The 68,333-nt window shown below is 52.8% G+C and overlaps 4 protein-coding genes across 4 annotated transcripts in view; all 4 read left to right on the forward strand.

Moving 5' to 3' along the window:
* LOC121104929 (keratin, type I cytoskeletal 17) overlaps positions 1-2,203 on the forward strand; it is a 4,982-nt gene extending 2,779 nt beyond the window's left edge. Inside the window, exons 4-8 of the mRNA XM_040639878.1 lie at positions 1-114; positions 723-848; positions 941-1,161; positions 1,275-1,300; positions 2,055-2,203. The exon at positions 1-114 is cut by the window's left edge and continues 48 nt beyond it. Coding sequence (XP_040495812.1) covers positions 1-114; positions 723-848; positions 941-1,161; positions 1,275-1,300; positions 2,055-2,149 — 582 coding nt within the window. The 3' untranslated portion in view covers positions 2,150-2,203. The remainder of the gene's footprint in view (positions 115-722; positions 849-940; positions 1,162-1,274; positions 1,301-2,054) is intronic.
* Positions 2,204-8,729: 6,526 nt separating this feature from the next.
* Positions 8,730-11,760, forward strand: LOC121104989 (keratin, type I cytoskeletal 16). Its single transcript, XM_040640638.1, has 8 exons — positions 8,730-9,414; positions 9,869-9,951; positions 10,076-10,232; positions 10,327-10,488; positions 10,578-10,703; positions 11,011-11,231; positions 11,321-11,364; positions 11,470-11,760. Exons 1-8 carry the CDS (start codon positions 8,869-8,871, stop codon positions 11,574-11,576), a joined length of 1,446 nt encoding a protein of 481 aa, XP_040496572.1. The 5' UTR covers positions 8,730-8,868; the 3' UTR covers positions 11,577-11,760.
* Positions 11,761-32,171: 20,411 nt separating this feature from the next.
* LOC103672554 (keratin, type I cytoskeletal 14) lies at positions 32,172-36,379 on the forward strand. The gene is made up of 8 exons (XM_040640637.1): positions 32,172-32,714; positions 33,857-33,939; positions 34,481-34,637; positions 34,790-34,951; positions 35,036-35,161; positions 35,253-35,473; positions 35,573-35,619; positions 36,133-36,379. The coding sequence occupies exons 1-8, from the start codon at positions 32,172-32,174 to the stop codon at positions 36,228-36,230; spliced, it is 1,437 nt and encodes a 478-aa protein (XP_040496571.1). The 3' UTR covers positions 36,231-36,379.
* A 9,009-nt stretch (positions 36,380-45,388) lies between these two features.
* Positions 45,389-51,998, forward strand: KRT9 (keratin 9). Its single transcript, XM_040639879.1, has 9 exons — positions 45,389-46,066; positions 47,867-47,949; positions 48,068-48,224; positions 48,496-48,657; positions 49,339-49,464; positions 49,590-49,813; positions 50,195-50,490; positions 50,542-50,841; positions 51,694-51,998. The coding sequence occupies exons 1-9, from the start codon at positions 45,389-45,391 to the stop codon at positions 51,711-51,713; spliced, it is 2,046 nt and encodes a 681-aa protein (XP_040495813.1). The 3' UTR covers positions 51,714-51,998.
* The last annotated feature ends 16,335 nt before the right edge of the window (positions 51,999-68,333 follow it).

Consider the following 68,333-nt stretch of genomic DNA (forward strand, 5'->3'; position numbering starts at 1 on the left):
ATGGACGCCGCCCCCGGTGTGGACCTGAGCCGCATCCTGTCTGAGATGCGCGACCAGTACGAGAAGATGGCGGAGAAGAACCGCAAGGACGCTGAGGACTGGTTCTTCAGCAAGGTGGGGACTGCTGCAGGCCAGAGGCCTCTCCCAGGGGGTGGGGGGCAAGGACTGAGTCCCAACGGATGCCCAGTACCTGGTGTCTTGGGGTGCCCTATCCTCAGTGAGCCACATGGACTTCAGAGGATCACCATTGCATCCACAGGCCAGGAGCTTGGCCAAAGCTGGGATCTGGGGGTGGGTGGAGAGCCCCCCTCAGGAATAAAGCCAGAAGGTAAAGACCCCAAGAGCTTCCACCTCTCTAAGAGGTCGGGAACTGGCACCAAAGAACTGGTTGATATCCTGGCTGGTCCTCAAGCTGTCCATTCTAGTGCCTTCTACTTGGAGGGACAAAAGATAAAGCTTCACATCATTTCAAAGGTTTCTGGGCTTCGGGAAGTGGGATGCTGGTGAGAAGGCACTGCTCCCACTGTCAGGTCTGGGAGGAGGCCTGAGAAGCCCGGGGGACGTCAGGAAGGTGACCATGTCCAGGGGGGTTATGGGGAATGAGGAGAGCCCCAGGTGCCTGTCTGGGCACAGAATGGGCCCACGGCTGAACATATGGGGGTCGTCTGCCTTGGAGAAGGGATTCCCAGCTAACGCTGCACTACCCTTTGTCCTGTCCGCAGACAGAGGAGCTGAACCGCGAGGTGGCCACCAACAGCGAACTGGTGCAGAGCGGCAAGAGCGAGATCTCCGAGCTCCGGCGCACGGTGCAGGCCTTGGAGATCGAGCTGCAGTCCCAGCTCAGCATGGTAGGGGGGCTGCCAGGCCCGGGGTGCACCTGGGACCCTGGAGGGGGCACTGACCGCTCTCGCGGACCCCTGATCCACCCGCCTTCTTGCAGAAAGCATCCCTGGAGGGTAGCCTGGCTGAGACAGAGAACCGCTACTGCGTGCAGCTGTCCCAGATCCAGGGGCTGATCGGCAACGTGGAGGAGCAGCTGGCCCAGCTGCGCTGCGAGATGGAGCAGCAGAACCAGGAGTACAAGATCCTGCTGGACGTGAAGACGCGGCTGGAGCAGGAGATCGCCACCTACCGCCGCCTGCTGGAGGGCGAGGACGCCCAGTGAGTTGGGGGCCAGGGGCCAGGACTGGGGGCCTGGGCTGGGGGTGGAGCTCTCAGACCCAAATCTAATCTCTTCTCTGTCTCTCTCTCTCTCTCTTTTTTTTTTTTTCCAGCCTGACCCAGTACAAGCCCAAAGAACGTAAGGATCTTGGTAGCTGAGGGTGGGGGTGCACGGGGCAGGCAATATTGCTGGGAAGGGTCCCCAGGATCTCCAGAAAATGATGCCTGATCCCCAGCAGGGGTAGGGGAAAGGACCTGTTAGGGCTCAGGGTTGATGCTCAGGGGAATCAGATGAGGGGCAGGGCAGAGACATGGTCCTTACCCTAGAGATCCTAGTCTGATGAGAGACATGGTCCTAGCTCTGGAGACCCTCTTCTGATGGGGAGATTAGGGACATGGTCTCACGGGGTCTTTGTTCTTGAGACCCTACAGATGAGCAAATGCAGTCCTGTCCCTGGGATCTCTAGTCTGATGGGAGAAAGGGACATGGTCCTTGTCCTCCAGATCTGTCTGATGGGGAAGATAAGATCATGGCCCTGGGTATCTAGTCTAATGCGAGTGATGCAGATCTGGTTCTTGTCTTGGAGGCCCCAGTCTGGTGATGGGGGAGACAGGAGACAGACTCCACTGGGCAGCGCCCAGTCTTGTAGAAGGCCTCAGTGGGTCAGGATCAAACCAGCCATCTGGGAGGCTGGACTCATACAGGGGCACAGGGATAGCATGGAAGAGGGAGTGGCAAGAACAGGAGGGACACGTGTCTGGATGTGATACTGAGAGGCGAGCAGAGGTGTGGACAGCAAGTGGCTGTGGGGAAAAGAGCTGGCTCCACTCAGGGGGTGGGGGGCTGAGCCAGGGTCTCTCGGCCCCTGCCCACCTCTGACTGTCTCTGGCAGCCGTGACCACCCGCCAGGTGCGCACCATTGTGGAAGAGGTCCAGGACGGCAAGGTCATCTCCTCCCGCGAGCAGGTCCACCAAACCACCCGCTGAGAACTCTGCTCCCCCTGGCCGGCCCCCCAGAGTTCCCCCCAGAGATCCCCCTGCAGCCTCAGTTCCTGGCTTCGGTCCCTTTCCCGTACCCCTGCCTGACCAATAAAGCTTGTTGATTCAGATATGGAGTGTGTTCTGATTGTGGCCACGGAGGTGGGCCCTAGTGAGCAATGGGTGAACTGGGGGAAACAAGGGTAGGGGAGGAGTCTGTGGACACCCACTATTGTTGACTTGGAGGTCAAGGGTCATCTAGGGGGGCGCCTGGGTGGCACAGCGGTTAAGCATCTGCCTTCGGCTCAGGGCGTGATCCCAGCGTTATGGGATCGAGCCCCACATCAGGCTCCTCCGCTATGAGCCTGCTTCTTCCTCTCCCACTCCCCCTGCTTGTTTTCCTCTCTCGCTGGCTGTCTCTATCTCTGTCGAATAAATAAATAAAAATCTTAAAAAAAAAAAAGGGTCATCTAGGATCCTGGTAAAGAGTAGGTCTGGGCACAGCTTGAGCTTGGGGAGCCAGTTTGTATCCCCAAAGTGTCAGCGATCCTTGGGGGTGGTCCAGGCAGTGCCAGACCCAGGGTGGGGCCAGCATACCTGGGAAGGTCTCAGGTGACATCTTCTTGCCCTGTAAGTAGGTCCATGACCTTGGGCAGTGGCTTTGCCTTGCGGAGCTTCATTTTCTCATCCATAAATGGCCGAGGAGATGTCGTGGGAGCCAGAGGCCTAAAGGATGACGCATCTAGTCAATGGCTGCTGAGGTCCTGCGGGACATGACCTTCTTCAAGAGGGGGCCAGGGGTGGGCGAGGATGGGAGTCAGGATCCTGCTGGAAGAGGCACTAGCATAGGGAAGGTGGGGAGGCAGCCTGGGTGGTTAGGGCCCATGTGAGTCTCAGGAACCCCTCCAAAGGGGTTTGTGGGCCCCCAGGGGTACTCCCATTGCCTCCCCCAAGAATATGAACTGCAGACTGTGCTTCTAGAGAAGGCTGTGGGCCCGGGGCAGGTGTGGGAGAAAGGGTGGGGCCTCGCTCTGGGATGTTTCCTCAAATGGTCAGCGGTTGCTCAGGATGGGGGCAAGGGGTGTGCCAGGGTGGGGGGGAGCAGCACACCCTCCCAGGTAGCCTGGAGGTGGCGGAGGGTCGGAAAATGCGTCCTGGGGAAGGTGGGAGGGGCAGTTCTGCCCTAGCCCCTCCCAGGACCCTCTGGGCCCCAGCCCCTGTCACTCTGTTGGCTGGCGATGAGCCAGCCGGGGAGGAACCCCAACACCTGGAAGTCTTCCTTTGAGTAAATCTGGAAACCAGTGGGCAGGGCGAGGCTTCTTGGTTTTCTTCAGGAAGTGGGGGTGGGTGGAAGGGGTTAATGAGACGAACGGCGCCCCCACCCCAATCACCGACAGCCTGGGGTTGTCTTCTGTTGTAGAATTGGACCAGGGCCCTCCTGGTGCCTGGAGACTGCAGGTGGGGATTGGGCAGGGTCAGCCAGAGCCCCCGAGGCCTGGAGGGTGGGGACTTGTGCTGATACGAGCTTGGTCTATGAGGCGATCAGGTGGGTGTGGGACTTTGGAAAGGTCCCAGGCCTGCTCCGAACCTCAGAGGCTACAGGAAGTGAGGAGAGAGATGAGCCCCAGCAGATGGTCCTTCCAGCCCTGATCGCGGGGACGATGAGGACAGTGAGTTCCTTGCCATGGCAGGGATGACTGGCTGGGGTCCAGAGTCCGTGTCTGCAGAGGCAACTGCAGGGCTTGGAGCAGGCTGGGAGCACAGACCCGGCTCCATCAGAGGCTGGCGCCCCCCAGCTGCCTGCAGTGGGGAGGACGGAGGGCAGTGAAGGACGGAGGGCAGTGAAGGCCAGAGGGCAGGGGGTGGCACTGTTCCCACCAGGCCCCACGGCACTTCCAGCCACAACCAGAAGAACCAGCCCCAGTTTGAGGATGGCTCATTTGGAGGGTGATCTCATTTATCTGAACAACAGTCCCAGGAAGCGGGGAGGGTCTGGGAAGAGGCGCCCCATTGTGTCGATAGGGACGCTGAGGCTCCGAGGAGCTGTGACTCAGCCCTTGTCCGGGTTGTGCTGGGAAGGGGAGAGGAGAGCCACAGCCCCTGCCCTGCCCCAGGCTCTCAGACAGGGGCCTACTCTCCCTGCAGATTCTGGGGTCCCACCCACTGGTGGGGTGAGTGAGGAGGGGTCACAGTGTGGGGGTGGCCAGAGATAGCCCTGGACTGTGCCCTTCTGCTGGGGAAGAAGCCCCTGTCCCCAGAGTGGCTCGGGGTGGGGTTCAGGAGGGTGGGGGTCCCTAGGGGATGGTCCTGGGCCCAGAGGGGGGAAGCCCCACTCTTTTCAGGAGTGCTCAGCCACACGTGGGCAGGTAGGGCCACAGGACAGAGTAACTGGGCGCTGAGACCTGTGATCCCCTTGGGGATGGTGTGGGGAATTTGGGTGGCTGGAATTTTTTGTCCAGGCCACCCGAAGCCAACCCAGGCTGCTGGGGGCATGTGCCTGTGGCTGGTTTGGGGGACCCAACTGTGGGACTCCACAGTTCATCCACATCCACCCATCGTCCTGCACAAAATATTTCACCCCGTTTCAGTGAACCTGTCTGTAACCGCCCTCGGCGCGGCCTTATCCACTCTCACGTGATGGACACACACACCTGATTTCCAGGCCCAGGGCCAGCCCTAGCCAGACCCTGTGGCTCTTCCTCTGCCACGCCCACACCCTGAGAACGTGAGCTGGCCGCCCTTTCTGCAACGAGACCACGTGGCAGTAGCATTCCATCCAGGACATGGCATCACTTGGTGCTTCTGCACTGGGCCTGGGTGCAAGGAGGAGACACATGCCCAGGCCTGGAGGGACCCTGAAGGACCCCAGTTTAGAGGTGGTGGGCAGGGCACAGTCCTGGGGCTGACAGTACTCCTGCAGGGTGGGTGGGTGGGAGGTTGAAGAGAACAGACAGACTGGAGCCACAGTACAGAGCCGAGGCTGTGACCGAGCTCAATCTGGTTCCCCTGACGGTTCCCCTAGGGCCCCTTGGTTGTGCAGACCAGCGTGATGGGCTGTGATAGCCCCCACTTTCGAAGGAGGGCATGAAACACGGGGGGAGTTGAGAGGACCGCCTGTCATCGGGCACTTACAGATTCACCCAGATCCTGGGGCCAATCGTGGGGCCAGAGCCCGGACTGGGGACACCTGTTCACTCCCAGGGAGCTTGCCCCCTCCCTGCAGGCCCCCTGCACCCCATCATGGCCTGGCCACATAGTATCGGGGTTGTCCATAAGCATGCCCTGAGGGGCTTCTCTGCCTGATTCTTCGTATCTCAGTGTCCAGCCCAGATCTGGCTCCTGCTTGCTGCTCTGTCCTGGTTCATCGGGGATCTTCTCTTTCTTCACCCAGGCCTGAAGCTCATGGTTCAGGCTGCCACCCTGGGCTGGGGGTCCTGCAGCAGTCCCCTCTCTTCCCTCAGTCTCCTTAGAGCCTTTCCCCCTTTTCTTCCTCCCCCAGGCTGCCTCCTGCTTCCCAGCCTGGATGGTCAGCAGAATTCCCTGGGAGCTTGTAAAATGTCCCCACGATCAGGCTTGTCCTGGGCAATGCTGAGACAGTGGGTCAGAGCAGGTCAGGAATCTGAATGGGGATCCTGGTGATCAGTCAGGTTGGGGAATCACTGCAAGTTGAGGCGTGCCAATAGTATTTCCCAGCCAACTCAGGTATGAGATGACCTCACACCTGAGATGGGGCGGGTGAAGGAGAGAGGAAGGAGGCCTGGGTGGGGGAAGGAACCCACTCTGCCCGGAGGGATGCCAGTTTGGTGGGAGTCCCTGTGCCCACAGACCTAGTGATCCTGGCTCTCAGCAACCCCGGGCAGGTTCACCTCGCTGGCATGGAATACATGCCCCCCGCTCTTTCTCTGCCAGCTCAGATCTTCTGAGGCCCAGCCTTTCCCGATTACTCCCTCCTTTACTGCTGAGACTCAGGGTCGGTAACGCTTATCCAGCTGCATTCCGTGGGCCAAGCACCCCGGGGGGTTCCTGCCACTCCGTGCTCTATTCCCAGCCTTAGCTTTCTCTCCAGGCTCACACGGCAGGTTCCAAGGTCAGAGACTGTGTCATCATCTTCCCCAACCCCCACGCCCCGGGTGCTGGGCACACGGTGGGTGCTTGGTCTGTGCTGTTGTCTGAGTGGTTTGATGGGTTGGTCGTCAACTTCCTTAGTTTCTCAGCCCACACGGATCCCTAGCCATCAGTGCTGGGCCTGTGCGCAATGCCACCCAGACTCCAGGAATGGTGGAGGGGGCAGGGTCCGATCAGAAGGGAGGGAGGTGGAAAGGGGCCTGAGGCAGAGAAGGAGGAGCTCCTGGAGACCCCAGGGAGAGTCCGTGTGAACCTCAGGAATCTTGCTGGAGCTGGGGTCGAGTTTTTGCTCCTCTGTTTCTGTGCTATTTAACCCGGGACAAGTCTTTTACTCTCTCTGCTTGGGTCTTGGTGGCCTTTGGTGGCCTCCAAGGCCATTTTTAGTTCTGAGGGTGATGAGTCTGTGGTTGGACCTGAACTCCAGGCCCGTCTTGACACTTGGGATGGCAGGGGTTTTGTCCAAGATTTAGGACCCATTTTGCCCAGTTTTGGGGTTGGGAGAGGGGAGCACTGGGTTCTGTCTCCCAAGCCTGGCCCTGGAGGTGTGTGTTTGGCAAAGCTCTGCTCAGACTGCCGGCCTCTGTTCCTACAGGCCGAGTGACTGACAGGGCACGATGTGCTGAGACAGAATTTCCTGTCCCTCGGTTCCCGTAGTATTTCCCAGCAGTGTCCAGCCTGAGGCAAGCCCACAGAGGCACTTTAGAGCAAGGAAGTGGCCAGTTCTGTGGGTCACCCCCCCCCAGAGCACCCGGAGGAGGCTTCTGTTTTGGAATTTAGACCCGCCCAACCCCCGCAATCCTGCTCCAGCCCTCGGGTCAACATCATGCCCGTTGTGGGCAGAGCTCACTCCAGGCACTGTGGGGAGGTAAATGAGAATGGGTATACCCGGTCCCAGCCTGCAAGGCATCACGGGTGAGTGGAGACACTCTGAGCCTGGGGTTCTAGTCCTGCCTCCGCAACTTAAAGCCAAGTGACTTCGGGCGAATTACCCGCCCCCGATTCTCCCTCTCTCCTTCCTACTTTGCAGGGTTGATTCAAGACAATCAGGCATGTCAGTGACGTACAGAGAGAGAGCGTGGTTCAGGGTGGTGGGAAGGGCTCAGACTGGGTAAGCAGACAGGCAGGGGTTCAGACCTCAGCTCCCCCTTGACTGGGGTCTTGGGAAGCCCACTTAAGCTCCCAGATGCCTCATCTATGAAGCTGTGGCAGGAATATTGCCCCTCACGGAACCATGTGGTACACACAGAGTGCTCCATGCAATACCCCAGCGTGGCGGGTGACCAGAGAGGTCACTGGCCCCCCTCTCTTCGACTGAACGACCAGCCTGGAATCTGTGGATACTCGAAAGAAAACCGTTGGGAATGGAGCCCTGGATCCAGTGTGGGAACTCGGGGGCCCCTGGTGGGGTCAGGGGTCACACATGGCACTACCAGCAGGATGGGGACCCCCTCCCACCACAGTCTATGGTGGGCATCCATGATTAAGTAGGGCAATGCATTGGGGGTGGGCTGCTCCAAAGGTGGGAGTATTGGGGTACAGAGGAGAGGGCAAGGTTGTGGGAGGGAGGTGCCGGATGGAGAGGTGGGTGTGAAGAGGCAGGTGAGGGGGCAGCTGGCTGCAAAGGAAGGATGGGGAAGCTGAGCGCAGGGCTGCCACTGGGGAGTGGCCAGTGGGGTCCTGTGTCCATGTTCTTCTGTGGCATGTCCTCCCCTTTAACAGATGAGAAAACAGAGGCCCAGAGGTGCTGAAGGACTGACTTCCTATGCTGCGTAGCTTGGAAGGGGCAGAGTGGGGAGCTGCCACCTGTCTGTCTCAATGGTACATGCTGGTTCCATGGTACCCAACCCTTCTGCGGACCCTGGGAGCTCAAAGGTAGCCTCTGAAACGGGGATTGGATCCAATAATGGAAAGAGAGTTGGAGAATTTTTAGAACGAGAAAAGAGTCTAAGATCACCCAGCCCAGCCTTGTCACTTCGCTGAGGGGGAAGAGGCCCAGAGAGGGGAGGTAAGGAGTCTCAGGTCACACAGCAAACAAAGCGGAGTGAGACCACGGACCCAGCTCTCCTATCCAGCACCGGGCACATAGGACCCCCACAGCACATCCCGAGACAGCCCCAGGCCGGCCTTGATTGGTGGGGCCTTTTTCCGTCAAGGCCATCCCGTGGGGCAGGGAGTCCGTCATGGGCTGACTCACTGCCTGGGGACGCAGCCGCCACAAAGCTGCCAGTGCCAAGGCCCCGCTGGCCCCTGAGGCTCCAGGACCGAGAGCTGGGTTCCCGCCGCCCAGCCTGAGTCATGACCGACTCGCGTTTGTATGTTTTTCTCTCGGCCCCACACCCCCAGAGCTGGGTGGGAACTCAAGCGGCACCCAGCGAAGTGAGTCGACCCCGGGCTGAATAATCCTGATCCGGAGTGGGGAGTTGGACGGGACCTGGAGTGATGAAATCCGGAGGGGAGCCCGCAAGTCAGCAGTTGGGAGGCCCCGCCTGCCCCGGTGCATATAAAGGCTCCTGGGGTTTGAGCAGCTCCAGCATCCATCCTCCCAGCCTTCCGAGCACCTTTCTCTTCTCTCTGCTCACTCACTCACTTCCGTCCTCAGCACCATGACCACCTGCAGCCGCCAGTTCACCTCCTCCAGCTCCATGAAGGGCTCCTGTGGCATCGGTGGTGGCTCCAGCCGCGTGTCCTCTGTCCTGGCCGGAGGGTCCTGCCGGGCCCCCAGCGCCTACGGAGGCCTGTCGGTCTCCACCTCCCGCTACTCCTCCGGGGGGGCCTGCGGCCTGGGGGGCGGCTACGGCGGTGGCTTCAGCAGCAGCAGCAGCTTCGGTGGGGGCCTGGGGAGCGGGTTTGGGGGAGGATACGGTGGTGGCCTTGGCGCTGGCTTTGGTGGTGGCCTTGGTGCTGGCTTCGGTGCTGGCTTCGGTGCTGGCTTCGGTGGTGGCGATGGCGGTCTCCTCTCCGGCAACGAGAAGCTCACCATGCAAAACCTCAACGACCGCCTGGCCTCCTACCTGGACAAGGTGCGTGCCCTGGAGGAGGCCAACGCCGACCTGGAGGTGAAGATCCGGGACTGGTACCAGAGGCAGCGGCCCAGTGAGGTCAAGGACTACAGCCCCTACTTCAAGACCATCGAGGACCTGCGGAACAAGGTGCGTGGGCCAGGCGGGTGGCGCTGCTGGTGGAGCATTGAGAGGTCACGGCTGCAGTGGCCCTTAGAAAACCACTTTCTAGCATCTTTCTTTTACAAACAGGGAGACTGAGCTGACCTTGAGGGAGAGGCCACAGGCCACTCGGAATTGGTGGCCCGGGGTCCCTTTTTCAGCATCTAGGTGTCTGAGTGGGGACCGGAGCCCGGACTCTCTCATTCCCTCCACTGTGCATTGCACCCTCAGCTTCTCTCAGCCTGGGGCAGAGGATGGGGTGGTAGGAGACCGGGGGGGGGGATCCCTCCACACACCCTGAACTGGGTGGAAACGACAGAGGGCCTCACCCACCAGCCAGGCTACCCTCAAGTTGGGGGAGATAGTTTTCTCCCCTCTCTGCTCTTGCCCCCTGAGTGGCCGAGTCTTGGCGAACAGGCCCGTCCTTCTGCCCTCTCTGCAGATCATCACCGCCACGATCGAGAACGCTCAGCCCGTCCTGCAGATCGACAATGCCAGGCTGGCAGCGGATGACTTCAGGACCAAGTGAGCAACCCCCGTGGCGGGCTGGGCGTGGGGCAGAGGGCGCGGGGCAAGCAGTGGGGCTGTTGGTCTGGGGCCACAGAAGCCTCCCAGACGGAGCCTGATGCCCCGACCTCTGTCCCGGCAGGTATGAGCATGAGCTGACCCTGCGCCAGAGCGTGGAGGCCGACATCAACGGGCTGCGCCGGGTGCTGGACGAGCTGACCCTGTCGAGGACCGACCTGGAGATGCAGATCGAAGGCCTGAAGGAGGAGCTGGCCTACCTGAAGAAGAACCATGAGGAGGTGAGGTCGCTGCTGGCCGCCGGCCGCGGGAGGCTGGTTCAGGGGCCAGGAGAGGGGTCTGCTGAGCTGACCACCTCCCGCCATCCCTTCCTAGGAGATGCTTGCCCTGCGGGGTCAGACTGGCGGGGACGTCAGCGTGGAGATGGACGCCGCCCCCGGCGTGGACCTGAGCCGTATCCTGAACGAGATGCGCGACCAGTACGAGCAGATGGCGGAGAAGAACCGCAGAGACGCGGAGGCCTGGTTCCTGAGCAAGGTGGGGCTCGGGTCCTCAGCCCTCCTGTGGGACTTCCCAGCCTGGGAGCACTGTGGAGCGCCTCACACTGCTCTTCTCTCCTCTCGCAGACCGAGGAACTGAACAAAGAAGTGGCCTCTAACAGCGAACTGGTGCAGAGTGGCCGCACTGAGGTGACTGAGCTCCGGAGGGTGCTGCAGGGCCTGGAGATTGAACTGCAGTCCCAGCTCAGCATGGTATGAAGGACCCATCCCCCCCAGCCCCAGTCCCCAAGCCCCCAGTAAGGGCCACCAGCCCCTTAGCACTGCCACAATATAGTTCCGCCTCTTATCCCACCAGTGGGACCAGAGGGATCATTATATCCATTATATAGACACAGAAATGAAGGCCCAGAACAATGGAATAACTTTCCTCCACATTGTCTGGCCCATCAGTAGCCCAGCTGGGCTCCCAGTCCATGTGCCTCTCAGGAGACATGCCCAGAGGCCTGGGGGGACAATAGTGACCACTTCTGTTGACTCTTTCTCTCTCTCCCACTCACAGAAAGCATCCCTGGAGAACAGCCTGGAGGAGACCAAAGGCCGCTACTGCATGCAGCTGTCCCAGATCCAGGGGCTGATCGGCAACGTGGAGGAGCAGCTGGCCCAGCTGCGCTGCGAGATGGAGCAGCAGAGCCAAGAGTACCAGATCCTGCTGGACGTGAAGACGCGGCTGGAGCAGGAGATCGCCACCTACCGCCGCCTGCTGGAGGGCGAGGACGCCCAGTGAGTGCCCAGCCCCCGCAGCCCCCGCAGCCCCTCCCTTACTCCCAGCCCATCTAATTGCTCATCTTTCCCCCCCCCCGCCCCCACAGCCTCTCCCAGCAAGCGTCCGGCCATTCCTATTCTTCCCACAATGGTAAGGCTCCTGAGGGTCCTGGGCGCCCCCAGAGACCCCAGCCCTCCCCGTGTGGGGCCTCTTAGCTCCCAGAGCCCTTCTCACACCCTCCCCTCTCTCCCACAGTCTTCTCCTCCTCCTCCTCCTCCTCCTCCTCCGGCCACCAGACCCGGCCCATCCTCAAGGAGCAGGGCTCGGCCAGCTTCAGCCAGGTCCAGAGCTCCAAGCACTGAGCTGCTTCTTCCAGACTGGCCTCCTGCCCACCCGCCGGCCCCAACCTCCTGAAGGCCTGGGCCAGGGCCCTGTTCTCCCAGCGCGGATTCCAGCTCTCTCCCCTTCCCCTCTGCTGGTGGTGGGCTAATAAAGCTGACTTTCTGGTTGATGCAAACCTGTGTGGTCTCTATTCTGGAACTAATGGGAGGGGGTTGAAGGTGTGTCCCAGGGACTTTCTGGGACCACAGAGCCGGAGGGGCCAGGAAACAGCAAAGCTCAGAAGCACTCCTGCAGTCTTCCTAGAAGAACCCCACTAGTAGCGAGGGAGTGGGAGGTGGGACACAGGATGGGAAGGAGCTCCCCTGTGTTGACAGCCGCCCTGGGAGGTGGGTGTGGTCAGGCCTGTTTTGGAATGAAGACAACCCTGCCCTTCGGAGACGTTGAGTAACTCCCGTAAAGTCACGCAGATAGTAAGAGGCGTGACTGTGGTTCGCCCTGGGTCTGTCTGGTTACGAAGGCCAAGCCTTTTTTTTTTTTCCCCTAATGCCACTCTCTCTTTTTAGGTATTTTTTTAATGTTTTTTTATTATATTATGTTAGTCACCATACAGTACATCCCTGGTTTCTAATGTAAAGTTCGATGATTCATTAGTTGCGTCTAACACCCAGTGCACCATGCAATACGTGCCCTCCTTAGTACCCATCACCGGTCTATCCCATTCCCCCACCCTCCTCTCCTCTGAAGCCCTCAGTTTGTTTCCCAGAGTCCATAGTCTCTCATGGTTCATTCCCCCTTCTGATTACCCCCCTCTTTCTTTATCCCTTTCTTCTCCTACCGATCTTCCTAGTTCTTATGTTCCATAGATGAGAGAAATCATATGATAATTGTCTTTCTCTGCTTGACTTATTTCACTTAGCATTATCTCCTCCAGCGCCATCCATGTTGCAGCAAATGTTGAGAACTGATGGCTGAGTAATATTCCATTGTATATATGGACCACAACTTAGGTATTTTAACCCAAAGACTCCGAAGCTTGAGCTCTTAACTCTGCCCTTTGGCTCCTCACATTTGCCCAACACGTTCTGTGTTGGATGGTGGGAAAGGAAGCCGTCTGCCTTGGGAATGGGGTCCATGGTTAGAACTGAACTTTCTTCTCCCAACTTGATCCTCGACCCCCCTTATCAGCCCCTTCTTTCTCATCTCCTGCAGGCAGGGGACTGAGTGCTGACGAGTCCCCTAGGAAACATCTGTCACTCATGCCCTCCTCTTCGTCCCCACACAACCACCCCCACATTCAGACCGGCTTCCTCTCTCCCATAACTAGGGCCATGCCTAGTTCTTAGGGGCCCCCTAAGCAGGCCTTGCTTGTCACTCCCATTTCTGCCTGATGGCCTTTCTAGCAAGGCTATGGTCAAGATCAAGAACAAGCATGTTGATCAGGACTCTTCTGTTTAACCACCTCGACCTTCCCTTTCCCTTCCGATGCTCGACCCTCTGTCTCAACCCATTTTGGTGCTTTCCCACCCTGCCCTGCTCTGCACCCAGAAGTCAACCATCCTGTCCCACACCTCTTGCTTGCTATGGGTGTCTTCTATATTTAAAAAATTTAGGGGCACCTGGGTGGCTCAGTTGGTTAAGCGTCTGCCTTCAGCTCAGCTCATGATCCCAGGGTCCTGGGATTGAGCCCCGCATCGGGCTCCCTGCTGAGCAGGGAGCCTGCTTCTCCCTCTGCCTCTGTGCTCTCTCTCTCTCTCAAATAAATAAATAAAATCTTTAAAAAATTTAATTAACAAAATTAAAGTTATGTATGTGTCACATAATAAGTCTTTTTATGGAAGAAAGCCATCCCCAGGTTGTATCATGTGCTCTGCTCCCACCTCCCACTTTCAACTCTTAGCTGTTACTTTTGGCATTTGTCTTAATTCTAAATCACAGGCTTATACAACTATTTCTTTTTCCGTTTTTTTTTTTTAGGATTTTATTTATTTGTCAGAGAGAGAGAGAGAGAGAGCTAGGAAGCACAAGCAGGGGCAGCGACAGGCAGAGGGAGAAGCGGCTCCCCGCTGAGCAAGGAGCCTGATGCAGGACTTAATCCCAGGGCTCTGGGATCATGACCTGAGCTGAAGGCAGATGCTTAATGGACTGAGCCACTCAGGTGTCCTTATACAACGATTTCTTGATATTTTTTTCAATTTTCGTTTTTAAAAAAGATTTTATTTATTTATTTATTTATTTATTTATTTATTTATTTTGAGATTGAGAGGCAGAGAGAGTGGGGGTGGGGGTGGGAGAGGCAGAGGGAGAAGGAGAGAGAGAATCTTGAACAGACTCCACGCTGAGCCTGAAGCCTGACTCGGGGATTGATCCCATGACCCCGACATTGTGACCTGAGCTGAAACCAAGAGTCAGACACTCAACTGACTGAGCCACCCAGCTGCCCCTCAATTTTAGTTTTTAGTTGCTTGACTTCCTGCTGTAAAGGAGGGGGATTCAGCTCTCTTACACAACATTGCCCCTCCCTGCTTCTTCCTACCCTCTCAATATATCCATATTTTCACTAGAGAAATGTTTAATTTTACAGTATCATGACTATTTATTCTTTACAGTCAAAAGTATTTTATACTATATTACACTTCTTTGGAATAAACATCTGTTTCAATTTGCTGAGGTTTTCTATGTACCTAACCTAAATGTATTCCCTAGTTCACCGCCAGAAGTATAGGTCTCCTCCTAATATGTCAAAACACAGAGTATTCCATCAGTTTTATCTTCTTGAAGGTATTTCTCCTGGAGCCCACTGTCCTCCTCCAGCATGTTCTGGGTGCTCTCTCTGCCTTCGGTCATCCCGGAATTTTCCTTCACTGTCCTCTTGGATATCCCTTCTTTCTGTGTTGCTTCCCTCTTTCTGGATCCCATGCCTCCTTTCTTCTTTTCTTCCCTCTTCATTTTAGGGAAACACATCCTCTAGCAATTTCCTGAGACAAGATGCGTAGACTTTTCACGTCTGAAAACATCATTAGTCTACTCCCATTCTTGACTGATAGTTTGGCTGGGTATGAAATTCTAGGTTGCAAATAATTCTCCCTCCGCGCTTCGAAGGTATTGTGTCACTATTTCCTGGCTTCCGGTGTTGCTGCTGAGAAGTCTGATGCTATTTTGATTCTAGATATTTTATGCTATCTGATTCCCACCCCTTCCCCCAGAGCTTTTAGGCTCTTCTCTTGCTCTCTAGCAGGCTGCAGTATCACAGGTTCTGCCTCCATGTGGCTGGGTTGGATCTGTTGGATTGGGCACTCGGCAGCATCTTTCAGAGCAGAAATTCATGTTTTTCAGAATATTTCCGGGAAATTTTCTATTTATTTCATGATTTCCTCCCCTTCATTTTCTCTTTTTTTGGAACTTTTCTTTTTCCTATGTAATTCATTCTATTTTTCATCTAACTTTTCTTTTCTTTCTTTTTTTTTTTTTTTTGGCTTTCTGAGATTTTCCTAAACTTTGCTATCTAATCTTATTGTTTAGTTTTTAAAAAATTGGATACATTTTAGTAGCTCTGGATACTTTTTAAAAAAATGGGCTCTTAGGGGCGCCTGGGTGGCACAGCGGTTAAGCGTCTGCCTTCGGCTCAGGGCGTGATCCCAGCGTTATGGGATCAAGTCCCACATCAGGCTCCTCCGCTATGAGCCTGCTTCTTCCTCTCCCACTCCCCGTTCCTGTGTTCCCTCTCTCGCTGGCTGTCTCTATCTCTGTCAAATAAATAAATAAAATCTTAAAAAAAAAAGGGCTCTTGTTCTTGTTCAAGACACAAAATTTCCCTTTACCTTGTTAAGCCTGTTGATCATGGCGTTAACAATTCTTCCATTTCCATTATAATTTCAGTTTCCTCTCAGCTGCCTTTTTCCTGCTTTGTCTTGCCACTGTCCTTTATGCCACAGGCTTCCCTCACACACCTGTGGTTCTTGGTCTTCGGTTAATATTTAAGAGTAACTCACAAGGGGCGCCTGGGTGGCTCAGCCGTTGAGTGTCTGTCTTCAGCTCAGGTCATGATCCCAGTGTTCTTGCATCAGGCTCCCTGCTCAGCGGGGCCCTGCTTCTCCCTCTCCCACTCCCCCTGCTTGTGTTTCTTCTCTTGCTGCCTCACTCTCTCTGTCAGATAAATAAATAAAAAATCTTGAAAAAAGAAGAAAAAAGAAAAGGGTAAGTCACTAAGAAGCTGATTGGAATGTGAATGTGTGTGTACAGCAGGGGGCTTTTCCCCTGCTGAGGCTCACTATAGAATAATCTGGTGGAGAATACACTGTTTTATTGGGGGACCCCAAATGTCAATATCTGTAGGCCTTTTCTCTCAGGTAGGGTCTTCCTCAGGAAGGATGCCTCTAATTTCCTGCCTGGCTCATGAAAAGCTCCCAGCTTTCAGGAAGTTATGTGGAGGAAGGGGACTGAGAGGGTCTCAGTCTCAGTTAATCTGACTTAAGTCAGTTTATTACCTCACCCTTGCCCAAGCTGGGCTCGGTCCCTCAGGGTTTAGTCCCTCTGGGTAAATTCTCCAGAGTACATTTCCAGTTTCTCCTGGGGTAAAGGAGGAATGGTTGACATCCGGTGGGGTTGGGGTAGAAAGGAGCTATGGAGGTATCCCTGCTTTTTATGCAGACTTTTGACCCACTTGTCCTCCTGTTTCTAGCCCACCTGCCCTCCACCTTCAGAGGTGCCTGGTGCCTCCTATTTCAGAGGCTTCCCAGGGTCCCACTCTGTGAATCTGCTTGCTTCTTGGCTTCTCTCTGAAGATTACTTTTTTGTTTGTTTTCTAGATTCCAAAATTTTGTTACTGTAATCCCTTCTCTTGTTCTCTTTGTCCCATACAGGTTTGATCCATTTACACGGGTGTTTAGAGGGGTGGTGATAAATGACACATTTAACCTCCAGTGTCATCTGAAGTCCCTGCTTTCATGGCAAAATATTTTTCATCTTTCAAGGCTGCTGAGTCTGATTCATCACTCTGTAATGCATGATCATTGTTGGTTGTTCAGCAAACATGTCTCCTTGTTTATGGTCATAGATCCTGTCTTCTACGCCATAGGTGAGGTTATGATTCAGATTGAAACCCAAATCCCAATATCCAAAGGCAACCACTAATGACATTTTGGTGAGTTTCTTTCATATATATATTACAGGTCTATCTGTCTATCTATCTATCTATCTATCTATCTATCTATCTATCATCTACAATCACACTGTATCATTTTGCATTCAGTTTTTATCACTATTTTAAGAGAAGTACTTTCCTGTGTTATTAAAAGTGTGATACATTTCAATGCTATTTCCACTGTTTTTTTGTTGTTGTTGCTGTTGCAAATTAAAATATTACAGCAATAACATCTTTCTACACAAAGCTTTTATAAATATTTTGCATGATTTTCTTAGGCTTGATTCCCAGAAGTGTAATTACTAGGTGAGAAGCTAATGAATGTTTTAAGGGTCTCGACTTGTACTGTCCAGTTGATTTCAAGAGAAGTAGTACCATTTACATATTTTACTAGCAGGGAACGAGAGTGCCTATTTCAAAACCTGCTCACCAACTTCGAGTATTATCTTTTAGAAATCTCTGTTGTTAATTAATTCATCTGTCACTTTTAAAGCTGACCTTATGGAAGGACTCTTGCACTGAGATAGAGGCCCGGCCTGGGTTGCTAAAACCCCTGAGCTGGATCACATGCTAATGAGCTGTTCTGTCTCAAAACACCAGAGCAGATGGGGCGCCTGGGTGGCGCAGTCCTTAAGCGTCAGCCTTCGGCTCAGGGCGTGATCCCGGTGTTCCGGGATTGGGTCCCACATCAGGCTCCTCCACTGGGAGCCTTCTTCTTCCTCTCCCACTCCCCCTGCTTGTGTCCCCTCTCTCGCTGGCTGTCTCTCTCTGTCAAATAAATAAATTAAAAAATCTTAAAAAAAAAAAAAAAGACACCAGAGCAGAGTTCGCAGAACGCCCTCTACCTAACAGAGCTGTCCGCGCCCGCATCTTCATGGTGCCTATTGCCCATTAGCGAACCTTCTGGAAAAAAAGGCCTCCATTTGACAGATGGGAAAACTTAGGGCCCAACTAATGAAGGGGAAAAAAAAAAAAGCTTTGTTAGGGTCTCCTACCTAGTTAGTGAAACTACCTGAGAGCAGAAAGCACGTTTCTCCCTTTCATTGTCAACACCTGTGGAAACAAAACATGAACCCCTTTTAAAGGATGATATCAAGGCAGAAATGTGAGCTTCCCCTTCAACAAGGGAACTAGCTTTTCCACCCGGAAGGGACTTGCGGCTTGGGTTCCCCAGGCTAAGATTCAAGTCCCGAATCAGACGGCATGCTGCTCTTGCCTGGCCTTTCCCGTTTCCTAAGATCCTGGCACCGGAGATGAAGAGGTTGAGCGCTCCCGAATGTTTCTTGTAACTTTATTTTTATTTATTTATTTTTTTATAATGATTTTTTATTATATTATGTTAGTCACCATACAGTACATCCCCGGTTTTCGATGTAAGGCTCGATGATTCATTAGTTGTGTATAACACCCAGTGCACCATGCAATACGTGCCCTCCTTACTACCCATCACCGGTCTATCCCATTCCCCCACCCCCCTCCCCTCTGTAGTCCTCAGTTTGTTTCTCATGGTCCATAGTCTCTCATGTTTCATTCCCCCTTCTGATTACCCCCCCTTTCTTTATCCCTTTCTTCCCCTACTGATCATTCTAGTTCTTATGTTCCATAGATGAGAGAAATCATATGATAGTCGTCTTTCTCTGCTTGACTTATTTCACTTAGCATTATCTCCTCCAGTGCCGTCCATGTCTTGTAACTTTATTTTGAACACACCCTCAGATTCTTTATGCTTGAGTTAGTGTCAAAGTTTGTGAAATATTGTTTTAGATAATTGCATGAAGAGCTGAAACAATGGCTGGAGTGAGAATTAATGATAGCCCATAAAGTGTATCTGCTGATGTAAATAGATGAGTGGTAAGCCCGTCAGCTTTTGCCTTCTTTGGGCCCATTGTTTCGGAGGGCCATAACAGCACAGTGTCCCTCCCGGTGTCTGAGATAAGCCATTTCTTCTGTTTGTCTTCCCGCCTCTGAGGGTTGTTGTTTAAGACCTTCTCACAGGTTTCTGAGACATAAACACAAATGAAGCTTTTTGTTTTGCTGGTCCTCACAACCCTTAGCACCCAGCGCCTCTGGGACACTCAGTAAGGACTGGTGGAGTCAGGCCTTGGGTTTGGGCTACAGACCTCTGATTTTTCAGGTTTCCATGGAATCAGAAGCAAGTTTCTTTTCCTTCCTTCCTTCTTTTCTTTTCTTTTCTTTTCTTTTCTTTTCTTTTCTTTTCTTTTCTTTTCAAGATTTTATTTATTTATTGGAGAGCGAGTGAGAGAGAGACCACAAGTGCATGAGCAGGCGGGAGGGGCCGAGGATGCAGGGTTTGATCCTGGGGCACTGAGATCATGACCTGAGCAGAAGGCAGATGCTTCACCGACTGAGCCCCCAGGCGCCCCAGAAGCAAGTTTCTTAAGGACAGGCTTCTCTGGATTCCACACGCCCCTGTCCTGTTGTACAAGATGGCCGCCATGGTAGGTTCTCTTCCCGCATGGAAGAGAAAGCTAGTTTCTTCCTGAGCCGTGGGAGGACGGGAGCCTGGTCTTGCCAGGGCTGAGGCACCAAGACAGTAGAGCCCTTTCTGTGGCCCTTTCTCTGATGTGCTGTGTGGTCATTGCCCCAGGTGGACGTAGCTCTGCATCCCCCTCCCCGCAACAGTCCAGGACCCCTTCAGGGCTTTGAGCAGGTCAAGGGGTGTTAAAGCAAAGATGTCAGCCATTTAGAAAGAGAGCCCATTTCGGTCTTGACTCCCTGTGAACACATTGCTGGTGTCTGGAGTCCCTTTCTGTCCTATGGTTATAAGATTATTACACATAAAACAGGTAGCTTTTATCTGCCATATGAATAGTGCGATAACGTAAACAAAAATACAAAAAACACACATTCATCCAATGTTCTGTCCCCAGAGTTTTCCTTCTCTCAGGCTCCTTTCTGGCTTCGTTATGCGTGAACACACGTCAGAGAGAATTTTTAAACGATCAAAGGGCTTTGGTATTAAATGAATACAGTCATAGAAATAAGAGGCTAGTATAAAAGGACACAGGTGCAAGGGTATTTTTCGCTGTATTATTTACAGTGACCAAAAAAGGAAAACAAAGTGACTACGCAACGGTAGTCTATAGCTGAGCAAAGAGGGGTTCACTCATACTATGGAATATTAAGCAGCCTCCACAGTCAATAAATTGGAGCTATGTCGGACGACAAGAAGAGATTCCCCGAGGTATGGGGGAAAGGGAAATCAGCGCACGATGCAGAAAAGTGCTGGTAGTACATTGATCCCACTTGTGTGAATAAACAAACCCAGTCCCGCATTTATGTCAATGCATATGTGTGTCTGTATATATGAGCTCCCAAAATATGAAAGGGTACATATGTCCTTAACACGGGTTACCTTGGGGGTAGGGTGGGAGGCTGAGGTGGGTGTAGGGGAGAGTAGAGGGAAAGAAGAGATCCAAGCAAAGAGGAAAGAAAAAAAAAAGTGCACCCACTTTTAGACCTATCCATAAAATTGTGTCTGTGTGCATACGAACAGAGAAAGCAAATAAAAAATTTAAACACCATAAGATCAGTTCATTTGTTGAATACCACATCAACATCCTAGTTAAAAGCCTGGGCGTCTGGCTGGGTCAGTTGGTAGAGCCTGCAACTCTGGATCTTGGGGTTGTGAATTCGGGCCCCAGGTTGGGTGTAGAGATTACTTAAAATAACTTAAAAAAAAAGAAAGAATAAAAAAACCAGATTGCACACACCAATATCCTGGACTGTCAATTTTATATTACCATGTAATAGAGTCGTTTTTTTTTTTTTTTACAATTTTAATAATTTGTAAGTGTGGAGTTCAGTAGTGTTAAATATATTCACAATGTTGTGCAACAGATGCAAGCTCTCTACTCACTAAGCCCCAAGTCCCGTTTGTCCCTGGCCTCAGCCCTTGCTAACCTTCTACTTCCTGCGTCCGTGCTTCTGACTACTTTAGGTCTTTCATGAGTGGAGTCACACAATATTAATCCTTTTCGTGACTGCCTTATTTCATACAGCATAATGTGCCTTAGGGTTCACCTGTGTTGTAGCTTGTGACACCATCTAATAGATTTTAAATTAACTTTGTATTTAGATAATAATATGACTACACAAATCAAAAGTGATAACCAAAAGGGGAAAAAACACACCCCTAAATTTAGACTGTAGCCCCTTGCAGAGGGTATTGTGGAATAGTGGAAGGAGGCAAGAGGTCAGTCTGGGGTTGGGCCTGGAGTATGACCCTGGCTGATCCCTTCATCTCTGAATTTCAGTTCCTTCTTCTGTGAATTTAGGGTATTCGTATCGACCTGAAGAGGACCCGTTATTACGTTTGGTGCTTGCAGCAAGGCTGGGGACTGTAGTTGTGTCCTGCCTTCTAAGGCTGAATTGGAGCAAATGTCTTCTTCCTGCCCGCTCTCTGCCAAGACTCCTCGCTATGTTCCTGCCCCATCCTCATCCCATTTTACAGGTGAGGAAACTGAGGCTCAGGGAGGCTGAGCCACCTGCTTAAGGGTGCATGACTGGTAGGTAGGCTATCAGGTAGGCTGCCGCCTCTGTGTGGATCTTCCGGATGAGCGGCCCCCTGGCCGCGCTGGACTTGATCAAGTTTGCAGAGAGGGCGAGGTCCTGCAGGAGCAAAGTGAGCTCAGCCCACGTGCACAAGGGGCTGCTCGGGGCCAGGAACTGTGCTGGGCTCAGGGTGGGTGGTGCCTATTGTGGCCAAGCTCTTCCTGGGCAGCCCCTCCCCCACCCCTCCCCCTCCTCCCCTAGGTGAGGCCGTAGAGTATTTACACCATGAAAATGGTAAATGCTGCAAATCAGGGCTAGATTTGTTGCGTTTATTGATTATCTAGACTTAAGAAAACCTAGACTTAAATATGTTAAGCAAAAATGTTAAAAATAATGCAGACTAATCTTAAAAGTGTGTCATGCCTCTAGCTGTTGCATTGTTAATAGCAAAAACTATAAGAAAACACGCTTTCTGTATTTGAACTCTGGTTCAGCAAAGAAGTCACTTGCATCATTGATGAATGGCTCAAGTTAGGGCATATGTCTGTGTTGTTTCTCTTTGATCTTCCTCCTCGACATAGACAAAAATTTCAACTAGCATTCATGTCGGAACTATACTTGCTTGTCGATTGCCGCTACAGGTTGCAAGAGCTTGGCAAAAATCAGTGAAAGCATCCCATGGAGATCAATGGACTATGTGGAATTTATAATAAAGAGTATTCTTCTTATTTGTAAGTTAAGTGTTATACATCCCTTATATTAGTACGATTTATAATATTTATTATTCTATTATAATGTATATAAGATAATATATTTTATATATTAGTAGAATATAGTATGTATAATATATATATTTCCCCTCTCAGGTGCCTTGTTTTCGGTTCCAGAAGCAGATCCTTAAACAAGAACTCAAGTGCAAGAAGTGTATGTGGGTGCAGTCTCATGAAACACTGTTAGGGAGGGGGTAGGTGGGACAGGGAAAGGCAGGAAGCTAATAAGGGGTGTGTGATCCAGCAGGTGAACACTGTGGACCACCGTAGCACAATTCTTAGGGACAGTGACGAATAAGCACCTCAGAGTTCCTCCCAGAGGACGAGGGAGCTGGGGTATTTATCCCCCCATCCTGGCAGGTTGAGGGGGCTCTCAGGCAGGGGAGTGGTGCTAACTTACCAGCACCACAGTCTGCCCCGTGCACAGGCAGAATGGGCTCTGGTGGCCAGAGAAGGCCCTCAGGCAGAGGTCTCTGGTGCCGACAGCTGGAAGTCTGGCCAGTAAGTGCCCCAGAGAAGTGGCCGGAGCTCGGTGCTTACAGGAGGCAGGCCACCATGCTGCCAGGTTTAGGAAACCTGGCTTTAGGGAGCACATCAGCACTTTTGGGGCACCTACCTATTCAGGGGCAGCTGGGAGGTGCTTGGCCCTTGGGGACTAAGGCCCAGTGGAGCTTCCCTGCCTTTACCTCTCTCTGTCTATAACACGGACACAGTAACGCCTTCCGCAAGGGGGTTTGTAAGGTTAAATGAGAGTCAGTGGCAAAGTCTAGCACGGTGCTGGGCAGCGTGGGACTCAGTAAACAGAACCTCTTCGCATCCTTCAGAATCTCTGAAGATAGATTTTTCTCAGACTGCAGAACTTAGAAGACGTTTGTGTCTCTGGACAATCAGATATGCCTCCTTCTTGGGGCGCCTGGGTGGCACAGACGTTAAGCGTCTGCCTTCGGCTCAGGGCGTGATCCCGGCGTTCTGGGATCGAGCCCCGCATCGGGCTCCTCCGCTGGGAGTCTGCTTCTTCCTCTCCCACTCCCCCTGCTTGTGTTCCCTCTCTCGCTGGCTGTCTCTGTCAAATAAATAAATAAAATCTTAAAAAAATATATATATATATGCCTCCTTCTTAGTTAGTGAAGTGTCATGTTCCATTAGGTCTTTCTTTTTGTCTTGGCCGCCAGGAAACCCAGATACACGTGTCGGGGTTCGCAGCCTCTTCCCTATAGTTTGGCAGTGGGCACGCGCTGGGGTAGCTGCTTAGCTTGCAGAGGTTGGGGCCAAATCTGTGCCTTCCTTCTTCTGATGTCAGATCCCTTTTCTTTGGTCATGGACGGAGGGCAGGTCTGCCTGCTGGGTTGGTCATATAAGATTCTGACCACCGGCTGTATCAATCCTTCCTGGGGTTTGTCAAATTTGAGCCAATCCTCTCTGGCCGTGAGGCTGAAGGGTGAGTTCAGGGCTGCCTCAACTAAGGTTCCAGCCTCATGGGGGTGGCTGGCATGTGCAGGTGAAGCCAGGAGGCAGATCAAGGCCAAGGGGTGTGCGTGTATGTGTGTGTTTGTACGCCTGTGTCGGGGCAGGAGGGGAGAGTGGGAGAGAACAATGAGTCAATGAATTGCTTCTTTTTGAAACGAATTCAAGTTCCATTGCTTGCAACCAAAACATGTTTATCAGTGTGCCCTATTACCTAATTTTGATTTGACTTCAACCCTTGCTGGTTATGTTCAGGTTTATTATATATGTGCCTTTTATCATAAGCTGACCCAGCCCCCTCTTTTGGAAGTGAGTGACATAGAAATGGTGTGGGGTGTGTGTGTGTGTGCATGTGGACGCACAGATGTCACCCCCATTGCACTGATAGCCAGGGCTGGGAGGAGAAGAGCCAGGCTCTAGGTGATGCTGAGTGGCTGGGGGGCTTCCCTGGCCTTGGGGCGTCACCAGAACTCCTGAGCTCCTGCTTCCCTGTCCCCTTCACTCCCAGGCAGGGGAGGCAGTGCTGGGCCTCCATCCTCAGAATGTGGGCCTCATGGCAGCTCCCATGCCTTCTCCCCTCACACCCAAACTATCCTGCTGACTCCTTCCCGGCAGGACTTCCGGGCCTGCCCATTCCCATAGACTCCACCCTGGCTGGGCGCTCACAGACTCAGCAGCTCACCACTTGGTCTGCTGGCCTCAGCAGCTCTCCCGAGGCCTCCCTCCTCTTGCCACTCCGCTGCCCAGCACTATCCTGGACCCTCTTTGTTCTTTGACTCTGTCTTTGCCTGCGTTTCGACACCTGTCCCCCATTTGAGCTTACTCCCGTCCCCCACGGGTCCAACTCGAGGGCTTACTTTAAGAGAACTTTTTGCCAAACGTTTACTCTGTGCCAAACACCATGCTGGCCACTTGCCATGAATAATCTAGTCCTCTCAATAATCCTGCGAGGTAGGAACTGCTATGCGCATTTGATAGGAAACTCGCTGGGAGGGCTGCAGTGACCTGTCCAAGGTCACATGGCTGGTCAGTGGGGGAGGCCTGCCTGGAACCCTGGTCTGACTGATTTGGGAGGCCCTGAGCCTTCCTCAGTCCCACATGATGGCTCAGTCTGGGGGAGGGCAGCAGGGCACTGAGATTAGGACCCAGCCACCTATTCTTTCTACTCATGAGGCTGGAACTACTGGGCCACTGCTTTCCTTTCCTTCCCTTGCTCTTTGTTCTCCTGGCCCCATAGCTTGAGACTCCTGACACAGCCATTCAGCTTAGGTGCTGACGTTCCTCTCGACTCACTGTTGGCACTGGAATTCCCACAGCCACGCCCCTGCCTGGGAATGCCCTCTCCCCACTCCACCCATGCAAGGCTCTTCCTTCTTTCAAAACCTGAGTCAAACGCACCGTTTCCAAGAAGTCTTCTATGTACTACCCACCCCACCTGGCGGCTCCTTGGCTCTGGCCTCCCCTTAGAGAGCAGAGAAAGCTCTACACTCATTTGTCCTCCCCCATCAGACTGGACATCCCCAAGGACAAGGGCTGTGTCTCCCCCATCAGGCTGGAATAATTATAGTAAGTTAACATGCCGAGCACCTGCTATGTGAGAGACACTTTGTGGCCCCCTCAGGCACTGTAGTAAGGTCTCCTGGGGGGTGGCACACATCACAGAGGCAGTGGGAAGGCTGAGAAGTGGAAAGCCAGGTGATCCAGGTGATGGCGTGGGCCTTCCTGGCAGAGGAGAGGTGTGAGGCGACCCCATCCCTTCCCTGGATAATGGCAAGGCAGCATCTTCCTGGTTTTCCCTTTTCTGTCCCTTCTCCCAACGTATGTTCCACATGGACACCAGAGGGGCCTTTGTGAGACACACCTGACAGTGTCAGTCCCCTGTGTAGAACCTTCGGTCCCCCCAGTGTTGTTAGGATGAAGTCTGTGATCCACGTGTATCCCCCGACCTCTGTTCTCAGTTCCGCCAGGCGGTTCAGCTCTGCGCTGTTGCAACGCTTTGGTGCCACACTTTCCTCGGACCAGTGCCCCATGCCCCTGAGTCTTTGCTCTGGTGAGTGAACGGGATGTCCTTCCTCACTTCCTTTCTTGCTCAGCATCTGTTCATCGTCAAGGTTCAGCTGAGTTGAGAACTCCTGTAGGATGCTTGCCCACCCTGGGATGGGTGGGATGACTGCCTTTTCTCTGTTTTCCATCCATCCTTTACCCACCTACCCATCCACCATCTATCCACCTTCCCTTCTTCTATTTTCATCCATTAGCCTTCCTCTCAACCATCCATCCATCTGCCCACGCACCTGCCAGTTCATCCATCCATCCATCCATCCATCCATCCATCCATCCATCCACCCGCCCACCTACCTGCCCATCCATCCATCTATACATCTGCCCATCCACTTATCCATCTGTCCATCCATCCACCCATCCCATGCATCCTTTCACATTCCCTTACCAATCTTCCCATTCCCCTCTTCCTCCTTTCCTCTCTCCCTTTTGTTTATCTTTCATCTACTTTACGCCACACAGTCTGCAGAAACTATATCTTAAATCTGTGTGTTGAACTGAGGCTTGGCCTTAAAGAACATGAAGAATTTGGGCAGGAAGGGAAGACAGAAGTGGAAATTCAGGCAGAGGCTGGAAAATGGGTGGGGATGGAGGGGTTGGTGAGGGGACTGGGCTATAGTGGGTGGGGCTCAGTTTTCAGGAGCATTATGGGTAATTGGCTAGAGAAGGTAAATCTTACTTTCCCTGAAGCTAATAGATGGTTAGTGAACCCATCTGTTGCTGGGCTTTGGCTACCTAACCCTTCATATTCTTAACAACCTAAATGTGATGCTGGGGTGCAGGCACAGCTCTTTTCACCCCACATATTCTCAATCTCCCTAGCTCGGATTTCTGGAAGGCACTTGTTAAACATTTTGCACTTGCAAAGCAGGCTCTGTGGGACTTTGGACATGACTCTTTCCCTCTTGGGGCCTCAGTTTTCCCATCTGTAAAGTTAAGAGGCTGGTTTATACGACTCCTGAGGCCCTTTTTGGCTCTGACTTTCGGGGACCCTTTATCAGGAGGGGCCTGTCATTGAAAAGGGAGGCTCAGAGCCAGACACGGCTGGGACCGAGTCCTGGCTGAGCGGCTTTCTGTCCTCGGACCTTGGGAATTACCTCAACCTCTGAGCCTCCTGCATCTATCACGTGGACAGCCGATTTCTGTCCTGTCGTCTTCAGCAGCCGGCAGGTACAGACAAGGCCGTGGACACTGAAACACTTGGCTCGGCCCCTCTGTTGTGTCAGCGCAGGCTCTCACAAGGACAAGGCCCAGATGGGCAGGCTGGCCTGGGAAACCAGTGGGCGGCAGACCTTTCTAGGGGAACGGGGACATGAGGCCTCGAGGAGGTGCTCCAGGCTCTCGGTTGCTTCCTGTGCCTGCAATCCTACCTGCCAGCCTGCTCCCTGTCCCCATGCTAGCCCAGTCTTTCTGGAGGCAGAAGTTGAGCTCCAGGTCAGCACAGGTCCCAGTATGTCATTCCTAGAAGTGACAGCCCTCGACTCTAGGAGAATTTACCCTTGCTACAGGCAGACAGATGGCTGGGACTTGGCGGGGAAAGGGATGGGCCAAGTGAAAGCGGCGGAGGGGGGGGGGACAGGGAAGGGTGTGGAGGGACAGGAAAGAAAGGGCAAGGGATACAGAACTCTGCTGGGAGGAGAGGAGAAGCCTGGCCCCCAGCAGACATCTGAGAATCACAAGGAGGGCTCTAACTAGTCATTTGGCTATGAGCCTCTCTGGGCCTCAGACTTCCTACCTGTGACCTCGGGAAGACCCTGACTGTCCCCTTCTTTCCTCCAGGCTGGTGGGGTACTGGGAAAAGACTCTGGACATCAATGACTACAGAAATGGCTGGTGTGTCTTCAAGGGCAGTGGCCTGGGAGTGTGTTAGGGTACAGAGAGGGTTCGGGGAGGCCCAGTCTGGCTTTGGGACTGGATGAGAGAGGAAGAAAGAGTTCTTTCTTGGGCCTGGACCCCCTTCCCCAAAGTGTTTCCCAAAAGCCACAGTCCCTCAAGGAGTCCAGGGCAAATGAGGCTCTCAAGCTCACTGGGTATCAAGAGCTCTTTCCCACCGCTAATGGACGCAGAATTAGTGCAAAAAAAAAAAAAAAGCTGAAGGAGAAACAGTATGATTGCACAGTCTCCAAGTATCTTCTGCAGGGTATTTTTTAATATTTTTCAGTGCGAAAAATAGTAATGCTACAACAGAGAAATTCAGCAAACACTACCTTAACCAACAGACAGCAATAAACCCATTCAATATATGTCTTCTATGCCTGAGGCAATGCACTGACAAGGACACATCATTTCTGTGGTTTTCTTGCCGAAATGCATAACCTCCAACTGGTGTTGAGAAAAATATCAGGGAAACCCAAACCGAGGGATATTCTACAAAATAACTGACTAGGCCTCTTCCAAACTGTCAAGGCCATGAAAGACAAGGACGGACTGAAGAGCTGTCACAGACCAGAAGAGACCAAGCTGACCTGATAACCAACGGAATATGCCATCCTGCCACAGAAAAGGGACAGTAGAAAAGCCAGAAATTCCAATAAAGTCTGTAGTTAATTAACAGCGTTGGGTTAATGTGAATTTATTTGTTTTGATAGCTGTGCAATGTTTACGCAGCATGACCCTGTTGGGGAAGCTGGGGGAAGGGTGCACGTGAGCTCTTTGTACTATTTTTGCAATTTTTTTGATTTCAAAATAAAAATTTAAAAAACAGGGGCACTGGGTGGCTCAGTAGGTTAAGCATCTGCCTTCGGCTCAGGTCATGATCCCAGGTCGTGGGATCGAGCCCTGCATGGGGCTCCCTGCTCAGCAAGGAGTCTGTTTCTCCCTCTCCTTCTGTCCCTCCCCCTGCTTGTGCACGCCCGGGCTCTCTCTCCCTCTCTGTATCAAATAAATAAATAAAATCTTTAAAAAAATGTCAAAACAAAAATAATAAAGATCTCTCTTCAGAGCAGTTGTCTATGTGTAAAGGGCCCAGAGAAATCAGGTGGTGGGAAGAGTGGCCCGGACACCTGAGAATTCTGTCTCTCTGCTGCCGCATTCCCCAGCGCCCTTCTATGTTGAGCTCCCAGCTGCCCCCAGAAGTCTTCCGGACAGGCCCTGCCCACTCTCATTACAGTCATTCCTCCACCAAGTGTCCACCCCCACCCCTGCAATGTGGCTAGCCCCTGGTCTGTCACACGTGTAGTGGGTCCTTCGAACAGTGTCCCCTGCAAAATCACGTCCACCAGAACCTTGGAATGTGTGACCTTATTTAGAAATAGGGTCTTTGCAGATGTCATTATGGCACGAATTGAGATGAGATCATATTGGGTTAGGGTGAACACCAAACCCGACGAGTGTCCGTTTTTGTTTTTTTTTTTTTTTGTTTTTTTAGATTTTACTTATTTATTCGACTTAGCACAAGTGAGGGGAGTGGGAGAAGGAGAAGCCGGCTCCCGTCTGAGCAGGGAGCCCAACGTGGGGCTCGATCCTAGGACCCTGGGATCATGACCCGAGCCGAAGGCAGATGCTTAACTGACTGAGCCACCCAGGCGCCCCCCCAATGAGTGTCCTTAAAAGTGACAGAAAAGGACACAGAGAGACAGGCACAGACACAAAAGGCTATGTGAAGATGTGGAGGCAGAGATTAGGGTTTTGTTGCCACAAACCAAGGAATGCAAGGAGCCACCAAAAGCCGGAAGAGTAAGTAAGGGCTCTCCCCTAGAGCCTCCAGAGGGAGCGTGGCCCCACCGACACCTTGATTTTGGACTTCTGGCTTCCAGAACAGCGAGAGATACACGTCTGTCGTTCTAACCCACATTTGTGCGGATCTGTTACGGCAGTCCCAGGAAACGAATACATACGGGTCACACTTTTCTTCTGTTTGTCCTCATCTTAAGTAGTTTTGATGTGTATCCTCTTTTTCCTTGCAGGCTGAGGGCTTCCTAGTGCCAGGGACCGTCTCTTCCATTAGACTGGGCTCTGAAGACAGGGGCCGTGCCTCTCCCCTCGGACTGGGATGTCATAAGTTCCCCTCCTTCTTTGGGAACCCATCCCCAGGTGCCAAGCCCATCCTCAGCACACAATGTGGGCTCTGTGGGGGGCTGCCCGGCTCTGCGGCCTCACCTGTTTGGATTGGCTTTGGTCCCCCCCTGCAGGCTGGCAGGGAGACTCACCGACCGCAGGAGACACCGCCCCAGGCGCCTCTTCTGCCCCCTCCTTCTTGGGACAGCTGGGGCAGGTACAAAGCCTGTCTAGGAGTCCGGGGCCCGGCTGACAAGCCCCCTTCCCATGAGTCCCTGCTGCCCCAGAAAGCCGCCTCTCCTCCCAATGTCGTGAGCACCAGACTAGACCATTTGTGCCTGGTTCCATGTCTGCAGGGCTTAGTCCCAGGATCTGGGCCAGGGTTCTAATCGTGGGTACTGGCAGGGTGGGGCTGGCGGGAGATCAGACTTATATTCCATGCTGGGGTTCAAGGGTCCGTAAGGACAAGGAGGGCTGGCAAGGTCTCTTCTTAGATTGTATGCATGAACTTATATGTCATGGGTTCCCTACCCTCTTTACTTTTCGATTCCCTCGGAGGCTGGCAAGGAAGGAGCCTCTTTGGGCTCCCCTGAATCAGGTGTAAGGGTGGGGGAGGAAAGCTTTTCCTGTGTCCTCTGCTTTAGGGATTTTATCCGTGGTTGCCCGCAGTGGAGGGAGACAGGGTGGTGGGCAGCATGGAGAAAGCTGGTGTTGGGCTCTGCACCCACTCCGCTCCCCAGGTCCCTGTGGGTGCTGCATTTTTTCTCTGGTAAGTGCCCCCCTGCCCCACCTGATAGCAATATGTCTCCTAACAAATGCATCTGTCCCTCAGCCAAAATCCCTGCTGCCTCTCGCTGGGGAAGTTGTAGGGCTGGGCCAGGGTGGGGGACCATCCTCTGGAAGGAGATTAGAGTGTCTGTCAGGGGTGGGTGGGGCGAGGTGGGGCCCTTACTTACTCACATCCTTGCAAGTCCTTGGGCGGCAGATTTGGGGAGCCCACAGCCTCAAGTGTCTGTCTCAGCATTGTCTTCTGAGCTCCTAAGCCCCGGCGAGGGGGTGCTCACTGGCATCTGCTTTGGTGGCAGTCGGGGTGGGGGGAAGAGGGCGGTTTTGCTTCCCTTCTGGGAGCAGCGGATCGTAGGAAGTGAGTTGGAGCCTCCAGCGAGGGGCTGTTGGGGCCTGTCTGGGAAGATGGGACGCGTCAGGCAGCCCCAGACACGACTGCATTCCTCCCAACATGCCTGCTGGGGTCCATGGAGCTGAGGGGCTGGCGGGAGGGCGGGGCGGGGCTGGAGGGGGTGCTTTGGAGGTTGTCTGGGAGACACGGGGCAACTGAGGTCCAGATATGCAAACCTTCAAGGCAGAGCCAAATGGAGCTCTGGAAATGTCCCCTGAGCCTCAGGGGGTTCAGGAGTCAGGGTCCTGCACATCCACTCCCGGTGTCTGCATTCCCTCCCACCCCCAAATCCCGCAGGCCGGCTCCACAAGGGGCTCCAGTAAGGGTGCCTGAGCCAGGCTCTCCCACTGCAGCAGCCCTGGGAGCTGAGGGACACCTGGGGCTCGAAGGAAAAAGGCCTTTCTGTCCTGTTCCAGGGCTGTTGCTCTACCCTCTTTGGGCCCAGACTAGGCTACAGCAATGCTAACCGACTTCACACTTGGCTTACCGAACCCCTTCATATACACGACCACAGTGGATCCTCAGAGCTGACTCTGCACCAGGCAGGGCAGATGATATTCACCCCACTTTACAGATGAGCAAACTGAGGCTCAGAGAAATACCAGGTCCTGGGTGGCGCAGGGGTACATGGCAGAGCCAGGACGCAGTCTGACTCCATGCTCTTTCGCCACGGCTCTGGCTGGGCCTGAGATGCCACCTGCCCTTGGCCACCTGCTCTTGGCCAGCCAATGCCATGCGTCCAGCCACAGGTGTGTGGAGGATCTTGGAGTCTGTGCCCAGGGCTGGGGAAAGCTGCCTGGGTTTCCCTTCAAGGGGAGGATGTCAGAGTGGAAGCCTGAGCCGCCGGACTGACTGGGCATATTTCAGGGATGTGACAGGCTTCTTAGCACAGCACAGCCCAGCAGGTCAGATCTGGCAAGACCCCCAAGAACTTGTCTCTTTTTATAGATGGTGATGCTGGGAGGGTGTCGCCGGGCCTCACGTAACCTTGCCATGCTGGCACTTCTCCTGCCAGGTACCCCCTGGAGTGGTGGGCTTCCTCTAGGTGGATGTCAGAGGCCCACCTGGTTCATGGGAAACTCGCAGGTCACCAGGTTTATGGTGCAGAGGCCCTACTCCCTGCCACCTGGCTGAGCCCGGCATGAGGGCTCCCGAGGGCCGCGGCTCCCAGGACCAGATGGGAAAGTGTAGCCTGCAGGCCCACACCTCCTATGTGAATCACGCCTGGCGGGACAAGAAACCAAAAACACCCTAAACAATGAGTTTCCAGTAAAATATGACAGACGTGATGGGGCGGGGGAGGGGAGGGCTTTGACTGGGAGTTGGCACTGGCCTGTGGGTGATGAAAGCCAAGGGGAATGGAAAATGCCAGTCCCGCCCCCTACTCAGGAGTATAAAGCACCCACATCCTATTCCAACTTACCTGAGCACCTTTCTCTCCTCTCTGCCGACTCGCTCGCTCGCTCGCTCACTCACTTCCGTCCTTGGCACCATGACCACCTGCAGCCGCCAGTTCACCTCCTCCAGCTCCATGAAGGGCTCCTGTGGCATCGGTGGTGGCTCCAGCCGCGTGTCCTCTGTCCTGGCCGGAGGGTCCTGCCGGGCCCCCAGCGCCTACGGAGGCCTGTCGGTCTCCACCTCCCGCTACTCCTCCGGGGGGGCCTGCGGCCTGGGGGGCGGCTACGGCGGTGGCTTCAGCAGCAGCAGCAGCTTCGGTGGGGGCCTGGGGAGCGGGTTTGGGGGAGGATACGGTGGTGGCCTTGGCGCTGGCTTTGGTGGTGGCCTTGGTGCTGGCTTCGGTGCTGGCTTTGGTGGTGGCTTCGGTGGTGGGGATGGGCTCCTGGTGGGCAGCGAAAAGGTGACCATGCAAAACCTCAACGACCGCCTGGCCTCCTACCTGGACAAGGTGCGTGCCCTGGAGGAGGCCAACACCGACCTGGAGGTGAAGATCCGGGACTGGTACCAGAGGCAGCGGCCCGCCGAGACCAAGGACTACAGCCCCTACTTCAAGACCATCGAGGACCTGAGGAACAAGGTGCGTGGATTGGGCGCAGGACTTGCCATGCCCTCACCTCCCTCTGGAGCAGTAGATGCCTCAGGCCGTCGGCATCTTTAGATCCGACAGGGCAGACTCCAACCCCAGATCCCCGTCTTCTGGCTCCAAACACCTCCGGCAGAGCTGGTCAGTGTCCCCAGCCCAGCTCATGTCCTTCTGGGCTCCAGACCCCAGGCCATGTGAGATAGGGGATCCCTACACTGAGGCTAGAACCCTTGCGCCCACTTGCTAGCACAGGATGCAGCTACCTGTTGCCCAGCGCAGGGGCGGAGCGAGGCTGTAACGGGACCGGGCTAGACACCCAAACCACTCATTAGCTCATTAGTCTGGGCTGTGGCGGCTGCCGCCCATGAGCCCTGGCACTGGCCCCTCCCCACAGCCAGGGAGGGGGCACAGAAACTCCACAGAGACAATCAGTGGTGACCCACCTTATGTGCCCTGCACAGGAGGGAGCCTGGGGGACTTGTGTCACCTGACTCCAGCCTCACCTCTACCCCCTGCTACAACCTCACCCTGGAAGCCCTCCCCACTGATCCTGCTTCTTGGTGTCTGGTTCTGATGCCTTGTGCAGATTAGGTAAATTAGAGGATGAGGGAGGGAACTCCAGACAATCCGGGGTTCAATCTTTGTTCTTGTTCTTCTGCCTCTTCTTTTCTCATCCCTTGTGCTAGCTGGGTCTCCTCTTTTGGGAAAGCCCCACCTGAGGGCCCATGCTCTTGCAGGCTGGAAAAGGAATATTGAAGACTGGCAGGGCTGGCTGAGGCAGAAAGAGGAGAATTCAGACCAGGAAGGGAGTCTGGAGAGCCTTAGGTCACTCCTCTGCTCTGTAGGTAGGGAGTCCCTGCAACCCATCCATGGTAGAACCAGGAACCAGCACTCAAGGGCTTTTGGTTCCAAGGCCAGGGCTGTTTCTATCCATTCTTCTGACCAGGAGTCATCAAAGTCCTGTGTCAAAGCTGGACTACAGGGGCTAATTCTTTAGGCTGCTGTGGCAAAGGCTTTCGGGAGAAGGGGAGACTCAGGTGAGAGCAGGAAAGCAAAGGCCTGATGTACGCAGGCTGCAGTGAAATCTGGCTGGTGATGTCCGTTTGACCAACCCCCTGTGTCCCCTCCACTTGCAGATCCTCACGGCCACTGTGGACAATGCTAACGTCCTCCTGCAGATTGACAATGCCCGCCTGGCTGCTGATGACTTCCGGACCAAGTGAGTTTGCAGTGGTGGCTCTGGATGTCCCATCTCCCCAGGGTGGGGCATTTTCGTGTTCCCTAACCAGAGCTGACGAGTTGCCAGGATGGCCACGTGAGAACCCCTTGGGGTGCTTGTAAAAATACAAGATGCTTGGGCCCCACCCTTGGAGTTCTGATTCAGTTATTTTTTAATAGGCTACCTGAGTGATTCTGATCCACAGCCAGGTTTGGGTGCCATTGCTTTAGGGAGAGGTGTTCCCTATTTTCCCACCTGTCCTTGAAGTGCAGGAGGCAGTCAGTTTGGAGGCCTGCATGCTATTGGTTGTGAGGCCAGAACTGAATTCTACAGCATGATGAACTGCCTTATTCCCTGGCCCCAGGAATGTTCAGAGCTGAGCCATCAATGGGCGCTGTGTCCAGCCATGCCATTTTCAAGACTGACTCCCTAAACCACCCACAGGGTGCCCGCTATGGGAAGAAGCTGCAGGGGGCTGAGAACAAAGCCTTCCGTGTGGCCAGGATGGGTGTCTCATTCCTTTCGTCTCGGGTCATTCCAGGTACGAGACAGAGCTGAACCTGCGCATGAGCGTGGAGGCCGACACCAACGGGCTGCGCCGGGTGCTGGACGAGCTGACCCTGGCCAGAGCCGACCTGGAGATGCAGATCGAGAGCCTCAAGGAGGAGCTGGCCTACCTGAGGAAGAACCACGAGGAGGTGAGGGCCAGCTTAGAAGATGAGCTGGGAGGGAAGTGATGGAATTGAGATGGGGGAGGGCAATGATCAGGCCAGGAACGCCTCTGACTGGGGAACCCCAACTGGCTGCCATAGTGCGGCTCCTGACCATGAACTGTGCTTTGGTCGTGCAGGAGATGAACGCTCTGAGAGGCCAGGTGGGTGGAGATGTCAACGTGGAGATGGACGCCGCCCCTGGCGTGGACCTGAGCCGCATCCTGAACGAGATGCGCGACCAGTACGAGAAGATGGCGGAGAAGAACCGCAAGGATGCCGAAGACTGGTTCTTCAGCAAGGTGGGTGTTATCCTGGGTGGAAGGGACCCAGGAGACCCGCCTTCCAGGAACTTCTAGTGTGAATGATTTTTTTCTTTTCTGCAGACAGAGGAGCTGAACCGCGAGGTGGCCACCAACAGCGAACTGGTGCAGAGCGGCAAGAGCGAGATCTCCGAGCTCCGGCGCACTGTGCAGAACCTGGAGATCGAGCTGCAGTCCCAGCTCAGCATGGTAGGGGGGCTCCCAGGCATGGATTGGAATCAGGACTAGGAGGGAGGGAGTGACTACCCTCATTGATCCCTGATCTTTCCCTCCCTCACAGAAAGCATCCCTGGAGAACAGCCTGGAGGAGACCAAAGGCCGCTACTGCATGCAGCTGGCCCAGATCCAGGACCTGATCGGCAACGTGGAGGAGCAGCTGGCCCAGCTGCGCTGCGAGATGGAGCAGCAGAATCAGGAGTACAAGATCCTGCTGGACGTGAAGACGCGGCTGGAGCAGGAGATCGCCACCTACCGCCGCCTGCTGGAGGGCGAGGACGCCCAGTGAGTGCCCAGCCCTCCATCCTAGTCCTGCTCCCTCCCTCACTATTCACCTGCTCTACTCCATGTGTCTAACGATCTTGCCCTTTTCTGTCTTCATAGCCTCTCCTCCTCCCAGTTCTCCTCTGGCTCTCAGTCCTCCAGAGACGGTAAGACCTTCCTCCTCCCCAAGCCTGGACTCATCACCACTTACGGTCTCCCAGCAGGTCTAGGAAGTTGGCTTTTTGAGGGGTTGAGCTAGAGTTTTCTCACCCAGGGTCCCTTATAAACCTCCTTGGGTAGAAGAAGCCATTTTCTAAATCTTCCTTAGAGTCAGTAGCTAGTGGCCTCTACTTTTTACTTGTGTCACCTAGTGTCTGTGGCGGACCCCACGGTTCTGGTGGTCAGCACCAAGGACAGGGCCCCCACATGCTGGGACCAGTCCTGTCTGAGTTCTTCAGGGCCTCCACTCTGAGGACACAGACTCTGCTCCTGATCTTAGGGAGCTCTAGTTTGAAAAAAAATGTGTTGATGGTATCAGTGCTGCGATAAGAGCCATGAGCAAAGTGATAATCAGGACAGAGGGCAGCAGGGAGAGCGTTCATTTAAGTCCCTCAACTCCCTGGTCTCCCCACTCCTGATTTCTCCACTGCCGGTAATAGCTTCTGTCCCCTCTTCCCCAGTGACCTCAACCAGTCGCCAGATCCGCACCAAGGTCATGGATGTGCACGATGGCAAGGTGGTGTCCACCCACGAGCAGGTTCTTCGTACCAAGAACTGAGGCTGCTCGGCATTGCTCAGGCCTAGGAGGCCCCCCACGTGGACAAGATCTTACTGCGGGATCCCTTCTCTTGCCCCCCAAGCACTTCACACTTGAGTCCTGCCTCACCCTTGCCCCCTCCTGGCAAACAATAAAGCTTCATTATTTGAGTTGCACAACTCCCGCCTCTGCCTGGTCATTGTCAGGAGTGGAGGTGGGGAGAAAGCCGGGGGAAGGATCTCTTTGGAACTTGTCTTAGCACCTGGCTGTGGCCTCTGGGATTGGGGGAAAGGACCTGGGGGCGGACTGGGCTCAGGTCCTGGGATCGCTTTCACCATCTCGAAAGATACAGATCAAGTGTGTCCTAGGTCATTTGTGGTGTCTCCTAGGGCATGGAGGAACATTCATTCACTCACACACTCATTCGTTGACTCACTTATTCATTAGTTTGTTTATTCATTTGCCAATATTATTGAGTGCCTTTTGTGTGCTGGGCACTGTGGCAGGTTAAAGTTTTTTTTAAACAATTTTGTCATCAGGGTTTTTTTTGAGAATATATTGAAAGCTATAGATCTTCTCTCTTCCCCCAGCCCAATAAGCACACACACATTTGCACATAACTCATGAGGTTCATGGGTCCCCTAAAGCTCATCAGTGGAAGGTCCACAAACCCAGCAAGCACTCATGCTTTACCGAGAAGTTGTCTCCCTCCATCCCACCTGCTCTTGCCTCTAGAGCTGGGGCTGAACCTGCCTGCTCTCAGTTGACATAGCACAGGTTGATTATCATCTCCAAACCTCAGTTTTCACGTCTGTAAAGTGGGCACAATGACACTACCTACCTCATGGGCTTTTTGTGAGAATTTTCTGGAAGAATGCGCAAAGTCCACTAGTGCAGGGCCTGGCACTGTGCGGGCTCAGGGCACGACTGTGAGCAATACTGGGGGAACTACCTCTCCTGTGTGGTGATTCTCCATCTATGATGAGGGCAGTTTTAGGGGCTTTGGGAATGGATTGACTGGATTCTAACCCTGGCTCTGTTCTGTATTAGCTCTGTGATCTTGGAGAGTCTCAGTTTCCCCACTTATCTAGTAAGTATGGTGAACTCAGCTTCTTGGAGTTAATATGGGAATCCAGGAAGTGAATGTACATTAAGAACCAGGTTGTAGGAGACTTCTCTGGTGGAAAGTGTCTTTTTCTTTCTATAGGGGGCTGGAAAAGGAGGAGGAAGGGAAGGATCTCACCTGAGTGCATAGTGAAGATTCCTGAGGTGGGTAGGGCTCATGGCCCCAAGCTAGGAAAGAGTTGACTAGTCACTGTGTCAGTTGCAAGAGCTCATTCATTGGGTTGTGTGAATGAAACTTCTAGGCGGAACCAAGGAGGGGGCTGGGGTTAAAGAAAGACTTAGTTCTGGAGAGCAAGGGATCCAAAAGCCTAGGCTTTGGAATTAGACACCCTGGGTTGGAGTCCTGGCTCCCACACTGACTAGCCTGGAAGAATTTGGAAAAGATCCTCTTTTACAAAATAGGGAATGAAAACCCTTACCGCATAAGGCCAGTGGTAGATTGAATGATCTCATGCAAAGAGTTTAGCATTGTGGCTGGTACATAGTTTGTGCTCTATAAATGGTAGAGTAAGAGGGTGAGTTATTAGGAATTGGAATGAAGTGATGTTGGTTTCTCTTCACCTCCTCTTCACTCCAGGGAAGAGAGGCCTGCTTTGTGTTCCTGAAACTCCTGAAACTTGTGTCTTTTTACCTGAGTTTTGGTATTAAGAAGGGTTTATCTGGGGTGATATTTGGGGGAGGGTGCTCCGTTCTGGAGATGAGTGATTAGTTTTGGAGGTAGGAGGGGACAACTCAGGGAGGAGGGCGTTTGAAGGAGTTTCCTTGGATACTGGGAAGGGATGATTTTGTGGCCCTATGAGTGATAGGACCCAAATGATATCCCTAGGGATGCTGGACCGTAGGGACTAGGGTTCCCAGCTGGGCAATGAACATACTCGTGGCTGGAATCTGGGGAGTGGCTCACATTTGGGAGGCCATATCGACCTGGGAAAAGAGCCAAACCTATCAGCTGTCACCCATGAGGACTGAAGCCTAGAATGTTCCAGACTGTGTAAGAATCCTCAGATTCTGCTTTGGAGGTGGTGGCAGATTAAAGTTTCCACCCCCCCAAAGAGATCTGCTTTAGAGGAATATAGAATGTGAGATTTTTTAAGACTTGAGTGTGGTGTGGTGAGCTTCCCTCCTCTTGACTGGCTGCCATTACTGTTTGGAGGGAATATAGGGGGAGTGGGCTTGCTTAATGGTAAAGATGGTGGCTGGAGGCCACCTGGCGGAAAGCAGGTTTGGTAGTGGGAGGGAAGGAACTCAAACAGTGGGCCTTGAGGGGCTTCCACCCTGTCTGGGCCCCAGAGGAAGAGAGCAGGCAGGGCTGTCCTACCAGAATCTCACATGGAGACCACCCCTCTCTGGGGTTCCCTACCACCATACTCTACCAGGAAGACTGGAGTCAACACTTTGGGTCCTGCTGCTGACCAGTGCTCTTGTTCACAAGGCCTGCCACCACAAGAACCCACCTAAAGACCAGGGCCGGACACTCTGAGGATGGCAAGACTGCCTCCCCCACTGCCACCCCAGATCTGAATGATAGGAAACCAGGAAAGTGACTCCACAGCACAGTCTAGTGGAGGCAGGAGGAATTGCCTCTCCGAGGCCTAGGGCAGGTCACGTGGCCTCTCTGGCTCCCATTCTGCTGCCCTTTGGTAGGAGTGAGCCTCTCTCCCCGCCCTCTCAGAGTGCAGAAGGGCAGTGCTGGAAGAGTGTGGGAGATGGCTCCTCCAATGCCTTCAGCTTAGGGAATAGCGGCCTCCTCTAGGTCATACAGACTGAAGTGGACCAGGTGCTCAGGCCTCCGGTTGACCAGGCTTGTGCTTCCTTCCTGTTGTGTTCTCTCCCGGGTTGGACGAGGCTGAGAGCCCCACGGGACCAGTACGAATTTTTTCCTAGCTGACTCCGACGTTCTTGTCTTACGGATGGGCCACCTTGTAATACTGGGTCCTCTTTAGTTTTGGGGGCCCTTTTTATTGTGAGAGGAGCTCAGCTGTGTCCAGGGATTAATGGGCCCAAGTGCCTTATCGCCCTGTGGTTACCTGGTCTGGTGAAAGGCTCTTCCCCAAGGCCGCAGATGACCTGGTTTGGGTAATGCAGCCATCTAGTCCCAAAGGCTAGTGTCAGAGGGGGCAGCCCCAAGGACGCCTGAGGCCCAGGAGGCTGAAGGTCCTGATGTCCCGGCCTGGCCCACCTCATTGAGCTTGGATGCTGCTACAGAGGGGACAAGGGGATGCTAGGGACTTCCAGGCAAGGGCCTGGCCTCCGGCAGACAGGACACACACCAGCAGCTCCCCCTTTGCCCTTTGCTGGGCCAGCACTTTCCTGCTGGGGCTTTTCTGTGTGGCACCATCAGCTGTAGGCCCAGGCCTGGGAAAGGAAGCTTTTTCCTTTGAGGTCCCCTTATGAACTTCGGGGCATCTTGGCGTGGGAGAAAGGGTAAAAAGAGACACAGAGATAGAAACAAATGCATATAGACAGAGAGACAGAGTCAGAGACAGAGAAAGACAGAGAGAGGGTCAGGAACAGACAGAGTCACAGGGAGACAAGAGTGAAGGCCGTGGGCTAGAACTAGGCAGTGAGGATCATTCATTCATTCATTCATTCACTCACACATATTTATTGAAATTTGCTCTTTCATGTGTGGAGGAACATGGGGGTACATTGAGACAGACTGAAACAAGGAGAGGCAGACTGAGGAGGGAGGCAGAGAGGGCCCCAGAAGGTGTGTGTGAGGCTGGGGGTGGAAAGAGGGAGCCCTGAGCCTTGTGCCCAACTCAGCTCCCACTCACTGCAGGACAAGCCCTGTTCTACCTTCTGTTTGTTTGGCTCTGTGACTGTGGCCAAGATAGCCTCTCTGGGGCTCAATTTAGTCACCCGTAAAATGATCTAAAAATTAGTGTTTACCTCATTAAACAATTGTGAGGATTAAATTCAACAGGGCAGGCAAAACAATGGGGGTCTTGCTTGGAGCCCTGGAGGTTCCTTGATGGAAGAAATCATGGTCCTCTAACCTTTGTGTGCCCTCCTCCCTGGCCCCCACGGAGCACAGGTCCTCGATCTTACTAGGGGCTCAATAGACCAGAGGGGTACACTGAAAACAAGAGAGAGGGCTGAGGACCCAAGTTGTCCACAGGGTTCCAGGGGAAGTTAAGGCACAGGCACAATGCCATGGACAGGAAAATGTCTCACTAGGTGCTGGGCCCACATAAGTAGCTTTATATTTGCACTTTTAAGCCTCACCATCAACCCTGTAGTCACACTGGTCTTCTGTCTTTGCAGTCACGTTGCTCCTTCCCACCTCAGGACATTTGCACATGCTGTCTATGCCTTCCTGGGGATGCTCACTCCTACTCACCTTTCACTGAAGTGTCTCTTTCTCAGGGAGACCCAGATGGGCCACAGCTTCATTATGTGCTCCCCATTTTCCCACCAACAGCACTCACCCAGTTTTGAATTATACATTGATTCTTGAGGGTCTGCTTTATCCCGTAACGGTCAAAGACGGTAGGGACTAATGTCCGGCTTGCTCACCGCTTTATCCCCAGCATTCGGGACAATGCCTGGAATACAGTAAATACTCAAGAGAAGGTGAATCCCAGCTTAGAGTGAGGAAATGGAGATTCAGCGAGGGGAGCAACTTTCCCCCAACGCGTGGGAGAACTTGGCTTTGGACTCAGACCTGTCTGGCTCCAAAAGCTGGTGCTCTGAATCTCTTTGCCAGGTATGTCCTCGCACCCTTGCCCAGGGCCCCTGGTGTCACGGGGTCTGGCTACGTGGGGTGGCGGCTGGCGCCTAAGATGTGAGGAAAGAAGCGTTGGCGAGCAGGTGAAGGCGCCTGACCCTGAGCCAGCGGCCGGTCCTGCCTAGATGGGTGATGGAGGTGCTGGCCGGCGGGCCCACGCCTGCCTCCCAGAACAGGCACGCACGATGACTCAGGGCGCTCCCTGGGCCCCACCTGGGGCTCCGTGACACAGCAAGTGCAGGTGTGAGCGGCTGGTTGCAGGCAAGTAGCAGGGCTCCTGTGGCCCCAGGAAGGCTGTCCTTGTCCCCTCACCCCCCAGTCCCCTTACCCCCTGCCCTCTGGGGACACCTTGCAGGTGGAATCTGGTTTCCTCTCTGCTCCTCCGTTCGCCTGAGTCTGAGCAGCTCCTTGTGTCCCACTCCTCCCCCTCTGCGGGCAGGGCCTGCACTGTGGGTGCGGGCGCCGTGGGTGCTGGCTGCAGCCTTGTGCGTGGGGCTGCAAAGGCAGTGCAGATCCGCCCTGGGTCCCAGGTGCCAGGGTGCCCTGACCTGAGGGTGCACCGTTTCTCACTCGCGCTCTGGAGGTTTCCTACGGGAGGTGGTCCGGGTGGGACTCAGAGGGCAGCCCCTGAGCCCTGAGAGGGTAGGAGGGTGAGCCAGAGGGAAATCGCTCACCCAGGCCAGGCCTCTGTGAGCCTCCCCATCCTGAACCCATCTTCTGCAGTCTGGATCCCTGTGCCAGACGGAGAACTTGGGGAGAGAAGGGAGGGTGCCCAGGACTACGGGAGGAGGGCCTCGTTTACCGGCCATAGGACTGTGAGCCCAGCGAGCTCCTCTTGGTGTTGGAAGTAGGGCCAGATGTGGAGGGGACCGGCAGATGTGGGGAACAGGGCTGCCCATGTGAAGTCATTGGGCATTCATCCAGAGACCCCTCCAGACGAGGCATGGTGCACGTGCTGTCTTTAGGGCCCCTGACAGCCGCGTATGAATGGGCTTCTCATGAGGAGACTGAGGCCAAGGCCCAGGGCAGGGAAGGTGGAGCTGGGAGGCAGCCCCTTCTCTCTCCACTCCACTGCTTTCCTGGGCACCAGTGTGGAGTGCCAGAGGGAGCGAGCAGAGAGACAGAGAGAGAGCTCAGGAGAGGGTAGCAAGTCCTGGAGCAGATGTGTGGGAACAGCCCAGATGTGGGAGAAAGGCCTGGAACCCTTAGCACTCAGGGAAGGGAGCGGGGCTGGCAGGGACCAGGGTTCCCTCAATGCAGGTAGAAAATTGGCCAAATGAGTCCAAAATTCAGGCGAGAGCCAGATGTGACAGTCGATACGGAGCACACGAACTGTTAAGTCCTCACCTCGCCACCCCCCTGGGAGTCGGGTGTTCCCACTGGCAGCCCAGCCTTCCCCCAGTAGCTGCAATGGAATTCTGAGGGGTGTCCCCTGCTGCTCTGAGTGCCTGTGGGTTCCAGCCAGCCTGGGGGAGGGGCGGGGAGAGGTGGGAGTTGAGGACGGGGCTGAGGGCAGGGGTTGGAGGGCTCTGGACCAGGGCCGGAAAGGGGCTTTCTCACAGAGGCCAGCTGGGTAGTGGTACACTAGCTGGGAGCCTCTGGTCAGGCAGGTCGGTCTTGACTCCCCCAACAGAGTCAGGCCTGGGTGTTTAGGAGCGCCCCCCCCCCCCAGCATGAGGGCATTCGCAGAGAATGCACAGGCAGGGTCCCAGGGGTGCCGCTCTGCTGGCTCTGGCCTCCCCTGCTCACCCCAGCTCTGCCCACCCCTCCTCTCTCTGGCTCATGCATCTGAGACCTGGGGTGTACATCCTGGGGTGGCAGCATCACATGGGGATCAGGTAAAGAAGGCTGTGGCCTTCCCAGGGCTCCAATCACATCGCAGGCAGGTGCTGGGCTCACCAGCAGAGCTTGGCAGGAGCCTGGGAAAGGTTTACAAACAACGCGCTCGCCACCAGCCGTGGTGTAAGTGTCCCGGGTGTTAGGCATTCACAAAATGCCTTCAAGATTTTTTTGTACTACCCTTTTAATTTGTTATGTAATATTTAATATTTTGTACTACCCATTTAAATAGTTACTGCATTTCGGTATATCAGCCTACCTGTCATTTCAACAAATACACATTTATGAAAGAAATCCTATACTACTCTATTACTACCAAAAACCAAAAATCAGAATCGTTTGCCGGAAATAGAAGGCAATGATATAAATAAATACTTCACTTCTAACCAGATGCTGTTGCTTCTATAGGTTCCGAGCCCAAGGCCAGCTTTGGTTTGTGAAGTAGCGATTGGCAACGAGGGAGCTGTGTTGAAGAGGCTGTAGGGTCCACCTGAGATTTGCTCCTTGACTGATTGGAAGATTGAAAAATAGAAAAAGGAATGTTTTTCTTACCAAGTGACTCAACATTATTTCACAGAGTTTCCGTGCGTTGCCTAAAAGCATCTCAAGAAACACTGGTCCTTTATGAAGCCTGAGCATCCTGTTGCTACAGCCCAGAGGTCATTGCCTTTTCCAGAAGCTGTTGCTGACCACCTGGCACCTCTCTTCTCACCTTTAGCTCTTAGCATCTTCTACCTGGAATGACCGGTTATCCTTCCTTTATTCCATATGCGCTGGGATCTTACTTGGACAAGACATGGTGCTGGGCACTGGGGCAAGTACAAGATGAACAACAGAGCCAAGTGCAAAGTCAGAGGGAGAGGATGCAAGAGGGCTTCATGGAGGAGGGGGCACAGACCTGGGTCGCCAAAGATGAGTAGGAGTCTCTGGGTAGAAAAGATGCAGGCATATTTGAATTGAAGCAAACTGGAAGCTCTGAGCATTATCTGAGGTTTGAAGGGCATTTGGGAGCATGGCAGGATTTGGTTAGGGGGTCTGGGCAATGATGGCAGATGGGGCTGGAATGGAAAGATCGGTGTGGGCCTTGAGTGCCAGGAAGGTGGACCTTATTTTGGAGGTGAAGGGAAGCGACTGGAGTGATATGGTCACACCCGGGTTTGGAAAGACCACTCCGGCTGCTGCATGGGGGAGGAGTCAGGACTGAGAGAGGCGGGGAGAGCAGCCAGGAGCTGACGGCAAAGATACAGCTGAAAGCAGAGTCCAGAGAGCCTGCTGGGGTTCAATGATCAGAGGCAGTCACACAGTTTCTCGAGCACTTCTCATGCGTCACATCCTAGGAGACACACACACCATCAACATCATCCTTTTACAGAGGAGGGAACAGAGGCACCCAGTGCTTACCTAACTTGCCCAAGTCACACGCTAGTGAGTGGGGAGCTAGGGTTGACTCAGGTAGTCTGGCACGAGAGCCCCCCACCTTCCTTACCCCTGTCTCTGGCCTTGCTCACCAGAACATGCTTCTGACTTTTTGCCTGGAGCAGGGAGCTCGCAAATTCCAGGAAGGCTGGAAAAGCCACACATCTCCGTATCCCTCCCAGGGCTCCATACGGGCTAGGCAGTCAACCAAGGTCAATTCCATACCCACTGCTGGGCCCTGCTGAAGGACCAGGACAGTCGAGCCCCTTGCCTTCCTGCTCAAAGCTCAGCCAGCTGATACCAGCGCCACTTTATTCATTCAGTCTTTCTCCCGCGTCCTCTGTGTGAGCCCTGCTTGCCATTTCCGAGCACTAGCGGACATGTTGCTTTGTCCCCGTCTCGGCCTCTCTGCCATGCCACTTGTCTCCTCCATCAGACTGGGGCTCTGAGAGCAAGGACTGGGCTCGCCATCAGACTGGGGCTCTGGGAGGGCAGGGGCTGGGCTTCTCACCCTCACTGGCAGCTCTCTGTGGGCAGGGGCTGTGACTCCCCCTCCTCTATGTAACTCCTTGGTACCCCAGTCCCAGCTTCCCCACAGTGGGCACAAGCTGGGATCAGGGAGGGGTGCAGAGAGTGAGAATCATCCATGAGGGAGGTGAGTCTACTCCTGGGAGTTTCTATCCTAGAGGGGCTAAGTCTCAGACCTGCTGTCGGGCTGGCCAGAGACCCAACTCCAAGATCTAGGTCACCCCCTTGGGAGCAGGGCTGATTTATGGTGCCCCTGACAGCCTAATATCACCAAATTACCCCACACAATGGAGAGAGGCTGGGCTGCCTCCGGGCAGTCACCAAAGGACGCTGAGCCCGGGGCAGCTCTGCCGCCTCCCGAACTCAGACCTCCTTCTGGTCTGTGGGGGGAGGCTGGTGCAGACAGAGGGCACACCTAGGTGTGCCACCTTCAGCTGGGGGTATAAGTAGGAAGGCTCGGGGATGGCTCTGCACCCTGCACTTGGGAGCTAGCAGCACTCTGACGACTGCTTCCTATCCCATAGCTGCAGCAGGGCCAGCCATGAGTTGCAGACAGTCCATGTCCTCCCCGTGGAGCCGCAACAGCTCTGGGGGCGCTGGGGGCAGCATGATGTCCTCATTCAGCCGCAGGAGCTGCTCAGGGGCTGGTGGAGAAGGGGGCCGATTCAGCTCTTCCAGTAGCTATGGAGCGGGGAGCTCTGGGGCCTGTGGAAGGGGAGGTGGTGGCAGTTTTGGTTCCAGCTACGGTGGAGGATCTGGGGGTGGTTTTAGTGCTGGTAGCTTTGGTGGACGTTCTAGGGGCTTTGGTGGTGGTTCTGGAGGATGCTTTGGGGGTGGATCTGGAGGAGGCTTTGGGGGCCCTGGGGGCTTTTGGGGTGGATCTGGAGGAGGCTTTGGAGGCTCTGGGGGCTTTTGGGGTGGATCTGGAGGAGGCTTTGGGGGCTCTGGAAGCTTTGGGGGTGGTTCTGGTGGAGGCTTTGGGGGATTCGGCAGTGGCTTTGATAGTGGTGCTGGTGGTATTCTGGGTGCTGATGAGAAGACCACCATGCAGGGCCTCAATTCCCGGCTGGCCTCCTACTTGGATAAAGTGCAGTCCCTGGAGAATGCCAACAAGGAACTGGAGAATAAGATCCGTGAATGGTATGACAAGCAGGGGCCCAGGGTCTTCCACAGGGATTACTCCCCCTACTATGACACTATTGAAGACCTCAAGAACCAGGTAAGTGGGGAAACTCTGCTCCCTTTCTCCTGGTCTCTCTGTCGTTTCTCTCTCTCACACTCACACTCACACACACATACACACACATGCTTATCTTCCAAAAAGGTCAGATGCTAGACTCCCAGCTTAGGTAATAGTCAGGGAATCCATTTTTTAGAAACATACTTTCATCAGAAGCCAACTGTGGGGGCGCCTGGGTGGCTCAGTCCTTAAGTGTCTGCCTTCGGCTCAGAAGTGATCCCAGGGTCCTAGGATCGAGCCCCGCACCGGGCTCCCTGCTCCGCTGGGAGCCTGCTTCTTCCTCTCCCACTCCCCCTGCTTGTATTCCCTTTCTCACTGGCTGTCTTTCTCTGTCAAATAAAGAAATAAAATATTAAAAAAAAAAAAGAAGCCAACTGTGTTTGGTTCTTGATGGCACCAGGGCTGGGACTTTGCCTATGCTCTGGGCTTTCATCACCATGTTCCTAACTTTCAGAGTCTGAGCAGAGCCAAGAAGAGGCTTAGATTAACATGGGTGAGCCTGGGGCTAGATGTGGGGCTCTCCTCTTGGCCTGGCCCCAGGCTGGGAATGAAGAGGCAGTGTGGAGGGAGCATAGAGATGGGGGCACTCCCCTGAGAGCCAGTGATGCAGTCTTGGGTCTGCCATCAGTTCACTGTGTGATCTTGGGAAACTTGATGCCCTCTCTGCACCTGTTCTCCTATGCATTTAATGCAGAGGATGGGCAGACCAGCTCTTAGGTCCCTGTTGGTTTGAAACTTCTGTAATCATATGACAAAGAGGTAACAGTGCCATTTCCCCAAACAGGTAGATCATATGGCTCAAGAGAAGAGAAAATCTGTGCCTCTTTCTCCTCTCACTCCCTAGGAATTTAGAGTTTTCTAGTTTGGAAAATTAGAAGCTGTATCTCTTCCTTCCTACTTCTCCTGGGCTCCTATAGAGGCCTGTCTTGATCTTTCCAGGTACACATGCTAGTTGTTTATGTGATGAACAGGATCTAGAACTCTGGGTATTGAAGTAATCTATCCACTTTTCCATTCCCCCACACGCTCGCCCATCTACCTATCCTCCCACCATCCATCCATCTATCCATCCACTCATCTATCCATCCACATGTCTGTCTATCCATTTATTCATTCATTCACTCAATTTAGTGAATGACTACCCTCATTGTTGCTCTTGGCAGACATTGTGATGTACCTAGACTTGGTCTCTGTCTTGAGGAGCTCACAGTCTAGCTACTTTCTTCCCCTTGCCTTACAAGGGGAAGTTCCTACAACTTCTGATAAAGAGCCTCTAGATATTCTGTTTCTTCTACACCAAACCTCTTTCATCTATTTATCCATGTGCAACCTTAGCTATCCTTCAGGGACCAATTCAGTTGTCACCTCCTCCCTGAAGTTTTTCTTGATCTCCTATAACCATATGTCATCTCTCCTTTCCTTGAGCTCTTCTATGATAACTTTGGATGAAGTAGTTAACTGCAGTCTCCTCGAGGAGCAATATCTCATTGATCTCTACACTCCACAGTGTCTTTGGTAGGACATCTTCAAGTATTTGTTGAATGAATGAATGAATGAATGAATGAATGAATGAATGCCACACTGAACATCCTTGCTGAAGCCTGTGAAGGGTCTGTGCCTTGTAGCAGCTGTTGGAAGCTCCTCCTACCTCTTAAGCATCTTCCTGGATGGGGTCCTCATCTCTTATGTGTTTGCCTGGCTTCTGGCTCTCCCAGCAGTGAGTCATAGCAGGGGAGCATGAGTTCCACGCCATCTCCTCTTTTTTTTTTTTTTTTTCAGATTGTGAACATCACAGTGAGCAGCAATAAGACTCTCCTGGATCTTGACAACACTCGCATGACATTGGATGACTTCAGGATGAAGTGAGTTCTGCTCCCAATCCTTCTGCTGTCATCAGTCTTTCTCCATCCCTAGTACTCTGAAGGTCCCTATAGGGACTGGTGCCCTCTTGCTCATTCCCTACCTTTGGCTGGTCTGCAGGTATGAGATGGAGAACAGCCTGAGACAAGGAGTGGATGCTGACATCAATGGCCTGCGGAAGGTGCTGGATGATCTGACGATGCAAAAGTCTGACCTGGAGATGCAGTATGAGTCTTTACAGGAGGAACTGATTGCCCTCAAGAAGAATCATGAGGAGGTCCTGGCCATCTGTGGCTTATTGAGGAGAGGGAGGAACAGAAGTGCAGACACAGTGAAGGGACAGCTGTGGGGCACTGCTTGGGAGACACCGTCTCCCTGACTTTTGAGGACACTCCCAGTGCCTCCTTTGCAGTGCCTATGGTGGTGGTTGGGCTTTGCCTTCACAACTGTGCCTCCTTTTTGTCCCTCTGGGGAGGGAGAGGGGGAGGGCTAAAAGTTGGTGGAGAGGATCCCAGCCCTTGACCTCACATCTCCTTTGTTCCTGGCAGGAGATGAACCAGTTTACTGGGCAGAACTCTGGAGATGTCAGTGTGGAGATAAACGCTGCTCCTGGCAAAGATCTCACCAAGATCCTCAATGACATGCGTGAGGAGTATGAGCGGATCAGTGCTAAGAACCGTAGGGACATTGAAGAGCAATATGAGACTCAGGTGAGCAGAGTGGGCTGCCCATTCAACCTTCTCTCTGTCTTCCATGGATCCCTCCACTCCTCCACCCCATCTCTCTATTCTCCCATCCCTCCATCTCTTCGTCCAGCTGCCATCTATCCAACTTCATTTATTAAACCATAAACAAAATTATTGTGTAGCTTGTCAGTACCAGGTTTTATGTGAAGTCCTGATGTCTCAGAGATGAGACAAATGAGACTGCTGCCCTCAAGAAGCTCACAGTTTATTACATATGTGAACAAGGCAGAGCAGGAACAACTCATGTAAAGCTATGTGCCGTCAGAATCTAGTAGAGGTACATGGTGTGCCTCTCATGCCACACTGAGCTCTCTGATGACTCCCTTCCTCCTTGAGCCTCCAGTGCCTAGCATAGACCCTGGCACATGGGAGCATGGTGTGGGTTTGGGAGTCAGTTTGAAATAAGGTTAGAAAGGTGGTCTGGGGACAAGTGTGAAGAGTCTTGAAGTCTTGCTGAGAGGGAATGTTAATTTGAGAGAATTGGATTACCCTGGCTGGCTAGCAGAATCCAGAACTCAGGATGACGTGTCTTTGTTTTTGGCTCACTCTTGGGCCTGGAGACAAAGGTCCCGATGAGTGCGGCAGAACCTTGCCCATAGCAGTCTCTGGTCCAGCCTGGTTCTCATTGAGCTTTTGGGTTTTCAGATGAGCCAGATGGAGCACGAAGTGATGAGTAGTGGCCGGGAGATGGAGTCCAACCACAAGGAGGTGACCCAGCTCCGGCACAGCATCCAGGAGATGGAGATTGAACTGCAGTCTCAGCTCAGCAAGGTTGGTAGTTCTGCTCTAGACCCTCTGCCAGGGTGAGGCACTGAAGGCTTGGCATGATCCCTAGGAGCAGGAAGGGGAGGAACTATGAAGTAGCATCCCTCTTATAGCCTCCTCCTGCCTCCTAGAAATCGGCCCTGGAGAAGTCCTTGGAAGACACCAAGAACCGCTACTGTGGCCAGCTGCAGCAGTTACAGGAGCAGATCAGTAACCTGGAGGGCCAGATCACTGAGATCCGGGAAGAGATTGAATGCCAGAATCAGGAATACAGCCTTCTGCTCAACATCAAGACACGGCTGGAGCAGGAAATTAAGACCTACCGCAGCCTCCTTGAGGGTGGCCAGGAGGACTTGTAGGTTCCCCAGGACTCTGTGGAATCCCTAGGAATTTCTAAGCTCCTGACACTACATCTGTCCCTCTGGATAGAGGCAGCTAGGGAAGTTCCTGTACACAAGGGTCTGATGGGTTGAGGACTTCTTCATCTTGTAGGGGAACCTCTAGGCATTTGGGCTTTGGCAAAGGAGGTTGGTGATGATGAGAAAAGGGACTAGTCCTTGCTCCAGAGAGAGGGAAGCTCTCCCTTCAAGCTGTGGTGTCAGCCCAGGCTGTCCTCTGCCTTGCAAAAGGAAACCTTAGCAAGACTCACATTTGGGTCTTGACTCTGTCCAGGTCTACCCTTGAGTATGCATATGGGGTCACTAATTTTTCTCTCTGTGTTATCTTTCCTTCTCAGTGAATCTCATGAATCTGGACGAAGTCACTTTGGAGGTGGCAGAAATAGATATCAAGGTGGAAGTGGAGGCAGTCATGGAAGAGGATCCTGGGGAGGAAGTGGTGGCAGCTATGGTGGAGGAAGTAGTTCTGGAGGAGGAAGTGGAGGCAGCCACGGAGGAGGAAGTGGTGGCAGCTATGGTGGAGGAAGTAGTTCTGGAGGAGGAAGTGGTGGCAGCTATGGTGGAGGAAGTAGTTCTGGAGGAGGAAGTGGAGGCAGCTACTTAGGAGGAAGTAGTTCTGGAGGAGGAAGTGGAGGCAGGGGAGGAAGTGGAAGCAGCTATGGTGGAGGCAGTAGCTCTGGAGGAGGAAGTGGAGGCAGCCACGGAGGAGGAAGTGGTGGCAGCTATGGTGGAGGAAGTAGTTCTGGAGGAGGAAGTGGAGGCAGGGGAGGAAGTGGAAGCAGCTATGGTGGAGGCAGTAGCTCTGGAGGAGGAAGTGGAGGCAGCTATGGTGGAGGCAGCAGCTTTGGAGGAGGAAGTGGAGGCAGCCATGGAGGAGGAAGTGGTGGTGGCTATGAAGAAGGAAGTGGATCCAAAGGAGGAAGTGGAAGATCATCTCAGTCCCAGTCCTCTTCCTCCAAATCTGGTGAATGTGATGATAAACAGGGTAAGGGACAACTCTAGCTTGTGGGGTCAGGGAGGCACAGGTGTTAAGCTGTCAAGGTACCACCCCTTTTTTAGTATCTTTGAGTTTTCTGGGGAATGCATATTCTGAAAAGAACTAGATTTTAGGGAGGTCTCTAGTGAGGTGTCATACACTTGCCCTTGTTTCTGAATTATCATTAATTTTGACAGAGCTTTGGGTGAGGCTAGGACCAAATCTACAAATGTCCTGAGTCTCAATAGCATAGGAGATGGGTTGGAAATTGTGCATTATCTTATATATTTCCCACCACACCCTATGAAGTGGGTATTGTTATACCCATTTTAGAGATAAGGAAAATGAGGCTCAGAGAAGATATGTAGCTTATTCAAGGTCATACAACTAATAAATGAGGGACTCAGCTCTGTGGTTCTCCACAGCAAGTGCTTTTAATCATCATGAGGATGGGGAGACCTGGATCAGCAACAGTTCAGTTAGAGAAGACGTTCAGGTGTTGTAGTCAGTGGTTGGCTCATACAAGTCAGTTAAATGGTGTAGCCATCTAAAGGGGCATATACTGAACATAATAATCTAAATGTAGAAGGAGGAAACCGGCTTCTCCCTCTCCCTTTGCATCTCCCCCTGCTGTGCTCTCTCTCTCTGTCAAATAAATAAAAAAAAAAAAAAAGAAAGAAAAGAAACGGAAGAGTATCTGTTGGGGCTGCTTCAGGAGTGCTTTAGGAATTAGATGGGGGCCACTGGGACCCCAAGGTCCTTCCAGCTCTTTGAGATCCAGTCTCCTTGCTCCCAGTGTGCCCATCTTTCTTCAAGTCCTTGTCTCCCTGTCACTCTTACCTCTCTTCCATCTCTCCACAGGCTACCAGAATCAATACTAGAGCTCCTGTAAACTTTCCTGGCCCTGGCCCCAGCTGAGTGTCCTCCAGACAGGCAGCCCCCTGAAGAAGTCTGCTTGTTGTCTTCTGGCATCAGGAATAGCTGGCAATGAGCCCCAGAGCTCATTTGGGACTGGGCTGAGTGGGCATGTATGCCTCTAGCTGCCCATTGGCTCCCTCCCTTGGGAGGGTTGGGGAGACCTCTCTTCCACTGTCTGGTCTGGGGCTGACCCCCCTCCCTGCCTGATCTCAAGCTCCTAATAAAGCTTTCCTACTGCAAATAAAACTTGGACTTTGACCCATTTGTTCTTTGGGATTAAGAAGGGACAGAAAGGAGGTCAAGAGAGAACCAATTGAATCCACTTGTAAAGTGTTGGTTAGGTTTTCTATCAGTTGACTTTTGCTTGTAACAAAGCAACCCACAATTTAGTGAATTCAAATGACAACCATTTATTTAGCTCATGATTTTGCAGTTGGCGGTTTAGACTGGCAGTTCTATTTTCCTTCATGCATCTATGGTCAGCTGCAAAGTTGGCTAGTGGCTCTGCCTCTGGGGTTTGGCTACATGTTGTTTGAGGGTGCTGGGGGTGAATGAAGCACATGACTCTCATCCTCCAGTTGGCTAGCTCAAGCAAGTGTCCCAAGAAAGTGAGTAGAAGACGCAAGGCCTCTTGAGGCTTAGGCTCAGAGTAATCACTTTGGCTGCATCTTACTGTCCAAAGCAAGTCCCAACCTTGGCCAGATTCAAGAGCAGGGGAAATAGACTCTTCTTGATGGTGGGAGCTACAAAGTCACATGGCAAGGACATGGATATAGGGAGGGCCATAACTGAGGCCAATGTGTGCAAATAGTCTGCCATAGTTTATTTGCAGGTCATGTGTTAGGTACAGAGGGAGACAGGACAAAAACAATATGGTTTTGCTTTGGAAGATTTCACAGGTGTTTAAAAATATAGCTCAAGGAAAGTGCTCCAAGACACAGTAAGGAATATTTCACAAGACAGCAGCCAACAAAATTCTCCAAGGATTCTGATTGGGCCTGATACAAAACTCCTTGTCCTGACTAGGGACAGATGACCCCTCAGTCTATGTTCCAGATATTACAGCTGGTTATCAAACCTTCCTAAATCTTGCAGGCTTAAAAGAACAATGTTGGTTTGGAGGCCTGGTGGGGATAGCTCACCTCTTCTCCACTTGTTGTCACTGTGGCTCACAGGCTCGGGGCTGGAGTCATTTGAAATCTGGCTTATATGTCTGGCCCCTGGGCTGGAAAGACTCAGATGTGGGGGCTGGCCCTGCAGGGGCTCTTCAGCAGCTCTGTATGGAGAGTTTCAGTGTGGTCCCTCCAGCAGGGCAGCTTCTGAGTAGCCAGGAAGAAGCTGTTTTGCTTTACTATCTAGATTGGAAGTCATGCAGTGTCCCTTCTGCTGTAGTCGTGGGCCTGCTTAGATCCAAGAGAGGAAGCATAGACCTTGCAGTGGGAAGGATTCCAAGATGACCCCAGTTATTCAATCAAACACCAATCTAGGTACTACTGTGAAGGGATTTTGGAGAAGTAATTAAGGTCTCTAATGTGTTGACCTTAAGATAGGGAGATTATCTGGTGGGCCGGACATAATCAGATAAGCTTTTTAAAAGGGAAGAGTTTTCTCTGGCTGATCATAGAAGAGGAAGTCCAAGATTTGAAGCACAAGATTTTGATACGCCACTGCTGGCTTGAAGATGAAAAGTGCATGTGGCAAGAAATGTGGGTGGCCTCTAGGAGCTGAAAGCCACCAAGAAAAAGGGGATCTCAGCCCTCTAGATGCAAAGAACTGAATTTTTCCAAGAACAAGAAAGAGTTTGGAAGGAGATTTCTCACCAGAGTCTCCAAATGAGAACTCAGACTGGTCGATACCTTGATTTCAGCCTTGTGATACACTTCAGAGGGAACCCAGTCACACCTGCAGAGCTGTGAGCTAATACATGGGTACTGCTTTAAGCTTCTACATTTGCAATAATTTGTTAAGCAGAAATAGAAAACAAGATGGAGGAGTGTCAATGTCACATTGAAGATCAGCATGTGGAATGGGATATATTGATCTTTGGAAAACACAACTTGCCACAGATTGGCCAGATTATTGGGGGAGAGGTTACATAAAGGTAAACTTAGGACAGGAGTGACAAGAAGCTCAGGAAAACTCAAGATCCTGGGATTTATGAAGATGGAAGGTGAATGGTGTCTCTGGGTCCAAGATGGCTCTAGCAGGTTGCTGGAGCAGTGAGAGTTTGTGATTCTTTCGCTAGTACTCCACCACTTATTGTGCAACTGGTTACTCTGTTCCCTGGTTCTCTTCCTACTACTAGCTGTCTTCCTCTCCTACCACTTTATATCTTCTCTCAACCTCTACTTGGAGAACTGCCCATCTTGAGTCTGAGGCTCCCCAAGAGAAAAGCCAGAAACTTGCTTTTCCAACCTCCCTTGCAGCAAGGGCATGAACATGTGACACAGCTTTGCCAATCAGGTGCTCCCACACAAGACTGATTTGAATGTGAAGGAAGCACCGGGTGGAATCTAATATGGCAGGAACAGAGCTGGGGCAGAGACACATGGTTTATTGAGGCCACAGAAATGGTGGTTCTGCAGGGATATGCAGTGCCCAACATCAACTGTTCGAGCTGCAATTCTGGGCCCAGTAGCAGTGGCAGTGGTGTCCTCTTGGCACAATCCTTTTGAGTGATTTGGGCAATGTTTCTGGTTGCCCATACCCCAAGTCTGATTCTCTGCATATCCTGGGAATGATGTACAGCTTTCTCTGTAGGTGAAAGCAAACATATTCTGTTATTCTCTGCTTATTGGGATAAAGAAAAAAGAGTTTTCCACATCAGGAGCCAGGGACTATGGTGGTCTGTTCTAGTAAGTAGACCAAATCTGGATCACTGATTGCTATTGGAATACCCATGTGATAAATTGCAAAGTAATCATTCCCTAACAGCTGTCTGTATTCTACGCAGGGAAAATGGCAAGTTAGTTGGGAAATGATCAGAGTCATCAACCCTGAATTTATCAAAACTTTTCTGTGGTGCTAATCCCTGTCATTCTCCTAGAGGTGTAGTGTAGTGTTATTGGCTCTTCTTACCACAATAATCTTTACTGTATGGATCAGGGAGCCATTTACTGACTATATCTATTCCACTTCAGACACTAGGTAATAACCACAAGATAGGTCCAGTGTACTACTGGGCTCACGAGAAGCAGACTTAAATCAAAACTCCATTTGCTATCTGATCCTTTGTACTGGTCAGATTCTCCGTTGCAACCAACAAAAGCTACTCTTCCTATTTCAACAAGTAAGGGATTTATAAGAGTTCTAGATAACCCGAAGAATCATTAGGAGTGCCGGAGAAAAAAAATAGAGGCTGAATTTTTAACATCTCCCAAAAAGACACAGCAGAATGGGTCTGCCAAGGGAGTTGCTGCCTCTGGCATGAGTTTGGAAGTTTCTAAGTCAGGATCTGGCCTGCTGAATTAAAAAAACAGCGTCCACAGCTAGGACTTCAGAACCATGCTCTCTCTGCCATCATGCCGGCAAACTGGATGTCCCAAGTGGAGCCCACTTCTTCTAAATTAAGGCTCACATGGTGTAGAAACTCATTTTAGTGGCAAAGAAGGCTGGGAAATGTAGTTTTTGGATGTACCTGGGAAAGAACAGTAATCAAAATGACAGATATAACATATACCCACATAAGCTTCCAGTCTAACTGGTAAACCACAGTGTTATTATGCTAACCTCCAATTTTTCAGAGATTAGAGCTAGTGAGGAGTCAGTGCCCAATAATCCAACCAGGTCTGGGTATTTCTCTTCCCCCAATATATAGCTACTCTTGTAAATGCCCACGGGTTCCTATGGGGAAGATTTGGAGGTAGACATACACTATGTGCTTATGATGTTATTGCGAAGTCTTTCCTCAAGGATACCTGGACTTCCCTTTTTTCTAAGCCCTCTGCATCTCTGAGTTAGTTCTGGTTTTGGAATTAGATGAGTCTGTCATTCTCTGTCATGGGGCTTGAGACAGGCCTTTTTTTGACCTAAAGTTTTCTCTTTGGAGTGTGGGATAGGGAATTGGGGCACATATGGAAGACTGACTTGCTCATATCAGTCCCACATCCTTCTAGTGAGCATTCCTGTACTCTAAAGGCTGATAATCTTAGACCTAACTTTCCCAGACTCCCTTACAGCTATGGCTGAAGGTGCAATTTAGATTTTCCCAGTCACATACGCTTCTGTGGGACATGAATCGAGTGGCGCAGGGTCTAGAGTGGGAAATATTTTGGCTGGTATCAATCCAGTAGGTACTATATGGTCCTGGGGTCAACAGATCTGGTTGTGGCTTACAGATTCCCAAGCCTTGTGATTATGACAGACTAGGAGTTCCCATGGAGGCAAGTTCTGTGGTGTTAATCTGGGAGTTATTCCCAGAGGCCCAATCTAGAGTATGAGGCTCCAGTCTTCTTACGGTTTTGTAAGCACCTAATGCTCTGTATTAAATTCCTCTCTGGTAAAAAAGTGAGATTTGTTTCTGTTACTTAAAATGGAATCCTGACTGAATCAGGACCTTGGTGGGCTGCTCATATATTTTGATCTTAGAGACCCATGACTAACTGACCACAATCATAGATCCCTACAGATTTTATCATTCTACCTACTATTCTAGCCCTCCAGCATTAAAATGCCCCTACTTGTCCTCTGACACTTAGAATCCATTGTTATTGAAATAGGGATCTTCATTCGGTGGTAGCATCTCTCACCCACATCCTCAGAGAACACTGCTACTGTGCTTCTCAGAGATTCTGTGTTCCCTCTTGCCTAGGTATTTCTTAATTGCCAGAGTCTACCCAGTGTCTTCCGGACTTTCATAGTTGGAGAATCGTTAAATGGGTTCCACATGATAACTCCACTCCAACATTCCCGTTTCCCTAACTGGTTGCATTCCTTCTTCATTACAACAGGAATTTTCTGGAAACTCAATTTTATTTTGTATAGGCCACCATTGAGTTCAGTGTCTGCCACCCAACTGAGCAAATATTTAGACCCACTCCCAGATACTCAAGCTAGTACTTGAACTGTGAATCTCTGGTGAATGACTCCATATTGATTAACTCAGCCTGATCAAAAATTAGAATTAAATCTCAAACCCAAGTCTTCTCATTTCTGCTGATACAGATTAACAACATCTTGAAATTCTCCTGGCGGGTAACCCTTTCTTTCTAAGCTTTGACTTTATAATGTACCTTCTTTTCCAGAGATCCGACTTATTTATAATTTGGAGGCAGTAAGGGTGGTAGGGCGGAGCGTGAGGATAATTAGGAGTTTGAGGTACTGTAAGTCAATGAAATCCTCTCCTATATACCCATTCCAATTTTTTGAGTGTCCCTGTTTCCAGATCAACAGTCTAATTTTTACATAGGAGACTTGGCAAGGTTGTGATTTCAATTGACGCAAGACTTGGCAACTGGGGGAATTCCTTTGAGATGAACCCTTAGCTACTTCAGCCTGGTAAGTACAGGAAATAAGAGACCTTTCTGGTGTAGCCATGGAAAGTCCCTGGTCTCCTGACTGCCTATAAAGTCTAGAACTTGGGAATTTGAGCACACTACTATTTCTCTAAACTCTCCGGTACTGTTAGAAGAAACTAGATACCCCCATCTCATCACTGCCCCCCTTGGGCTTGCAGAGCTCCATATTTTAATAATAGTTGGATTTACACTGGTCCATGTAGGCCAGACAACCATTCTGATTCTCATGTCATTCTTTCAACAACACTTACGGGGTAGAAATGTATTATGTTCCTTCTGTGCCAGGCACTGTTCAGTGAACAAAAGAGGCAAAGATTCCTGCCTACCCGGAGCTTACATTATAGGTAGGGGGAGGGGAAAACACCAAGTATAATACATAAATAAATTATTATGATATATTTGAAGGTGGTAAGGGCAGAGAGATGTAGGGAATGGTGAGGGGGATTGGAGTGCTGTGGTAGGGAGGGAAGGATGGCAAGGTTAAAAAGGTGGCCAAGGTCTGCGTCATCAAGAAGCTGAAATATAAGCAATGATCTGACAGAGTGAGGGAGTCAGGCAGGCACGTACATGGTAGGAGACTGATCTGGGCACAGTGCGTGCCCTGTGGTGTGAAGACCCTAAGGTCAGAAGGGAACATGTCTGGTATATTGAAAGACGAGTAAGGAGGCCAATGTAGTTGGAGCAGAGCAAGGGAGGACAAAAGCAGTGGAGGATGCGTCAGAGAGGTAAGGCGTGGCTTCACCACACAGGGCTGTGTGGGGTACTCTAAAAAAACTTGACTTTGACACTCAGTGGAATGGGAAAGCCACGGAAGGCACAGCTGAAAGCAAAGGACTCCAGGGATGCCTGGGTGGCTCAGTCCATTGAGTGTCTGCCTTCGGCTCAGGTCATGATCCCAGGGTCCTGAGATCGAGCTCTGCCTTGGGCTCCCTGGTTGGTGGGGAGCCTGCTTCTCCCTTGGACCCTCTGCCTGCTCATGCTTTCTTTCTCTCAAATCAAGAAAATCTTAAAAAAAAAAAAAAAGAAGAAAGCAAAGGACTCCAACATGGTAGATGGCAGAGGATGGAAGGAGCCTGGATGCCTGAGTTATCGTTTGGAGGGAGCGTTCAGGAGAGCTGCCCAACCAGTTTTTTCCTTCTGCGAGCAAGTGACACACATTCATCACGTTAAGCCAGTGAGATTTTTGGGGTCCTGACGGCAGCTGGCGTCGATGAGCATGACTAACATGTGCAGCTTCCAGCAGGGGAGTAGAACCATTGAAGTGATGACTTGGAAGGATCTCTTTGGCTGTCACAAGGGACCAGGGGTAGAAGCAGAGACCAGTTTGGAGGGAGGTAATGCAGGCAAGAGACCAGGGCACTCACAGTGCAGACGGTCAGGTCAGTTGGTTCTGGACATAATTTGAATGTGGCTCCAACAGGATTTTTGAATGATTGTATGTTAGCATAAAAGAAGGGAGTCTAGGATGTCTCCGAATCTTTGGTCTGGTCTGAGCAACTGGACGAGAGGAGTCATCACCCACCGAGATGGGAAGGCTCTGAGTGGAGGCAGCTGGGGTGGGAGATGAGTCACTTGGGGACACCCTGAATTACAAGGTCTGTTGACACCGTTATGGGCTGAGTTGTAGCTCCTCAAATCTGTATGTTGAAGCCTTGTCCCCTATTACCTCAGGAGGTGACTTCCCTTGGAGACAGGGCCTTTAAAGTGGTGATTAAGTTAAAGCAAGACCATTAGGCTGGGCCCTAATCCGCTCTGACTGGTGTCCTTCTATGAGGAGGAAATTTGGACACCAAGGGAACCAACAGGGGCGTACTGTCACAGAGGAAAGATTGAGGGGGACACAGGGACAAGGCGGCCATCTGCAAGCCAAGGAGAGAGGCCTCAGAAGAAACCAAATCCGCGACACCTTAATTTCGGACGTCTAGCTTCCAGAACTGTGAGAGAATACATTTCTGTCGTGGAGGCTGCCCAGTCTGTGGTATTTTTGTCTGGCGGCCTGAGCAAGCTGAGGAAGTCAGACACCCAGGGAGAGATTTCTTAGGAATCTTTTGCCGGCCTTCACTTTTTTTTTTTACTAAATTCTGAATCAGTCAGGGTTTTTACCTGCACAGATCAGAAGCCACACTCTGAAGCCAGTTTGTTAAGGGATGTTAGGGACGTCATAGAATCCCCGGGAAGAGCTCCCAGAGAAGGAGGCTTGCAGGCTTGCAGCTGGAGGAAGGCTCACGCTTGCCCCTGTCTGTGGGCGTGGATTCAGTGGCACGTTCCCCCGATGCTACTGCTAAGGCTCTGGCATTGCCGCTCCGGGGGTCTCTGCGGCCTCTCCTGCCAGAATGGATCCCACGGGGCACCTCCTTCTTTAGGTCATTAGCTCTCAGCTCGCAAGCTTATGCCACGGGTTTGGCTGGGGGGGAATTCGGGTCATGTGTCTGTGTTCCAGCTGCCAGGGAGCCTGGAGGGCTAATTCTGGCTTCTACCCTGGGGAGGCACAGCCACCACGTGGAGAATTCCTTTGCAAAGGAGCTGGGTGACCAAGAGCAAGAACAAGAGGAAGGGGCAGGGAGAAACATTTATCACGTACTTACTGCATCCAAGGCGTTTCGTATATATCACCTTCCTTAGTCCTCCCAGCAACCTCATGATGCTGTTGATATTTTCGTTTCATGCATGAGGAAACATGTTTCGAGGGATTCAATGACTTGCCAAAAAGATCGCGCAGCTTCCAAGCGGTGGAGCCAGGATGTGAATCTAGAACTCTGTTCCAGCAAAGCGGAGATGATTATGCCCATTTTGCAGAAGAAGAAACTCTAGCTCAGAGAGGTCAGGTAACTTGTTGGAAGTGACACAGCTTGTAAGTGACTGAGCAAAGACTCAAATCCAGTTTGGCCTGGCTCCAAAGCTGGTGCTCTTCCTGCCCTGTCTGGGCTTGAACAATTATCGAGCCCCCTATGAATACAGAGGCAAGCAGCACCCGTAAGCAGAAGCTTGTGAGAAATGCCCTATGCAATGACGGCATAAGAACTGAGAAGACGATGGGCAAACTTGCCCATGTAGGTTCTTTCCTGGGACCTCAGTTTCCACTCTCCCCCCCCACCCGGAGAAGGCCCTGGGTCTGTGCTTGCCAGAGGGAAGAATGGGTAAATGAGCAGATAGTGGGGGAATGAAGAGTGACAGCTGGATGGCCTTGGAAAACTTTCTTGGCTCCAACAGCCCTTGCTCCAAGACTCATAAATCTCCAGGGCTTTGACCTCACGGAGGCCCCCGCCCCTGCAAGTCTCTTCTGCGGGTGGAGGCTGCTGCTGGCCCTCCTGGCCTGGGGCTCTGGTGCTGTCTCCCCACCTCAGGCCCAGACAGGAGCAACATTCCCTTCTCTGCTCCTCTTCCTAGACTGGGAACCACTAGGACTGTCTGGGGATTCTCATGAAACCAAAGGGAAGTTCAAGGAGATGGACGCCTCCACCAAGTACAAGCCAGGAGACACAGTTCAGCGTGAGGTTAGAAGTTAGTGAGGAAAGGGGCATCTGGGCGGCTCAGTCGGTTAAGCATTGGATTCATGATTTTGGCTCAGGCCATGATCTCGGGTCATGAGATTGAGCCCCGCGTCGGGCTCTGCGACCAGCGGAGAGTCTGCTTGGGATTCTCTCTCCCTCTCCCTCTGCTCCTCCCCACCGTGCTTGTGAGCTCTCTCTCAAATAAATAAATACATCTAAAAAAAAAAAGTTAGCGAGGAACGGCAAGGCGGGGGTGGGGTGTCAAAGCTGTCTCTCTGAAACTCTCATCGGAGCTTCTCTTTTCATGTCCTCTTCAGATCATTTCATTCACCTGTTCCTTCATTCAACAAAAATTTATTGGTGACTTTTCTGTATCAGGGCTGGGAAGAAAGAAAACTGGGGGGAAAATGGATGAAGGGTCTTTCCCCACGGGGTTCTCGGTCTCGTGTTGGAGGCAGGCATGCGGGTTGGTAATTAGGGAATGGTGCTGTGAGCACCGTCCACGGTGGAAGGAGCCCTGGGGCCTGGAAAGCATGGCCTCCTGACCTGGCCACGGAGGCTGGAGAGGCTGCTATGACAGGTGTGGGACAGGGATGTTCTGTGTGTCACTGTTTCTCGGAACACATTATTTCTCACAACAGCCATGGGATGTAGATACTGCTGCTTTCACTCGCCAATGAGCAAACAAGCTCAGAGAAGGGGAGTCACTTGCCCAAGTCACACATACCAAGGTTGGCCTGGCTCCAAATCTTGCCCTCCCAGCACTGCCCACCTGGCCTCTAACAATTTTTAGAACTTTCTAAGGTCAGAGATGGGCTTCCGATGAGCAGAGCTGTTTTGAGAAAACCGTGCAAACAGCCAAGAGTGAGCTCTGCAGTCTCTGGCCTCAGTTTCCCTCTGAAGGCACTTGGTCTGAGTTTGTTAAAGGAATGAGTAAGTGAATGAGTAAGGAGTGGATGAGGCCATTGGGCCAGATGGTGTCTAAGGACCTCTCTGCCCCAACAGCACCTGCTTCTGACCTTCATACATTGTCAGATGGCTTTGGTCTTCCTGAGCTTCCTGGAATCTCTTCCCCAGGAATCTCTCAATCCATCTTTGCTGCCACCAGTGCCCTCAGCCTCAAGGACTTATCATTCTCACTTGGAGTTGGACTAAACCCAGTGGAACACATCCCTTTCATGCGTTCCTCTCAGCGTGGCTAAGATGTGTTGGGGATTGTTGGATGGAACTTTTGTCAAGACAGAGGGAAACCTCAGGGAAATGAAGCACGAAAACACAAAACCCATAGGAGAGTGTCATGTTTGAGACAAACCCAAAGGTGGGGAGGGGGTGGAGAGAAAGTTGGCTTCTCTGGGCGTCCTGCTCATTGGGACCCCCAGGTGGAGCCCCTATCTACTTTTATCAAATCACTGAGCCCTTCATTCAACAGGTGCTCATTGAGGGACTGTCCTGTGCCTGGCATGCTGCTCAATGCTGGGGCCACAATGGTGACCCATGCAGACATAGGCTCTGCCTGTAGGGTCTTGTCGGGGAGACCAATGAAGACCAGGAACCATGGTGCAGCATGCTGAGTACCTGCGGGGGAAGTCTGGGGGGCTCTGGGTGCATAGCGGGAGTGCCTGATCTAGTCCTGGAACATTCCACGGAGGAAGCGCTGGGCTGAGACCCGAGGGATGATTGGGTTTATCTGGGTTGTAGCTGCTGGAGGTGCGTTGTGTGTGTACGTGTATGCGTGCTGGGGCGGGGTGAGTATTTTGGGCTGGGGGACCTGCGTCTGTCAAGGCCTGGAGGTGGCACTGAGTGTGGCACAATGGAGGACCGGGAACACGCTTCCCAGGGCAGAGTGTGACGAGGGGCTGCTGAGAGGCAAGGGTGGGTTGGCGGAGATGCTGATGTCTGAGCTTCTGAACACACGTGCTCAAGTGTGACACATGCAGGGATGGGGCTGCGGCAGAAGACCCCTGGCTCCACTGAAGAATCACTCTGAAACTCATCAATTTCAAAGATAACCTGCATTTCCCAAGCTCTCTCCTTCCTGTGGGGCCTCTCATCTCTCTCTCCAATGTCATGGCTCCCCTCCTGCTGCAGGGGAGAGCTGCTCTAGTTTTCCCTTAGGTCTGAATACCAGGAAAGCGAAATCCTCTTTTCTCGTCCCTTGGTTCCCTTCCTTTCCCTTCCTGCTNGTCTGAGATGCTTTGGAATTTTCAGACCAAAGTTTGACATCCCTGGGGAAGGCTTACTAGAAATGAACAAAGACTATTCAGAGCGGATGTAACCTTATGAGATGGAGTCACGCTTGCGGGATTGAGGGTAAAGGAAGACAAGAGTGGCTGTCTCCAGCAAAGCCACACAGGGCCCTCCGTTCCCTTCCCAGGTTATGCATGCAGTTGGCAAATATCCCGAGAGCATGTGGTCCTGTCCCCGTGGACCTCACCATCCACCAGGACATATAGGTACACAGAAACCATGTCCAGTGAGCCAAGGGCTGTGATGAGGGAGGAACATAGGCCTTGCAGCTCAGAGCAGGGCGTGCGGTCTAGATTAGGGAACACCAGGGAGAGGATTAAGGAGAAGCAGGTGGGATGGGACAGACCTGGAGGTGCTGTTAGTGGGGAGGCCTGCAGGTAAGAGCCAGCCTGGAACATTCAAGAAACTCAAGCAAGTGAGGCACCTGGGTGGCTCGGGTCATGATCCCAGGGTCCTGGGATGGAGCCCCGCATCGGGCTCCTTGCTTGGCAGGGAGCTTGCTTCTCCCTCTGCCTCTCCCCCTGCTTGTATTTGCTCTCTCTCTGCCAAAAAAATAAATAAAATCTTAAAAAAAATAAAAGAAACTAGAGCAAGTGTGGAGTGGTGGGAGGGAGAAAGCTCTGAGGGTTGAAGATGGAGAGGTAGCTGGGCTGGATCATGAAGCATTTTGAAAACCATGTCAGAGAAGTGGGCTCACTGAAGGTCCTGTGTTCGGGCTGTGCAATCTTCCAATGTCAAATTTCTCAAAGTTTCCTCCTATGCCCACTTCCCCATTGTGTGGGGCAACTGCTGGGGGAGAGGAAATCTTGGTGGACGGTCCCCTAGTCCAAACACAGACACCCCCCCCCCAGAGTGTCCCCTCCCATTTGGTGGTTCTGGGAGGTTCAGAGACTTGTCTTAGGATCGATAGCTATGGACAGACACACTACCCTCCCGGATTTGAACCCACATGCATGGGATTCCATGACTAGTGGATTTTCTTTTGGCATCCTGTCTCAGCCCCTTGCAAAAGATTTAGGGCTGTTTTGAGGTCTCATTGGATATATGCTCCTATCTGCCCTGCTTTCCGTAGCTTGATCTTCAAGGGTCCCAATAAACTCTACTCCCAATAGAACCGAATTACGAGGATGGTCCTATTCCTGGAAGTTTTTCATCATTCAGGTTACATGTGATTCCAGCAGGTCTGGTACTGGGAGGCAGGAGGCTGAAGCCACAGGGGCACGATGGGGGCAGGTAGTCGAGCTGGGAGGATGTGGGTGCCGGCTTCCTTCACGGCTGTGGCTGCAGCGGCCCCTTGTGGCCATTTTACACACGGGGAAACTGAGTGTTCCATATGGGGAAGTACCTTTCCTTAGAGAGATGGCCTCCTGCACTCCTTTGTTGCCCAGAGAAGGAAAGACACATGCCCTGGGTCACACAGCTAGAACCTAGGTCCTTGGACTTCTAGCCCTCCTGGGACTCTTTCTCTTGTACCGCTCTCAGCTCAACGCCCTTTTGTTGTGTGTAGCAAGGCCAGGGAGTAGCCTGGAGTGTAGGGTCTGCCCTTGCCCACCTAGGCCCCGTCTGACCCTTCTTCTCGCTTCAGAACTGAGGAGGGTTAGGAGTCCAGAAAGAGGGCGCACAAGGCAGGAAGGAGCACGCCTGGTGGCAGGGCAGCGTCCCCGCAGGCCTCCAGGGGGCGCTGTGGCACCGAGTCGGCCGGGTCCTGGGCGCCGGCTGCAGGGGCGGAGCTAGCTCGGCTAGGGGAGGACAAAGGCAGAGGCAGGAGGCCAGCCTGGGGAGCGTGTGGGGAGACTGCCCTGTCCAAAGCCGTGCTGGCTCCGGAGTGGACACCAACACCTCTTTCCGTGGCTCAAGACGCCAAGCCTCTGCTCCACCTCGCAACCCCCTCCTCGAAACTACTCTTTCCAGGAGCTGCCTCTTCTTGTTGAGTTTCCCCATGTCCAGGGAGGTGGCCAGGCAGGATCACTGTCCCTGTTGCTAGGATGGTGAACAGTTTCAGAGAGGCTGAGGGATTGGCCAGGTCTAGCCAGCTGCTAAAGGCAGAGCCTGGCCTCCAACCAGAGCTTCCGACTCAAAATCCTGCCCCGTTTCCTACACACTCAGGTTCCCGTGAATTTGGCTTAGGGTTAATGGGAAGGTGTGCTGCGGCAGGCAGGGACTTTGGAGTCACCTCCACTACTACCTGCTAAGGTGGCCTTCAGCAAGTCACTCAACCTTTCTGTACCTCCTCTTCTCATCTGTAAAATGGGTGGTAATCATTTCTGTTGGGAGGTGACAATCAGAAGCAGACATAAGGATGGAAAGAGACAGCCAGGCACCTGGTCTAGGGTAGTCAGTGTTGTAAATGGGGGGGCTGCCAGGCCCTGTGCTCTGTATAGCCTTCTCCCCTGGGATCCAGGCTGGGAATGTCAGAGCCCTGCCGTGCCTCCCCGAGGCAGGGGTGCGCTGCCATGGACTCTGGGGTGCAGAGCGTAGGGCAGGCATTGCTCAGATCCCTGGAGCCAGTGCAGAGATGGAGCTGAGAGGGGCCAGGTCTGCTGGGGTCGGGGCAGGGCGGGGTGTGAGGGCTGCGGGGTGAGTCACTCAGCCGCCCAGATGCTGTGGAGTGAAGGGGAAGGAGTGTGGGGGCTGGCCAGGCCTGGCGGCACCAGGCACCAGGATACCAGGCAGGGAGGCCGCCTGCCCGACAGCGGGAGGCAAGGGTGTGGCCCTGTGCCCGCCCCAGGCTGCCGGCTCCTGTCCTGTCTGGTGCACCCCAGGAACGGGGTGGGCCAGAGGAGAAATGTGGTCTGGGACTTCTCTGGTGGGCCTGTGTGGTGAGTGGGGTCCCTTGCTGAGTGCGAGGTTCAGGAAGCTTTCCTCCCCCAGCTGCCGGCCCTCTCCTGCTCTCCAGCCCTGCTAAGGCCTTTCTTCCTGCCCCTGTGGCTGGGGCTGGAGGAGAATGTTCTGTGGGCCTCTCCCAGCCCCCACAGGGTCACCATCTAAGACAGACAGACAGACATGCACACGTGCATCAGACCGGCTGCAGCAGACTAGCCATGCCTGCCAGGTCAGGGGTCTGCAGGATACTTCAGACTCTCAGGACCAACTGAAAGGAGTTTAGAGAAAGAACAAGTTTTGGAAGTGTGGACAGGAGTAGGGAACCTGGGGTGCGGAGGGTGGGAGGGGAGTGGGAGGAGCAGTAGGAGGCTGAAGGACAGGTGGATGGTAGCTGGTGAGGGCGGTGGTGGGGAGGCTGCCCAGGGCGCTTAACAGATACCCCCCAGCGCCTGCAGCCGCCTCCTGCTGGCCAATCAGCCTTCCTCCATCAGCGCAGGGCACAGAAGCATGGGGAATGGATCTGGAAGGATCCAGGAGAAGGGTCAGGATGATGGGAACATGAGATGAATGAGCCAGACCCTGCCCTTAAGTTGCTCAGTGGCTAGAGGAAGTGGCTTAAAACAACACCAACTTGGTGTCTTATAGTTGCAGAGGTCAGAAGTCTGAAATGGGTCTTATGGGCCAAAGTCAAGGTGTCGTCAGAACTGTGTTCTTTCTGGAGGTTCTAGGGGACCGTCTGTTTCCTTGTCTTTCCAGCTCTTAGAGGCTGCTGCATGCCTTGGCTCATGGCCCCTTCCTCCTTCCAAGCGCATCCTTCTGCCCTGTTTCCATGGTCCCATCTCCTCCCTCTGACCTTGACCACCTTGCCTGCCTCTTTCGAGGACCCTGGCGATTACATCGAGCCCACACAGATAATCCAGGATAATCTCTCCATCTCAGGACCCTTAACTTCACCACATCTACAGAGCCCCTTTTTTGCCACAAGGCGTGTGGTCAGGTGTTCTGGGGCCATGCATCTCTGGAGGGCCGTTCTTCTGCCGACAGCAGGTGGCCCCGGGGGTGGGTGGGGCTTAGACATGTGAGGGCTGAGGGGGGGCTGCTGCAGGTGGAGGGGACGACCTGAGCAGAGGCCAGGGCTTGGTGTGTGGCTGCAGGAAGCTGTGGTTTGGGGGACCAGCCCCAGGGAAGCTGGAAGGCCGGTGCCCACTCCATGTCAAAAATAAACCCAGTTGGCCTCCGAGGTGATGAGGCGGACTGGCCCCCCGAGGGTGGTGGGGCTGGGGCGGGACTGTTCCTCCAGGACTTAGCGCTGCTCTTTTCGGGTATGGTGGCCAGAATACCCTTGTAATTGTTTCCCACGGGTGTCCTCCATTTCGCCCTGCCCCCTCCCAGCCATGCGACTCCCACTGCAGACTTCCTCAGAATCAGTACCACCCTCCCCTCTCCTCCCCTCCCATGCTCCCTTCCTGCTCTGGGCTTGTTTCCCCTCCGTGGCCTGTGCCAGCCTCCACCTTCCAATTCTTTCCTCCAGCTTGACACCCCACCACCCTGAACTGTTCCATGCTCCTGAACTCCCCCCATCTGCTCACCAGTTAGGCCCAGACCATTTTAGGAGCCCCCCACCCCCTTCCCCACTACTCAGCCTTGAAGACCCAGCTCTTAGGAAGGCTGTTTCCCCCTTGCCTCCTTCTCCACCAAGCATGGAAGCAGTAAGCGCCTTCCACGGGATTTTTTATAATAGCCCGTGCCTGCTGAGTGGCTGTCCAGTGCTGGGATGGTGGACACGTCACCTTCAATCCTCCTACTGGTAGTAAGAACTGTTGACTCTTGAAGGCTTACTCTGTGCTGGGCACTGTTTTTTTTTTTTTTTTTTCAAGATTTCTATTTATTTACTTGTCAGAGAGAGAGAGAGAGCACAAGCAGGGGAGCAGGAGGCAGAGCAAGCAGAGGTCCCCACTGAGCAAGGAGCCCGATGTGGGGCTCGATCCCAGGACCCTGAGATCATGACCTGAGCTGAAGGCAGACGCTTAACCGCCTGAGCCACCCAGGCGCCCCCCCCCTCCGGGGAACTGTTCTTGACACACGGTTTTGACTTCTCCCCAACAGACCCTCTGACACTGATCTTATTGGCTCCACTTCAGAGATGAGGGAGCTGAGGCTCTGAGAGGTAGGTAAGTAACTGGCCTTGAGTGACATGACTTTAAGGTAAATAGTGGATCCATGAATTAAACCCAGGGCTTATTTTCTAGGGGAGGGAACCGAAGCTTGGGGAGATTCAATAGCAGGGCCAGGCTAAGGGGTGGCTCCCGAACCAAGGTGTGGCTCGTTTCAAAGGCCAACCTTTTCACTGTCTCACTACGTGGTCACTCATTAATCTTAACTACCACACGAGGCTGCTTACCCTCTGCCTTGTAGTCGTCTGTACAGGTCTCTCCTACCCCACCTCCCCCTCGGCCACTATCGGGGAGCTGGCGGGGCGCTGGGCCTGGGTCTCTCATCTCCGTGC

This window comes from Ursus maritimus, unplaced genomic scaffold (assembly GCF_017311325.1).
Source record: "Ursus maritimus isolate PB19 unplaced genomic scaffold, ASM1731132v1 scaffold_24, whole genome shotgun sequence".
Classification (NCBI taxonomy): domain Eukaryota; kingdom Metazoa; phylum Chordata; class Mammalia; order Carnivora; family Ursidae; genus Ursus; species Ursus maritimus.

What these genes read in the sequence shown, in the direction of transcription:
- LOC121104989 (XM_040640638.1), top strand. Translation starts at nt 8,869, where the DNA reads ATGACCACCTGCAGCCGCCAGTTCACCTCCTCCAGCTCCATGAAGGGC. An exon ending in TGAAGAAGAACCATGAGGAG is followed by an intron (nt 10,233 to 10,326) that starts GTGAGGTCGCTG and finishes ATCCCTTCCTAG; the next exon opens with GAGATGCTTGCCCTGCGGGG. An exon ending in TTCCTATTCTTCCCACAATG is followed by an intron (nt 11,365 to 11,469) that starts GTAAGGCTCCTG and finishes TCTCTCCCACAG; the next exon opens with TCTTCTCCTCCTCCTCCTCC.
- LOC103672554 (XM_040640637.1), top strand. Translation starts at nt 32,172, where the DNA reads ATGACCACCTGCAGCCGCCAGTTCACCTCCTCCAGCTCCATGAAGGGC. An exon ending in TCGAGGACCTGAGGAACAAG is followed by an intron (nt 32,715 to 33,856) that starts GTGCGTGGATTG and finishes CTCCACTTGCAG; the next exon opens with ATCCTCACGGCCACTGTGGA. An exon ending in TGAGGAAGAACCACGAGGAG is followed by an intron (nt 34,638 to 34,789) that starts GTGAGGGCCAGC and finishes TTGGTCGTGCAG; the next exon opens with GAGATGAACGCTCTGAGAGG.
- KRT9 (XM_040639879.1), top strand. Translation starts at nt 45,389, where the DNA reads ATGAGTTGCAGACAGTCCATGTCCTCCCCGTGGAGCCGCAACAGCTCT. An exon ending in AAGAGCAATATGAGACTCAG is followed by an intron (nt 48,658 to 49,338) that starts GTGAGCAGAGTG and finishes TTGGGTTTTCAG; the next exon opens with ATGAGCCAGATGGAGCACGA. An exon ending in TGAATGTGATGATAAACAGG is followed by an intron (nt 50,842 to 51,693) that starts GTAAGGGACAAC and finishes ATCTCTCCACAG; the next exon opens with GCTACCAGAATCAATACTAG.